Raw genomic sequence first — 72089 nt, forward strand, 5'->3', positions numbered from 1 at the left:
AATCTTCAGGCTTTCGGCCTATATTTTGAATATGAAAGTGCATTTGGCCTAGTAGTTTCGTTGGGCCTAACGGTGTCTGCCACTCCTTGGTGTTCTCCTGTGCTTTTCTCCTGTGCTTCAATCTTCAGGCTTTCGGCCTATATTTACAATATGAAACTGCATTTGGGCTACTTGTTTGGTTGGGCCTACTAACGGTGTCTGCTGCTCCTTGGTGTTCTCCTCCACTGAACAAAGCTGAGCTTCAATCTTCAGGATTTTGGCCTATAGGAAATTTTAAACTGCATTTGGCCTACTAGTTTGGTTGGGCCCTACTAATGGTGTCTGCCGCTGCTTGTTGTTGTCCTCCACTGAAAAAAGCTGAGCTTCAAATTTCAGGCTTTCGGCCTAGATCAGATATTAAACTGCATTTGGCCTACTTGTTTGGTTGGGCCTACTAATGTTGTCTGCCGCTCCTTGCTTTTCTCCTCCACTGAACAAAGCTGAGCTTCAATCTTCAGGCTTTCGGCCTATAGGAAATTTTAAACTGCATTTGGCCTACTAGTTTGGTTGGGCCCTACTAACGGTGTCTGCGACTCCTTGGTGTTCTCCTCCACTGAACAAAGCAGTGCTGCCTGCTTACCAATTTTGAACTTTATTTGGCCCACTTTATTATTTGGGCCTACTAACTGTGTCTGCCACTAATTACACTTGTCCTCCACTGAACAAAGCAATGCTGCCTGGTTAGTCCTGTTACCAATTTTGAACTGCATTTAGCCTAGTAACTTATTTGGGCCTACTCACTGTGTCAGCCTCTCATTACAGTTGTCCTTCACTGAACAAAGCAATGCCACCTGGTTAGTCCTGTTACCAATTTTGAACTGTATTTAGCCTAGTTACTTATTTGGGCCTACTCACTGTGTCAGCCTCTCATTACATTTGTCCTCCACTGAACAAAGCAATGCCGCCTGTTTAGTCCTGTTATCAATTTTGAACTACATTTAGCCTACTTTATTCTTTGGGCCTATATCTGTTTCCTCCTCATCCTGCCCATTGCCCAGCCACTGCTAGATGAGTCTGCTGGTACATTGACCCAGACCACTACATTCCCCTTGCACTCTTCACAGCCAGTATCTGACCCTGCTGAAAGTCTGGTTCCCCTTCCCGCATACTATACCACCTTACACGGGGACAAAGAGGAAGGAGCAGATGAAAGTGCAGGTTCCTTCATCAGGTGGGGGGGCATACTCATTGGCTACGTCACTGGCACAGGGCCCCTCATAGTACGCAAAAGTGTCTCTGCCGGTGGGAGGCGCCCCCGCCGTCAAACACACCGCCGTACTTTGAGGGGCCCTGTGCCAGTGCCAATGCAAATGAGTGTGCCCCCCCTGCTTGCTCAGGATCACAGCACTTGCAAAGTTGAAATACTTACCTCTCCCTGCTTCACCGCCGTGACGTAGTCCGCGTTTCCTGGGCCCACGAAAAACTTGAGCCAGCCCTATTCCCCCACAACTTTAGCCAAATGACCCCCAATTTTCAATGCCTAACTATTATTATAAGGTAAATTAAGATTGACAAGCTTAAGTAACAAGAATTGATGTTTTTGGCATTAAAATGGGCACTGTAGGTGTTTTCCTGTCCTCCACTCACTGCCGACTTTGCTTCCCCATTGACTGGCATTGGGTTTCGTGTTTCAGTCGGATCCCTGACTTTTTGAAATAATCGGCCGATTTCACCCGACCTGACTTTTGACAAAGTCGGGTTTCGCGAAACCCGACTCGATCCTAAAAATATAAAAGTCGCTCAACTCTAGTGGTCACATCAGAGCTTGTTATGCAACCCATCTGGAGGAATGGGATGCATTAGAGTTCCTGTTACCTTAGTCTTTGACCCATTCATTTGTTTGGTGGAGGAGGAACATCATCATTTGCTGCGGAGGGTTGGGCGGAGTGTGGCAAACTCATCATAATTTAGACCACAAAAGTAGTGTAAATAATGACTGGCACACATTTCTTGAGGTGGCACACAGCAGCTAAAAGATGGATAAAATTCATTAAGAGAACTTGCCTCTTTATGCATTTGGGGCATCTTATATACTCTAGCACAATGTTCATCAAGACTTGTTTATAAATTGTTATTCGTGGCGGAATGTATAAATTAAAGGGAAAATTCCTCTACCACTCATCATCATTGCTTCCTTTTTTAGTTTACTTAGATAAGCTGATGGCTTGTGTGCCAAAATAATATATTTTTCTAATCAAATTTTAGTAATGATAGTTAAAATATTAAATTATAATAATTAATAAATAACTATAAATATATTATTCTACTTGACTATAATGTTAACTTTTCAGTAAAAAGAGCAATTTGTAGTTTACTCTGATGTATTATCGCCATCATCTAGCCCTCATGGAGAGTTCATACACAGTACAGTAATTAATTAGAAGGGAAAGTAGTTACTAAGCAGTACAATATATCTCAGTCTCTTCCATGAAGTCCTATTAGCCAAACAGGCTGTAATTCTATGGAGCTGTATGATATTGCTACAGAAATGCGTCTGATCTCTGCAAGTAATTTGCATTAAAACCAATACTGTAAAATAAGATATGTTACCTATTATTCTATGTATGATATAAAAAGGAAAATTGGTTTTAGGTGTTTTTCTTACCACTTCCCTCGTTAAATGTAAAAAGTCTGCGAAATTGTAAAGGCCGGAGATAAAACACTAGGAGATGCTTTACTATTTCTTAACAACGTCATTTAAATGCAAAGAAAATACTTGTGTACCAAATACTTTTAGAATCCCAGCGTGACTTTCCAAACCCCCTATTAATTCCCCTGAGTTTGTATCACCTGGAGCATTAAAAAGCATATGCAATAAGGTAATAGTGTGTAAACAAGATGCAGTCAAGGAAACAATGTAATCTGCTTAAGGGCCAAAACACATAAGCAAGAAAATAGGTGGAATATACAGAATGAATGCCCCATCCACCACTTTGAGTGAATAACATTGGTAGCTCATGGGATCACATCCCCGCTCCTCCGGTCACTCTCGGTTCCCCTTTTCTTCCTTTGTTAGAATTATGCCCTTATTTTCTCTTCATATATGTCCTATTTTATGTACCTCTCTTTTCTTATTTATTTTACATTCAGAGGTTCTGCTTGCGGTACTCAACCCTCTAAAATCTTTACAGGTGTATCCATGACCAGGCAGATACTGGATTGGTGGAGAGCAGTTTGAGCGTGAAACCTGAAGTGTTTATAAAGCTCATATTCTGGTCCAGTCAGCAGTTTCTTGGCAGATGAGGAATCCAAAGCACCAATCTCTGCCACCCTTAGATGTTTTTTCATTCATTTCTTGTCACAGTGTTAAAGGATTGTTGTCCAGCTAATGTTGCTGGGACATGGATATTCAGCTTTGGTCACTTAATAAGTTAAAAGAAAATAAAAAGGTTTATAATGGTTGGTTTGTTTATTTGAGTATTGGCGGGGTGGTGTCTGTGGTCCCATGATAGAGGAGGAGCATGAAGGATTTTGATTTGTGCTTTTGGATGGGACAGCACACCATGTCAAATGAAATGAGATGGTTTAGCACATAATCCATATGCATTTCACTTCTGCACAAAGAATGTGCCAATGGAATAAGCCTTTGAACATTTTTGGATTAGGTGCCCCAACATGTTCGATTGTTCGATTGGAAACTTCAGACAGAATTGGAAAATCTATCTCTTTAAGAAAGCTTACAGCCTGTATTCTTTTGTAGCCTCACCACCACTTGAGCTTCTGAAACTCTCCAACCTACTGTCTCTGCCCTCTCCCGTTTCTTCCAGTCTGTCATTTCCATTTGGTTCATTTTCAAATGTATCTGTATTTTGTATGTAAACCCCTTTTCACTTGTACATACAGCACTATGGAATCAATGGTGTTCTCATAATAAATAATAATAATAGCTCTGTTTTATGGCTCACACACTTTAAAGAAATGATTTTAACCCCTTAAGTGATCGGCCACATTTTTAAAATCTGACCAGTGTCACTTTATGTGGTAATAACTCTGGAACTCTTCAACAAATCCCAGTGATTTTGAGATTATTTTTACGTGGCACATTATAATTTATGATAATGGTAAATTTAGGTCAAAGAGGTCGATATACCCGGCAGACTCTAAGGCTGCTATTTGGTCGTGACTTGCCATGGCAAACATCAGGACCACACAATCATGATCACTGGGTGTCAATGGGGTTAAAGAGGAAGCCCCCACACTATGTTAACCATTTATATGATGTCACTTTTGACAGCACCATCTAGGGAGTTAAACAGATGTAGACCATGCCAACACTGATTGTGGCTGATGCAGCAAGTTATCAGCTATAGTGGACAGCCAACAGCTGCAGGATTGCTACCTATATGGGGATGCTATTCTCGTAGTCTTGGTTCACATTGCGTTAATGGCAATGCGCTGACGCCATCCGTTACATAGCGGCACTAACACTATGTAACGGATGTGTTCGCGCCCCCATTAACTGCCATCGTGTAGCGCACTGCTAACGCATGTCATAATTGGCATGCGTTAGCGATGTGCTGTCATTCTGTGACGGACCCTCGGACGCGGTCTGCAGTGTTTCGGGGTTCGTCACCGCTAGCACAGATGGAGCATCTGCGCTAGTGCGATCGCATAATGTGATCTTTAAAAGGCACTTGCGTTGTGCAGTCCGTTTAATGCATGCGTTGAACAGACTGCACTAACGCACTATGATCCTGGCCTTATATCTCAGGTCAGTAAAAAGACATATTGGTGGTCATTAAAGGGTTATAACATAGATGTCAGTGAACAAGTATTGTGCATATGTTGCATTACCATCCCTGCTGCTATTTTTTTTTCAATTCTATTTATGGGTGATAGAAAGTTGCCAAATCACAGGATTCTTTGTCTTTGGTGTGCTCTCCTTTCTCCATTGAAAGCACATACACACTTCATTAAACCAAGCAAGTATTTGTATATTGGAGTGAGGAAGATGGTTGTTAACCACCTGTAGCTGAAAGCATGAACAAACCTACAGCAACTCGGATTTCTCCTACTCCTTCACTAATTAGAAGCACTTCACCTTCATATTAAATCATGTAAGTTTCTTTTCGCAATGTAGGCATTAATCTACTCGGATGAGAGCTCCTGGAAGCTTTCCTGTGTTAAGGCTCTCAGCTGCGCACTGTTAGTCACTCCTATATAAACTGGGTCCTGGCTAGCACTCATTGTCAGAACTAGCTTTTGCTACATGGCTGGTGGTTGTTGTTGGTGTTTGTTATTGGAGAAGGCATTTGGTGTATTTATCTGAGACTGTTGTGATAATTCCCTTCTCCTCCTTCTTTGGTTTAACCCCATCATCCATTCCCCATTGCATTCCTCAGTTGTTTGTGTGAGTATATTTGTATGACTGATGTTTGTCACTATACCTATTCTTAGTACCTTGTTTGGTTGGTATATTACAGTACATTACTACTCTCCACTTCTCTGGTTCAGGAATGGTATAGACTGAGTACAGATTTAGTAGCTAAGGCAAGGTACGTGGCCCCCGGCATTTTCACCTTCATAAGTAATCTGGGGAACAGGGCGATCAAGGACGCCCCTAGCGTTAGGGACAGGGAAGTAGTCCCTGGTCCTATGACACCAGAATCATGACACCTAATCTCCCCTGACATCACCTGTTGAGGGACAGTTGGGAGGCTCCCTGCCAACCAATATTAGTGTAATATATATGATGGTTTTAACATTATTCATAGACAGATGACAGGAAAATAAATAATTTGTAAGAAGATAATGACTGTTTTGGGGTTTAATTCTATAGTTATAAATTTATATAAATTATAATTATTCCTAATAGAACTGTTCATTTTATTTCTTTTCTTGCAAAAGTTTCTCTGCCAAATAATTTGATTTAATTATACAAGCCTCACAGTATCAATTATCATGTTATATGTTACCTTGAATAAATCAGGCAACATAATATTTTCATAATGTCTAAATAAAAGCTCAAACAAATTAATTTATCAAGACTGCTATACAGAAAACTTACGGTAATCGAATTTGTGTGTAAAGAATTTTCATTGCAACAATTGAACAATGTAATTACTTTTCAGAAAAAAGTCATCCAGGATTGATGATAGAAAAAGTTTGATTTTCTCATAACTGTTGCACATCAAATTATCAGTGATGGCGATATTACAGCACCTGGTGGCACTTTGGTCGCTACGACGGCAGGATCCGTGACGTTCCAGCGTCGCTTGATTATCGCTCCAGCGTCGTAGACAGCGGTCACACTTTGCAATGCACGGCGCTGGAGCGATAATTTCATGACGTATTTGCGATGTAGAAGCCGTTGGTTACTGTGCGCACATCGTATACAACCTTTGTCACACGATGCAATCATGCCGCCACAGCGGGACACTAGACGACGAAAGAAAGTTTCAAACGATCTGCTACAACGTACGATTCTCAGCGGGGTCCCTGATCGCAGTAGCGTGTCAGACACAGCGATATCGTATGAATGTCACGGATCGTGCCATCGTAGCGACCAAAGTGCCACTGTGAGACAGTACCCTTAAACATCCACTGTTCAGCAACCTGTTTGCTAATCAGCAGATATTGTGATTAAACAGGCAGACCATATTTACCAAAGACACAAAACTATCAACAAAAGATAGTTCTGAGAGCAAAGGCTGCTATTGATCTCGACGGCACATTTCCTGTTTACAAGACGATGTGCTGCCGAGAGTGATAATTTTTAAGCCTGCTTAAAAACAATTTCACCTAAAAACAAGCATTCTGCTTGTTTGATGCATGGTTAGCATTTTGTTTGCGCTCCCCAATTCTCAGGAAATAAACTTTTCAAGGAATACTGTTTCTTGGTAATCAGGTAGTGTAAATCCAGCTTTTGGCTGGGTCTTCACTATCATTTAATATACTGTATAGTGATTATCATACTTCTCATCATGATATCACATCTGTTTGAATTTTTTTCCAGATTTGTCAAAGATTTTCTTAATTGCAGAGTAAAAGGTGAAATCAACAGCATAATCTGCAATAAACATGCAAATTTGTGTTATTGATTAAGACCATTTCCACATATTACATTTCTGCTGCTCATGAATTTACGTCTAAAGTCATGTCAATATTGTTCCTAAGAAGCATAGACCTGTAAAAGGGTTAATCCACACTACATATTCCTCATTCTTTTCTGTGAATACTTTGTGTCCAGTTTCAGAGAAGCCTGACCTTTAGATTCCAGCATAACCCCGAATGAAGGACATTTGTAGAGAAATGATTTGAGTTATACGGTTTCACACATGAGTAACTTTTTCGGTTTTCTCGCTTCTTGGCATTTGAAGTTTTTATATTTCTTTAGTGCCCTGGAGGATTTTGATTACATTTGGGTCACCAGACTGGCAAAATGAATACAAATGAAAAACATATTAATGCACTGTGTACACTATGGAAAGCTTTTAATCTCCACAAAGGCTTGAAATCCTTGGAAAGGACATCAGAAAAATACTAATCAGACATGAAAACATGGACAGGAAAGCATGAAAATATTTAAAACATTGTGTGGGTTTAAAATGTGAGAAATTAATTTCCAATTATTCCTATTCTTTCCTACATGCAAAATGAAGCAATTAAAATGTAAAATGTATAAAGGATGAACTCTCTACGTTTAAAACCTTAATCACCCAAGCAGTTCCTTGTACTAAACTTCTATCTCGTATATACAAAGCAACACAAAGCTACACCTGCAATGACCGTCTACCCTTTACTGGGGCTTGGGAATTGGGTAGTCAATTTTCAGAATAAAACTGGCAAAAAGTATTCATACTCTCCCACAAATTTTCTATTATTTGCCATACTCAGGAGAACAACCAGAAGATTCTATCTAGATACTACCATTATCCCACCATGATACAAAAGATCTTGCCCTCTGTGTTGGACTTGTCCTAGAAGTGTTGCAGTGTAGCCGGGTCAATGTTACATACAGTTCTGGCAAAAATTAAGAGACCACCACATCAAAACCCTGTCATGGGCAGCCCAATCTCCAGACCTGAACCCCATTGGAAACCTCTGGACTGTAATCAAGAGGATGATGAATAGTCACAAGCCATGAAACAAAGAACTTCTTACATTTTTGTGCCATAAGCAGTATAAAAGACTGGTGGAAAGCATGCCAAGACACATGAAAGCTGTTTTTAAAAATCATGGTTATTCCACAAAATATTGATTTCTGAACTCTTCCCGAGTTGAAACATTTGTATTGGTGTTTCTAAATGATTATGAACTTGCTTTTTTTGCATTATTTGAGTTCTGAAAGCACTGTTATTTTGACCATTTTTCTTTGTCAGAAAAAAAATGCTAAATTTATTGCTTGGAAATTCGGAGACATGTTGTCAGAAGTTTATACACTAAAAGAGCAATTTACATTTTACTCAAAAATATACCTAAAATCAGACAAACTGAAAATTTTGCAGTGGTCTCTTAATTTTTGTCAGAGCTGTATATGGTGGGAATGGCCATTGTTTTCTGCGTTATGGCATTCATTATTCTCTCTATACAGTAACATAGTAAAATAGTAACATAGTTAGCACAGCCGAAAAAAGACATTTGTCCAGTTCAGCCTATATTCCATCAGAATATATCCCCAGATCTACGTCCTTCTAAAGAACCTAATAACTGTAAGATACAATATTGTTATGCTCCAGGAAGGCATCCAGGCCTCTCTTGAACCCCCAGTAGTCTCACTGGTAGCAGTCACATGATCCCCCAAAATAGGACTACTTTCCATTACTGTGGATTCAATCTCAAAGGCAAAAAAAAAAATTTCTTTGGCACTTTCTAACCACTTGTAAGTCAATTATTCCTTGTTACTTGAAATCCACAAAAACTACAACTTTGGGTAAATGGGTGTAAGAGGTTAACAATATTATGAAAATGGAAAATGTGATAGAACATGATAATAATCACCTCAAATCTTTTAATCACCAATGGAAATGTTGGATATTATTCAGTGAGGGGAATGACCTGGCAATCTGGTACGTAAAATAGAATTTTGTGGTAAATATGATAACCTCTGAAGTACTGCTTTCAATAAGTCGTGTTTTTTTTGTGTCCCTTCAACACCTCCTTTTCCATACCATTCTTTTTCTTTGTGCCCTCCATTCTTCTTTGCTTCCTCTAGCACAACCATAATTTTTTGGTTCATGTAAGAGCTTATATTAATACCTCATCAAGCTGATTATACTCACACTTTCTCTAGGGGTCAAGTGAGAAATCGTGACTGTTGTGGAGGACTGAACCAATAACCTAAAATTAATTATGTTCAAAATTAATATTAACATATAAAATACAATTCTAATTATTATTTTATGTTAATATTATCACTTAATATTAAGCAGAATTATGTATGCTGGAATCCCATTATATACTGTGTAAGCTTGCCCACAGAACCTTATATACAGTATTATCTCCCACATAACCCCTACATTCAGTGTAAGCCTCTACATAGCCTTTCTATAAACAGTTTGAGCCCCCACACAGACACTTATATACAGCTCTGGCAAAAATTAAGAGACCACTGCAAAATGTTCAGTTTGTCTGATTTTTCTCTTTATAGGTATATTTTTGAGCAATATGTAAATTGTCATTTTATTCTATAAACTACTGACAACATGTCTCCTAATTTCCAAGCAATAAATTTTGTATTTTTTTTCTGAAAAGGAGAAATGGTCAAAATTAGGAAAAAACAGTGCTTTCAGACCTCAAATAATGCAAAAAAAACCCCCAAAACAAGTTCATAATCATTTAGAAACATCAATACTAATGTTTTATCTCAGGAAGAGTTCAGAAATCAATATTTTGTGGAATAACCATGATTTTTAATCACAGCGTTCATGCCTCTTGGCATGCTTTCCACCAGCCTTTCACACTGCTCCTGGATAATTTAAGCATTGTTCCATGTACATGTGTAGTCAGCCTGTCTAAACAAGCTATTAAAGAAGATCTCGTCCCATCAAAGCTTTTATCCTCTTCATATATTGCAATTGTCATACTTTATTGCACTGTGCACTTACAATTACTTATTTTGCCTTTCTACCCAGAAAATTCTTCCATTTTCCTTTAGATTTATGATGTCATGTGATTAAAAACTGACTAGCTGAATTATTCTAAGCTCTATGTAGAAACAGGAGGTCAATTTTCCCTGTATGAGTCATAAGTCATGGCAAAAGATTCTGGCAGGAGGATGAGGTAGCAGCTGGGTCAGAAGATGAAGGGGGAATGATTTTTGCAGGAAAAAGAGACCCCCTCTTTCTATATAGAGCAGTGAAAAGAGAAGAATTAATCACTGCAGACTTTAAAATTCCCATTAACCCCTTTCCAACATCTCCCTTTGATGTGGGCACCAGCACCTGATAAAGATAATGAAACTGAAAATGCTATCAAAACAGGGAAGAAAAATATAAAAATGTGAGAGTCCTCAGTGGTTGATATCTTTTAATGGCTAACTGAAAAGATGATAACAAATAAGTTATCGAGACTACTCAGGTCTCTTCATCAGGCACAGAATAGCACAAAATCGGAAGAGTCACATATTTATACGTAACAGGACACGAGCATAATGCAGTAGATGAGACAAGTGGCACGAAGCAGAACTATCGATATCGGAAGGGGAGAGACAATAATGGCAATAAAAAATGGAGGAGTTCAAAAATAAGGAGTGTGAAAGTTTTGTTGTCCTCTGTGAGGTCTGGTCCAGGATTGTGATACCCCCACAAGGTCTGAAGGGCACATTCCTTAATTGTTGTAAAAAGATGCAACACATTAGTTCCTTCTCTGAATGTGTTAAAGATATTTGTTCTGAAGAGTGGATGAGTGTTATTCCCTGACATATACAGTACATGAAGGAACACAGACAACTGATGGACACATACTACTATGCAAAATTGGGGTCTGACCCTACACATAACTATTACAAAGAACTAAGCAAGTTGGTTTCCTGAATTTCCAAAATAGGGCTACATTTTTGGATGACTGAAAGAAGCCACATCATTGCAGTCCATGCTGTCTTTTTGCTGCTGGCAAGGAACCATACCCTGAACAGAGTTAAGGAAAATAACAAGCCTGAAACTGTTCCCGAAAGCAGTTTTCAGACAAGTAAAAGAAGACTTTGATTTATTGTGGTCTATATTGTTCTTATGCTGCTGAAATTCTTTAAAAAAATTCTTCCAAAACAAACATTTTTCATGGATAAAAACCAAAGGGTCCATACTGTCCATCTGCTACTGCTGCTGGGAAGGAACCATACCATAAACAGTACGTAAAAAAAAACAATTTACTTCCTCATTTGTAAGAGCTCAAAAAAAGCCATGGTTTATTCTATTCACATAATATGTGTATAGACACATCTCATTGATGTCGGGTGTAATCCCACTGAGTTACTGTTACATAAACTACTCAAAACAATTCACACAAAATAAAATTTCAGGTTAAATTGGGCAAATGGAATCCTAATCGAATTTCAGAATATTTGCTCAGCTCATTTCAAATTGTTTCAGTTTTAAGTGCAATAAAAGCTTGTGAAAAGCTTAGTGATAACTTATTTGAGCGCTGCTGTAGCAGCAATTAGAGGTTACTGACCAGGATTTGTCAGAAAAATACCTGTGCTGAATTAAAAGTGCTGAAATGAAAGATCAACTAAAAACTTGAGTACTTTTATTTAGAATTGATTTTGAAGGGTTTGCTGCAATTTCTTTTCTTCAGGAACGTACTGCGATCAGCCACTTATTGCGTGCTTTGCAGAGGTGGAGCGCTTCTGAAAATTGCTGCTGGTTCAAACTTTGCTCTCTTTCAGGCTACTAGCAGAGGTAGCTTTGTCTCATTTGCATGAGAGAAGAGCAGAGGCATTGAGGCTCATCGGATCCTGTGATCAATATAGTTTCATGGTGGCGCAAGCAGTCTCTACAGCATAGCGCCATCTAGCTCTACCCAGGTGATTGACCCCTCTGAGACTGCAGGAAGGCCAGTAACTTAAGCAACAAGCTATACAATATAAAATTAATCCCTCATCAAGCTCATGAAGCTCATCAAGAGAATGCCAAGAGTGTGCAAAGCAATCATCAAAGCAAAAGGTGGCTACTTTGAAGAACCTAGAATATAAGACATATTTTCAGTTGTTTCACACTTTTTTGTTAAGTATATAATTCCACGTATTAATTCATAGTTTTGATGCCTTCAGTGTGAATCTACAATTTTCATAGTCATGAAAATACAGAAAAATGTTTAAATGAGAAGGTGTGTCCAAACTTTTGGTCTGTACTATATATATATATATGTATATATATGTATATATATATATATATATATGTATATATATATATATATATATATATATATATATATATATATATATATATACACTCACCGGCCACTTTATTAGGTACACCATGCTAGTAACGGGTTGGACCCCCTTTTGCCTTCAGGACTGCCTCAATTCTTCGTGGCATAGATTCAACAAGGTGCTGGAAGCATTCCTCAGAGATTTTGGTCCATATTGACATGATGGCATCACACAGTTGCCGCAGATTTGTCGGCTGCACATCCCAAAGATGCTCCATACAAGGCAGGATGGATCCATGCTTTCATGTTGTTTACGCCAAATTCTGACCCTACCATCCGAATGTCGCAGCAGAAATCGAGACTCATCAGACCAAGCAACGTTTTTCCAATCTTCTACTGTCCAATTTCGATGAGCTTGTACAAATTGTAGCCTCAGTTTCCTGTTCTTAGCTGAAAGGAGTGGTACCCGGTGTGGTCTTCTGCTGCTGTAGCCCATCTGCCTCAAAGTTCGACGCACTGTGCGTTCAGAGATGCTCTTAGGCCTACCTTGGTTGTAACGGGTGGCGATTTGAGTCACTGTTGCCTTTCTATCAGCTCGAACCAGTCTGCCCATTCTCCTCTGACCTCTGGCATCAACAAGGCATTTCCGCCCACAGAACTGCCGCTCACTGGATTTTTTTTCTTTTTCGGACCATTCTCTGTAAACCCTAGAGATGGTTGTGCGTGAAAATCCCAGTAGATCAGCAGTTTCTGAAATACTCAGACCAGCCCTTCTGGCACCAACAACCATGCCACGTTCAAAGGCACTCAAATCACCTTTCTTCCCCATACTGATGCTCGGTTTGAACTGCAGGAGATTGTCTTGACCATGTCTACATGCCTAAATGCACTGAGTTGCCGCCATGTGATTGGCTGATTAGAAATTAAGTGTTAACAAGAAGTTGGACAGGTGTACCTAATAAAGTGGCCGGTGAGTGTATATATATTGTATATATGTTTTCAAGAATATTTGAGGCCTTGGATCCATTATATGTCCATTTTGCAAGCCAGTGAGAAAATCTCGGCATACGGATGTCACACGGATGCTTACATGTGAGAAAATCACATCCTCGTACTGCACAAGGATGACATACGAATCACTGTTTATGAAACATTTTTGCGATTCTCGCCTGTGAAAAAAGTACCGATTTTTTATGCGTTGTGTGTGACGCCGGCCTTACAAGGAGAATATGACTGCGCTACTTCATGCCTGGTGACCTGACTTTTGATCAATATGGCTATATTTGCTATATTATAGATATAAGCAATTTAGGTATCGTTTAAATGTCTATTGTACACTTGCACAAGTACAAGCCAAAAGTTTTGAGACTGACATATTTTGTTTTTAGCAAAATATTCTGCTTCAGTCTGGTTAAATCTCTAAGGCTAGTTTCACACTAGCGTTTTAAGGAGCTGCGGAGGGCTGCGGACTTCCTCTGTGAAGCTCCGCCCTCGGCCGCACCTCCGTCGCTAGCTCTGCCTACTTCTGCATGCGGCCTGCATGCGGCCTGCGTACTTATCTTTAACATTAGGTACGCAGGTCATGTCGCTGTATGTGGATGCTTCCACATGCATCGTTTTGACGATGCGGCGACCAGCGTAGAACGCAGCTTGTAGCAATTTTTTTTTCTCCGCATCGTCAAAACGACGCATGCGGAAGCATCCGCATACGACCTGCATATCTAATGTTAAAGATAGGTACACAGGCCGCATGCAGGCCGCATGCAGAAGTAGGCGGAGCTAGCGGCCGAGGGCAGGGCTTCACGGAGGAAGTCCGCAGCCCTCCACAGCTCCTCAAAATGCTAGTGTGAAACTATCCTAAGTCAGTTATTTTTATGGTTACTGAAGTACAGTAGTGTACAGTCTAATTGGCCCGGTGCAAGATTTGGACCATGGCCCCCGATTTACTCTCTCTCTATATATATATATATATACACCTCTACTATGTGTAGACATTTACTTTATGTATTCTATTCTAACCTGTCAGTGTGATTTTACTGTACACCGCACTGAATTGACGGCTTTTCTAAAGGGCACCAATGCGTATTTCTCGCAAGTCACACTGATGGTCCGTGTAGTGTGTGAGTTTTTCTCGCACCCATAGACTTTCATTGGCGATTCTCAGCCAATATACAGTGAAAATCGCAACATTCTGTGATTTCTCTTGCACGTATAATACGGCCGAGAAAACAACAGATGATAGGAGCTGCCCCATAGATTAACATTTGTCCGAGTGCTATGCAATTTTTTATCGCATAGTCCGTATTACGGTTTATTGTGACTCCGGCCTAAAAATGTCACTGAGACAGCCTATTACGGCTTACTATGCTCCTGTGATGTGTAGTCCCTGTGAACATGAGATTATGTTGTGGACCATACAACTGCTGCAGGAGAAAATGCATCTTTTAAAAAGGTGAGCATATGAACATTATTTTAAAATGATACATGGCTTTGGAAACAACTATGTGCCTCCCCAAAAATAATCTAAATTGCTCAAATTTTACTTCTCATACCTATGCCTATTGTAAACCCAAATGCCCCTTAAAAAAGGTTTCCAAAATAATAAGTGAACTTCATTTATTCAGAATTTTTTTTATATTAGAACAAGAAGCTGAAATGGATGTTTGTTTCACTGCTTGCAATGGTGCTTGTCACAAAGACTATTTCATAGTTCATTGAACCCTAAAGGACTCTGATGATAAATACATATTATTTGAAGGAGCAAAAAGTGCCAGCGGGTTGGTGCTATCCTCTGCCTTCACTTAGAAAAACTTCTACAATAAAAAAAAATGTTTTCTTAAGAAAGTTATTTTATTGAATAAAAATTAAATTTGTTGCCAGATAAAACAAGCCAAGAACAATAATATGTTGTAAAAGTAAGACTTTTTTTTACATTTATGATCGTATACAACCAAAACATTTTCTTTGGAATGCATTTCATATCCTATATTTTCCATTAAATTGAGATTAAATTAAGAATTTTAGAAAATCTACTACGGTAATTATGTTTGACTATATATTGAAAAGTTTGGTTAATACAGAGCAGATGATGAAGATTCAAAATTTGTTTTTACAAATTATGAGAAAATTAGATGATAAATTTAGAACAAAACGCTGCAGTGACTTTATAAATTTACGCTTGGATAAAAAATAGAGAAGTTGTTTGGAATAGTCTGATTATAAGGCCGGGGTCACACTAGCGTATGGCATGCGATATGCTAATGACCCTTGGATCCTGCTCTGCTGTGAGCGGGAGCGAGTGTGATGCTACTGTGCTCCGAGCCTCTCGCACAGAGCGGATTGGAGCACAGCTGCGGAGAAGGAGAAAGTAATTTCTCCATCTCCTCCACTGCCGGCTTATATCGCACCACACTCGGATGATATCCGAGTGATGTGTGTTGTGTCACTTGCACCCATAGACTTATATGGGTGCAAAGGAGCCGAGACTTGGCCGAGTGTCGGTGACAATCGCAGCATGCTGCGATTGTTCTCACATGCCGATTCAGCATGAGAAAATAATCGCAGATGTGATCTGCCCCATAAATTAACACTGGTCTCAGTGTTATGATATGTTTTCTCCATAGCACTTGTCCGTATTCTATGCTAGTGTGACCCCGGCCTATGAGAAACTCCTGGACAGTAACAAAGGGAATGGAGCACTGTATATAACCCTTTCATAATGAAAATTAGTTGTTGTTCAAGATCATAAATTTAACCAATTTAACCTTCCCACATGAATCTTAAATGGGTTGCCCAATGAAGATATGTTATTATGTATCCAATGGATGGAAGATACTTATAGTACAGTGAAAGTCCAACAACTGGGATCCCAATTCATTGAGCATGGGTCAGATCCCTAGTGTCTTAGTTGGCTGCCATGCCCAGAACCTGGCATACTGATGCAGCTGTACTACCCCTGAGGAAACCATCTGTTTGTGGTGATGCGCTGGGGGCCACTTCTCCCCTTGCTGCTCCATTTTTACTTCATCCAAGTTATGTGCACATGACTCCTTCTATTTTCCCCCTTTCTTTCTGCTATCTTGGGTTTTTTATTCACTTGTTCCCTATTCTGGGAATTTTTGTTATCATATTTACTTAAAATGGCAATCTGTTGACAATATATTAAAGGTTTATGTGATTGTTCTGTATTCATTTTCAAAATTTCACTTGCGGTTAAATAGGAAAAAAAAAACAATTCCATGATTTTTTTTTATTATTTACCATGTTCACTATATGGCAAAACTGACCTGGCAATATGATTCCCCAGGTCAGTACAAGTACGCAGATTCCGAACATGGATAGATTCGTTTTATTTAAGTAGTAAAAAAGATTCCAAATTTTTATGAAAAAAGATTTTACATTTGTCATCATTTTCTGAGAATTTAAGCATTAGCATTTTTCGGGATCTGGGGTTTTGTGATGGCTTCTTTTTTTGCGGTTTGATCTGATGTTTTTATTAATAACATTTTGGGATACATATGATGTTTTCATTGCCTCTTATTGCATTTTATTGCAATAATGCAGCGACCAAAAACTAATTTTGGTGTTTTCATTTTTTTTTGTTATGCTGTTTACCGATCAGAGTAATTTACTTTATGTTTTTAAAGATCGGACATTTTTGAACACAGCAATACCAAATATGTGTATTCTTTTAATTATTTTATGTTTAATGGGGCAAAAGAGGGCTGATTGGAACTTTTGTATTTTTATAAAGGTATAGCAGAAATCATAATCTCCTATGAATGCTGTCCATGAGCCGGCATTCACAGAAAAATCGTTATGACAGGCACGGGGATCTTCTGCAGACCCCAGGCTATCCTGACAACCCATCAGTGCCCCACAATTATGTGATAGGGGTGCCGATTGAGGGGACTTGTGATACGCATCCTGTCAGTGCAAGTTAAATGCCATTGTCAGTGATTGACAGTGGCATTTAACTGGTCAACAGCTGTTTCCACCCATAGCTGTTAGACATACTTGATGGTTGATTAAATCAGCCATCAAGTGCAGGAAAAGATGTGAGCTCAGCACCGGAACCCGCATCAAAGGCACGATGATCTAAATGTACATCTTCAGTTAATCACGTGCATTAATTTATATTAGTCTATTGCATGGGTTTGAGTTGTTTAGGTTTATTATAAACATACTCATTGTTAGGGTTTGCGGAACGCACCAAATATATTTATTGAGGTGATTGGTGCGTTCGCAACCCGGGATCCACGGTGCAGGAATATCCTGCTGCTAAGTGGATGGCGGCGCTATATGGCGGTAATAACCAGCTCTGTTAGCTTCACAGAGTGGCCGAGAAGACAAAGCTCTGTGCCCTGTTAACTGTCACAGAGACACAGGCTAACTACCCAGACGCGAGCAGTCAGTGGTCATTCATGCATACTACTCTCCTCGCCGGAGGTGCCAGCATTCTAGGGGCTTATTTCAGCCGGGTCCCTGAACACATTCACACAAATGACCACAATGGCACAAAGCATGTAACGTATGAAGATACTAGCGCATGGCCGTGCGGCCATGCGAGCCTTAAATAGCTGCAGTACCTACAGGACCTTAAAGAAGAGGACCAATGAAAGATTGCCATACCTGAGCATGTGACCCTAGATCTCCACTGAGAGATCTTGCCCTGGGCATGCTCAGAGTGTGCAGAGCAGGACTTAGTCCAAGCACCTATAGGACCTTCCTGAAAGGACCAATGGACTTGGCTGCAGAAGCTGAACATGTAACCCCTGATCTCCAGTGAGAGATCTTGCCCTGGGCATGCTCAGTATGTGCAAAGCAGGTCTTAGTCCCAGAAAAGCCTATTCGCCGTAGATCAGTGCAGGGTACAATAGTAGAGCCTGGAGAGGCAGCAATAACCCTTTGCACTGAATCAGACTCAGTGAGACGCTGGGACCGACGTCTCCGCTGAGCAGGCTCCACTGCGGCCGATGGAGAATGGGAGACCGCAGCAGAGACGGATCGAGATTCCCCCTGTGCAGCAGAGGAAACTCGACTCCTAACATTACCCCCCCTCCTAGGGCCCCCCCTCCTTGAGCCTCGCTACGCTCAAAAGCTGCAATGAGCAGCGGAGCCTGAATGTGCTCCACAAGCTCCCAGGTTCTATCCTCAGGACCGTGACCCTTCCAATCCACCAGATAAAATTTCTTGCCACGTACCACCTTGCACCCCACGATAGCATTCACCTCAAACTCATCCGTAGATGAACCCGATGTCCCGGCAGATGACTCAGAAAACCGAGACAAAAGAACGGGCTTTAAGAGGGAAACGTGAAAGGTATCGGTGATACCAAGGCGTGGAGGAATAGCCAAACGGTAGACCACAGGGTTCTCCTGTTCCAGAACCTTGAACGGACCAATGTAGCGAGGAGCAAACTTAGTGGACTCAACTCGCAGCCTGATGTTATGGGCGGAGAGCCACACTAAGTCGCCAGGAGCAAAGGTCGGAGCGGGGCGTCGGTGTGTATCAGCCGAGACCCTCATTCTCTCCTTGGAGGCCCAGATGGCATCCTGTGTGCGGTCCCAGATGTCACGTGCCTCTACCGCCCAGTCTGCCACCCTAGAATCGGTGGATGACACGGGCATGGGCACAGGGACACGCGGATGCTGGCCGTAATTAAGGAGAAAAGGAGTCTGACCAGTGGAATCGGCTACGGCATTATTCAAGGCAAATTCCACCCAAGGTAGCAAAGAAGCCCAGTCATCCTGCCTAGCAGAGACAAAATGTCGCAAGTATGTCACCAGAGTCTGATTGGTTCTCTCTACCAACCCATTCGTCTCGGGATGATATGCAGAAGAGAGATTCAGCTCTATGCTGAGTAAACGGCAGAGCTCTCTCCAAAACCGAGACGCAAACTGGGGACCCTGGTCGCTGACAACTTTATCAGGCATACCATGTAAGCGGAAAATATGCTTAATGAACAACGCCGCCAAGGCCCTTGCAGAAGGTAACCGTGGTAGTGGCACCAAATGCACCATTTTCGAGAAATGATCGGTGATGACTAGTGTTGAGCATTCCGATACCGCAAGTATCGGGTATCGGCCGATACTAGCGGTATCGGAATTCCGATACCGGGATTCCGATACTTGGCGCGTATCGGATACCGGAATCGGAAGTTCCATGATTCAAAATTCAGAAATTCAGCCAATGAGAAAGATTCCAAGTGTGGGCACATCCTGTTTAGCATGGAGGGCATGAAAGTACTGGCAAGGCTGTGATTGGCTGCTGAAATGATGTCATGATGCAGTTTAAAAGTCGCTGGCGCCATTTTGCGATCACTCTGCTGTGAATTCAGTTAGTGACAGGACGCTGTTTGCTGACTGAGGGACAGTTTAGAGATAGCGATTTGCTTCTTTGTGCTTTCCAAAGGCTAATTTAGCAACCGCTGTGTTCACCTACTATTCACCTTGCTTTTGCCTTGTAGCGCTGTTTTCACAGCGATCTGCAAGGTCTCTCTGTGTGTGTGTGTGTGAGTGCAGCCCACTCTCTAGTCTGAGTGCAGCCACATAGGCCATCCATAGCTGGTTGTATTCAGTTCAGGGAGGGTGGTTCATTGCCTCATACTGTCCTTTTTTTTTTTTTTTTTTGAAGTAGTGCAGGCTGCTGCACATTTTTTCAAATAATTCCTATTAGTGTCTTTCCACCCGTCTCCATCTAATTTGTGGAAAAACACTACATAGGATAAAGTAGAGGAGGGTTTTTGGGCCTTGCAGCGCCGTTTACGGCTGTCTGCACGGTCTCCGTGTGACTGCAGCTCGCCCTGTAGTCTGTGAGCAGCCGTAGCTTGGTTGTCTCCAGCTCAGGGTTGTTCACTGCGTCATACCGCCAAATCAATTTTAATTTTTTTTCAAGTACTGTAGTCTGCTGTTAATTAATTTAAAAAAATCCTATTAGTGTCTTTCCACCCGTCTCCAGCTAATTTGTGGAAAAACACTACATAGGATAAAGTAGAGGAGGGTTTTTGGGCCTTGCAGCGCCGTTTACGGCTGTCTGCACGGTCTCCGTGTGACTGCAGCTCGCCCTGTAGTCTGTGAGCAGCTATAGCCTGGTTGTCTCCAGCTCAGGGTTGTTCACTGCGTCATACCGCCAAATCAATTTTAATTTTTTTTCAAGTACTGTAGTCTGCTGCTAATTAATTTAAAAAAATCCTATTAGTGTCTTTCCACCCGTCTCCAGCTAATTTGTGGAAAAACACTACATAGGATAAAGTAGAGGAGGGTTTTTGGGCCTTGCAGCGCCGTTTACGGCTGTCTGCACGGTCTCCGTGTGACTGCAGCTCGCCCTGTAGTCTGTGAGCAGCCGTAGCTTGGTTGTCTCCAGCTCAGGGTTGTTAACTGCGTCATACCGCCAAATCAATTTTAATTTTTTTTCAAGTACTGTAGTCTGCTGCTAATTAATTTAAAAAAATCCTATTAGTGTCTTTCCACCCGTCTCCAGCTAATTTGTGGAAAAACACTACATAGGATAAAGTAGAGGAGGGTTTTTGGGCCTTACAGCGCCGTTAACGTCTGTCTGCACGGTCTCCGTGTGACTGCAGCTCTATCCGTTGTCAGTTCAGCCCCCAAAAAAGAAATAAATAATAAAGTTCACCAAACACACCAGTTACACCACTTTACATTTGTGTAGGCCACATTAACTCATATTAAAGTCTAGTCCACACTTTAGCTAATTAGTGTTTCTTATACCTGTTAGGAGGAGTTTTTCAGGAATAAGCACACAAAGCCGTTAGTACTTTTCTGCTTTTCTTTATCAGTCAACCACGATGAAGAAGGCAGTGAGTAAGGCACGTGGGCGTGGGCGCGGAGCAGGGAGGGGACGTGGGGATTCTGTGCCCGCTGCGGGCACCGGTGACTCATCAGCACCCACTTTCACGAGGGAACAGTCGTTCATGCGCAGCTTTGTCGCCGAGCGCCGTACACCGCTGCTGCGTGAAGACCAAATTGAAGCCGTTGTGGGATGGATGGCAGCTAATGCATCAACTTCCATTAGTGCCACATCCTCTCAGACACAGAGCACTGGAGAGCAGCCATCTGTCTCTTCACCACCTGCCAAATTGCCCAGGCAGACAGAGAGCCCAGGACAGGAGCCGTCTCTACTTCTGTTCTCTGAATCTCTTGGCTTGGAAACAGGGGGCCAGCCAAGCAGCATTGGAGAAATGGAAGAAGAGGCAGGGTGCAGTGATGCCCAACAGCTTTTTCTCTCTGAGTCTGAAGAGGCGGGTGGGCCAGTGGCTCCGTTCACCACATCGCAGGCCGCATCAGCTGATGATGACACTCAGGTGCCACTTACTGGTGCGTGCTCTGCTGCTGAGACTACCCGGGAGGAGCAGTTGGGGGCAGAGGGTAGTGTGGATGACGAGGTCCTTGACCCATCTTGGCGTCAGGGACAGGAAGGTGGTGGGAGCAGCTCTGAGGAAGAGATTCCCCGTACGGTCCAAAGAGGGAGAGGGAGGGGGAAGACTGCGGATCCTGCAGCCTCCGCTTTGGCACCCGTAAGGAGCATGTCTCTTCCAAAAGTCAAAAGGGGGGCTCCCAAGACTTGCAGTGCCTGGTCCTTTTTTGACACAGTTGCAGATGACATTTGCTATGTCAGATGCAAGGTGTGTCATCAAAAAATCAAAAGAGGTCAAAAAGTCGCCAACCTCAATACCTCCAACATGTGGAAACATGTGCGCAACAGGCACCCGGCGGAGTTAGACAAACACACTGAAGAGCTAGGCCAACCAACAGCGGCAGCTACCACCTCTTCAGCTCGTGTTGCCTCTTCCTCTAGCTCACACGCAGCTGGTTCGGCTTCCTCCCAGGATCGCCGTGGAAGAACCTCTGGCCCTGTTGTCCAGAGACCCGCTGTAATTCCACCCGCAGCACCACTTTCCCAGTCAACCACACACTCCCAGCCCAGTCTACAGCCATCGGTAGTACAGGCATGGGAGAAAAGGCGGCCTTTCTCGTCAAACCACCCACGAGCACAGGCTCTGACTGCAGGCATTGCCAAACTTCTGTCACTGGAAATGCTGTCATTCAGGCTGGTGGAGACTGACAGCTTCCGTGACTTGATGTCATTGGCAGTCCCACAGTACAGTGTGCCCAGCCGCTTTTACTTCAGCAGGCAAGCCGTCCCTGCCCTGCACAAGCATGTGGAGGGACACATAAAACACGCGCTACTGAACGCCGTCAGTAGCAAGGTCCACCTCACCACCGATGCGTGGACCAGTCAACATGGACAGGGGCGATACCTTTCCCTCACTGCCCATTGGGTTAATGTAGTTGAGCCGGGTACAGACCGTGCGAGTGGCGCAGGACGTGTCCTGCCCACTCCAAGGATTGCAGGAATCCATTCTGTACGCATTGACTCCTCCTCTTACACCAGTTCCTCAGAATCATCGCTGCAGGAGCCGTCACAGTCCACCTCCACATGGACCCGTGATGAACGTGTACCTGTTACGACCGACATGAGCACAGCCGTGGCCAAACGTCAACAGGCCGTCTTGAAATTAATTTTTTTGGGGAATCGTAGCCACACAGCGCAGGAGCTCTGGAATGCCATCAAGCAGGAGAGCGATGTGTGGTTTGAGCCAGCGAATCTCCAGCCAGGCATGGTAGTGTGTGATAATGGCCGAAATCTGGTGGCAGCCCTGGGCCTCGGCAACCTCACTCACATCCCATGTCTGGCACATGTGCTCAATTTGGTCGTGCAGAGTTTTTTGAGGGACTATCCGGATCTTGATGCACTGCTGCACAAGGTCCGCCTAGAGTGTGCTCACTTGCGGCGTTCCAGCACGGCAAAAGCGCGCATTGCGGCTCTGCAGCGCCGACACCGCCTGCCGGAACATCGCATCATATGTGACCTACCTACCAGGTGGAATTCCACGTTACATATGTTGGAGCGGTTGTGTGAGCAGCAGCAAGCTGTAATGGAGTACCAGCTGTATCAGGCGCACAAAAGTCGCAGTCAGCGCCGTACAGACTTCACAACCACAGAGTGGGCCACTATGAAGGATGTCTGCCAGGTTTTGCGTCCCTTCGATTATTCCACGCGGATGGCGAGTGCAGATGATGCACTAGTCAGCATGACTGTCCCCCTTATCTGCCTGCTTGAAAAATCACTGCAAGCGCTAAGGGATGATGTTGTGGAAGAGGTGGAGGATGAGGATTCACCACTTCCATCATCTTCTGGACAGTCAGCGCCACGTGGTTCCTCACAAACGCGTAGGCAGGGGACAGTTTGTGAGGAGGATGAGGAGGAGTCAATGGAGGAGGAAGACATCCGTCCAGAGGAGGGAGTTACACAATTGTCCAGTACTCAGTGTGTACAGCGAGGGTGGGGTGATGACGAGCGGGCAGAGATCACGCCTCCAGCTGGGGACAGCGTTTCTTGGGCAGTTGGCAGTCTGCAGCACATGGTGGATTACATGCTGCAGTGCCTGAGAAACGACCGCCGCATCGACCACATTCTCAACATGTCTGATTACTGGGTGTTCACCCTCCTCGATCCTCGCTACCGGGACAACGTAGAAAGCCTCATCACACCGTTGAACCGGGAGCGAAAAATGCGGGAGTACCAAGACACACTGGTCAGTTCCATCATCTTCTCCATTCCAACTGAGAGAAGTGCTGCTAGTGCATTCCAAAGCAGCTCAGTGCGTCCAGGCAGTGGTGGAGGCTCTGCACAAAGAGGGAGCAGAAGCAGTGCCTCTGCCCAAGGCAAGACCAGTATGGCCCAACTGTGGCACAGTTTTGTGTGCCCCCCACAAAAGTCTACACCATCACAGACGGCTCCAGTCAGCAGGAGGCAACGGTTCCGTCAGATGGTGACAGACTACATGTCTTGCCCTCTTGCTGTACTCCCAGACGGCTCTTCCCCTTTCAAGTTTTGGGTCTCAAAGCTGGATACATGGCCAGAGCTAAGCCAGTATGCATTGGAGGTGCTGTCTTGCCCTGCGGCCAGTGTATTATCGGAACGTGTCTTTAGTGCTGCAGGTGGTGTACTAACTGACCGTCGCATGCGACTATCCTCCGATAACGTTGACCGGCTTACTTTCCTGAAAATGAACAAGGCCTGGATCTCGCAGGAATTTGCCACTCCTCCTCCTGATTAAATAATTAGGTCACTGTATACGTTATCCAGGTCTCCTGTTGTGTTCATCTTTCAACCACCTGAACTTACATTCCTGGGCTCCAACAACGCCAGTTGAGGCTCAGAAGTGCCATCTGCACAGTCAAAACATACGACCCAGTGTTATTGGGTTTCAGTAACGTCAGCTGATCCCCAGCTGTGTAGCCGGCAATGTGTCCTGCGACCGCCACGCTGACACAACTGAAATGTAAGGGAACCTGTCCCCCCCCCCCCCCAAGGCGTTTGTTACTGAAAGAGCCACCTTGTGCAGCAGTAATGCTGCACAAGGAAAAGGTAGCTATTTTCATTATGCTCCTTGCACACGCAGAACTTAACACTTATAAAATGTGTCCACTGATACCGTAAAACCGTCCCGGAGGTGGGACTTTCCTTCGTAATATGACGCAGCACAGCTGTCATTCCTACCCCCTCGGCGCCGTGCCCCGGCTCCTCATCGTTGTTTGATTCCGTCCCGGAGCCTGCGCTGTTAGGTTATCCCTTGGCCAGGCACACTTAGCGCTGCCCATCTTCTGACATCATTTGGTGTCAGGCTGGCTGCGCCTGTGCGGCCGCGCTGTCCGAGAGCCCGCCTCGCAGTGTGGTCTAATGTAATCCCACCGCGGGCCTGGGATCAGTGGCCATGCGCAGTGCATATCCTCGCCTCTCGCTCCACTCCCTACGGCTTCTTCAGACTGTGCGGTGCCAGCTGATCCGTAATAGCATGCCACGGCCGTGGCAGCGCACAGTCTGAAAAAGCCGTAGGGAGGGGAGCGAGAGGCGAGGATATGCACTGCGCATGGCCACTGATCCCAGGCCCGCGGTGGGATTACATTAGACCACACTGCGAGGCGGGCTCTCGGACAGCGCGGCCGCACAAGCGCAGCCAGCCTGACACCAAATGATGTCAGAAGATGGGCAGCGCTAAGTGTGCCTGGCCAAGGGATAACCTAACAGCGCAGGCTCCGGGACGGAATCAAACAACGATGAGGAGCCGGGGCACGGCGCCGAGGGGGTAGGAATGACAGCTGTGCTGCGTCATATTACGAAGGAAAGTCCCACCTCCGGGACAGTTTCACGGTTTCAGGGGACACATTTTATAAGTGTTTAGTTCTGTGCTTGCAAGGAGCATAATTAAAAGAGCCACCTTTTCCTTTTGCATCTTTTGAGCTGCACAAGCTGGCTCTTTCAGCTACAAATGCCTTGGGGGGGGGGGTTAAAGGTTCCCTTTCTCCAATCAGGCTTCGGCCTACATTGTGTTCCTCTGCTTCTACTGCTGTCCCTGGGCTCCAACACCGCTAGTTGTTGCCTGGTAGTGCTGTACGCACAGTCAACAGTCGCTCCTCTGTTATTGGGGTTCAGTAACGTCAGCTGTTCCCCTGCTGTGTGTGTGGCAATCCCTCCAACCTCCTCCAACCTCATCCAAACTCCTCCTCCTCCACCTGTCCCTGGGCTCCAACACCGCTAGTTGCCGTCCAGAAGTGCTGTACGCACAGTCAACAGTCGCTCCTCTGTTATTGGGGTTCAGTAACGTCAGCTGTTCCCCTGCTGTGTGTGTGGCAATCCCTCCTACCTCCTCCAACCTCCTCCTACCTCCTCCTCCTCCACCTGTCCCTGGGCTCCAACACCGCCAGTTGCCGTCCAGAAGTGCTGTACGCACAGTCAACAGTCCCTCCTCTGTTATTGGGGTTCAGTAACGTCAGCTGTTCCCCTGCTGTGTGTGTGGCAATCCCTCCTACCTCCTCCAACCTCCTCCAACCTCCTCCTCCTCCACCTGTCCCTGGGCTCCAACACCGCTAGTTGCCGTCCAGAAGTGCTGTACGCACAGTCAACAGTCGCTCCTCTGTTATTGGGGTTCAGTAACGTCAGCTGTTCCCCTGCTGTGTGTGTGGCAATCCCTCCTACCTCCTCCAACCTCCTCCTACCTCCTCCTCCTCCACCTGTCCCTGGGCTCCAACACCGCCAGTTGCCGTCCAGAAGTGCTGTACGCACAGTCAACAGTCCCTCCTCTGTTATTGGGGTTCAGTAACGTCAGCTGTTCCCCTGCTGTGTGTGTGGCAATCCCTCCTACCTCCTCCTACCTCCTCCACCTGTCCCTGGGCTCCAACACCGCCAGTTGCCGTCCAGAAGTGCTGTACGCACAGTCAACAGTCCCTCCTCTGTTATTGGGGTTCAGTAACGTCAGCTGTTCCCCTGCTGTGTGTGTGGCAATCCCTCCTACCTCCTCCTACCTCCTCCACCTGTCCCTGGGCTCCAACACCGCCAGTTGCCGTCCAGAAGTGCTGTACGCACAGTCAACAGTCCCTCCTCTGTTATTGGGGTTCAGTAACGTCAGCTGTTCCCCTGCTGTGTGTGTGGCAATCCCTCCAACCTCCTCCAACCTCATCCAAACTCCTCCTCCTCCACCTGTCCCTGGGCTCCAACACCGCTAGTTGCCGTCCAGAAGTGCTGTACGCACAGTCAACAGTCGCTCCTCTGTTATTGGGGTTCAGTAACGTCAGCTGTTCCCCTGCTGTGTGTGTGGCAATCCCTCCTACCTCCTCCAACCTCCTCCTACCTCCTCCTCCTCCACCTGTCCCTGGGCTCCAACACCGCCAGTTGCCGTCCAGAAGTGCTGTACGCACAGTCAACAGTCCCTCCTCTGTTATTGGGGTTCAGTAACGTCAGCTGTTCCCCTGCTGTGTGTGTGGCAATCCCTCCTACCTCCTCCTACCTCCTCCACCTGTCCCTGGGCTCCAACACCGCCAGTTGCCGTCCAGAAGTGCTGTACGCACAGTCAACAGTCCCTCCTCTGTTATTGGGGTTCAGTAACGTCAGCTGTTCCCCTGCTGTGTGTGTGGCAATCCCTCCAACCTCCTCCAACCTCATCCAAACTCCTCCTCCTCCACCTGTCCCTGGGCTCCAACACCGCTAGTTGCCGTCCAGAAGTGCTGTACGCACAGTCAACAGTCGCTCCTCTGTTATTGGGGTTCAGTAACGTCAGCTGTTCCCCTGCTGTGTGTGTGGCAATCCCTCCTACCTCCTCCAACCTCCTCCTACCTCCTCCTCCTCCACCTGTCCCTGGGCTCCAACACCGCCAGTTGCCGTCCAGAAGTGCTGTACGCACAGTCAACAGTCCCTCCTCTGTTATTGGGGTTCAGTAACGTCAGCTGTTCCCCTGCTGTGTGTGTGGCAATCCCTCCTACCTCCTCCTACCTCCTCCACCTGTCCCTGGGCTCCAACACCGCCAGTTGCCGTCCAGAAGTGCTGTACGCACAGTCAACAGTCCCTCCTCTGTTATTGGGGTTCAGTAACGTCAGCTGTTCCCCTGCTGTGTGTGTGGCAATCCCTCCAACCTCCTCCAACCTCATCCAAACTCCTCCTCCTCCACCTGTCCCTGGGCTCCAACACCGCTAGTTGCCGTCCAGAAGTGCTGTACGCACAGTCAACAGTCGCTCCTCTGTTATTGGGGTTCAGTAACGTCAGCTGTTCCCCTGCTGTGTGTGTGGCAATCCCTCCTACCTCCTCCAACCTCCTCCTACCTCCTCCTCCTCCACCTGTCCCTGGGCTCCAACACCGCCAGTTGCCGTCCAGAAGTGCTGTACGCACAGTCAACAGTCCCTCCTCTGTTATTGGGGTTCAGTAACGTCAGCTGTTCCCCTGCTGTGTGTGTGGCAATCCCTCCTACCTCCTCCTACCTCCTCCACCTGTCCCTGGGCTCCAACACCGCCAGTTGCCGTCCAGAAGTGCTGTACGCACAGTCAACAGTCCCTCCTCTGTTATTGGGGTTCAGTAACGTCAGCTGTTCCCCTGCTGTGTGTGTGGCAATCCCTCCTACCTCCTCCAACCTCCTCCAACCTCCTCCTCCTCCACCTGTCCCTGGGCTCCAACACCGCTAGTTGCCGTCCAGAAGTGCTGTACGCACAGTCAACAGTCGCTCCTCTGTTATTGGGGTTCAGTAACGTCAGCTGTTCCCCTGCTGTGTGTGTGGCAATCCCTCCTACCTCCTCCAACCTCCTCCTACCTCCTCCTCCTCCACCTGTCCCTGGGCTCCAACACCGCCAGTTGCCGTCCAGAAGTGCTGTACGCACAGTCAACAGTCCCTCCTCTGTTATTGGGGTTCAGTAACGTCAGCTGTTCCCCTGCTGTGTGTGTGGCAATCCCTCCTACCTCCTCCTACCTCCTCCACCTGTCCCTGGGCTCCAACACCGCCAGTTGCCGTCCAGAAGTGCTGTACGCACAGTCAACAGTCCCTCCTCTGTTATTGGGGTTCAGTAACGTCAGCTGTTCCCCTGCTGTGTGTGTGGCAATCCCTCCTACCTCCTCCTACCTCCTCCACCTGTCCCTGGGCTCCAACACCGCCAGTTGCCGTCCAGAAGTGCTGTACGCACAGTCAACAGTCCCTCCTCTGTTATTGGGGTTCAGTAACGTCAGCTGTTCCCCTGCTGTGTGTGTGGCAATCCCTCCAACCTCCTCCAACCTCATCCAAACTCCTCCTCCTCCACCTGTCCCTGGGCTCCAACACCGCTAGTTGCCGTCCAGAAGTGCTGTACGCACAGTCAACAGTCGCTCCTCTGTTATTGGGGTTCAGTAACGTCAGCTGTTCCCCTGCTGTGTGTGTGGCAATCCCTCCTACCTCCTCCAACCTCCTCCTACCTCCTCCTCCTCCACCTGTCCCTGGGCTCCAACACCGCCAGTTGCCGTCCAGAAGTGCTGTACGCACAGTCAACAGTCCCTCCTCTGTTATTGGGGTTCAGTAACGTCAGCTGTTCCCCTGCTGTGTGTGTGGCAATCCCTCCTACCTCCTCCTACCTCCTCCACCTGTCCCTGGGCTCCAACACCGCCAGTTGCCGTCCAGAAGTGCTGTACGCACAGTCAACAGTCCCTCCTCTGTTATTGGGGTTCAGTAACGTCAGCTGTTCCCCTGCTGTGTGTGTGGCAATCCCTCCAACCTCCTCCAACCTCATCCAAACTCCTCCTCCTCCACCTGTCCCTGGGCTCCAACACCGCTAGTTGCCGTCCAGAAGTGCTGTACGCACAGTCAACAGTCGCTCCTCTGTTATTGGGGTTCAGTAACGTCAGCTGTTCCCCTGCTGTGTGTGTGGCAATCCCTCCTACCTCCTCCAACCTCCTCCTACCTCCTCCTCCTCCACCTGTCCCTGGGCTCCAACACCGCCAGTTGCCGTCCAGAAGTGCTGTACGCACAGTCAACAGTCCCTCCTCTGTTATTGGGGTTCAGTAACGTCAGCTGTTCCCCTGCTGTGTGTGTGGCAATCCCTCCTACCTCCTCCTACCTCCTCCACCTGTCCCTGGGCTCCAACACCGCCAGTTGCCGTCCAGAAGTGCTGTACGCACAGTCAACAGTCCCTCCTCTGTTATTGGGGTTCAGTAACGTCAGCTGTTCCCCTGCTGTGTGTGTGGCAATCCCTCCAACCTCCTCCAACCTCATCCAAACTCCTCCTCCTCCACCTGTCCCTGGGCTCCAACACCGCTAGTTGCCGTCCAGAAGTGCTGTACGCACAGTCAACAGTCGCTCCTCTGTTATTGGGGTTCAGTAACGTCAGCTGTTCCCCTGCTGTGTGTGTGGCAATCCCTCCTACCTCCTCCAACCTCCTCCTACCTCCTCCTCCTCCACCTGTCCCTGGGCTCCAACACCGCCAGTTGCCGTCCAGAAGTGCTGTACGCACAGTCAACAGTCCCTCCTCTGTTATTGGGGTTCAGTAACGTCAGCTGTTCCCCTGCTGTGTGTGTGGCAATCCCTCCTACCTCCTCCTACCTCCTCCACCTGTCCCTGGGCTCCAACACCGCCAGTTGCCGTCCAGAAGTGCTGTACGCACAGTCAACAGTCCCTCCTCTGTTATTGGGGTTCAGTAACGTCAGCTGTTCCCCTGCTGTGTGTGTGGCAATCCCTCCAACCTCCTCCAACCTCCTCCAACCTCCTCCTCCTCCACCTGTCCCTGGGCTCCAACACCGCTAGTTGCCGTCCAGAAGTGCTGTACGCACAGAGCCAAACACCTCGCCAATGTGTTAGTGGGGTTCAGCACCGCCAGCTGTTCCCCTGCTGTGTATACGGCAACGTGTACTGCGACCGCCACGCAGACACAACAAGTTAAATGTAAGGGAACCTGACCCCCCCCCCCCCCAGGCGTTTGTTACTGAAGGAGCCACCTTGTGCAGCAGTAATAATGCAAAGGGAAAAAGTGCCTCTTTTCGTGATGCTCCTTGCACATGCTGAACCTAACACTTATGAAATGTGTCCCCACACAGCGTTAAACCGTCCGGTAGGTGGAACTTTCCTTTGTCGTGTGACGCAGCACAGCCATCATTTTTACCCCCTTGGCGCCGTGCGCCCACTCCTCAGCGTTGTTTGAATCTGTCCCGGAGCCTGCGCTGTTAGGTTAGCCCTTGGCCATGCACACATGTTGCGCTGCCCGTCTTCTGACCTCATTTGGTGTCAGGCTGGCTGCGCCTGTGCGGGTGCGCTGGCCGAGATCCCGCCTCGCAGTGTCGTCTAATGTAATCCCACCGCGGGCCTGTGATCCGTGCCCGTGCGCAGTGCATATCCTCTCCTCTCACTCCCCTCCCTACGGCTTCTTCAGACTGTGCGATGTCAGCTGGTCCCTAATAGCATGCCACGGCCGTGACAACGCACAGTCTGAAAAAGCCGTAGGGAGGGGAGTGAGAGGACAGGATATGCACTGCGCACGGGCACGGATCACAGGCCCGCGGTGGGATTACATTAGACGACACTGCGAGGCGGGATCTCGGCCAGCGCACCCGCACAGGCGCAGCCAGCCTGACACCAAATGAGGTCAGAAGACGGGCAGCGCAACATGTGTGCATGGCCAAGGGCTAACCTAACAGCGCAGGCTCCGGGACAGATTCAAACAACGCTGAGGAGTGGGCGCACGGCGCCAAGGGGGTAAAAATGATGGCTGTGCTGCGTCACACGACAAAGGAAAGTTCCACCTACCGGACGGTTTAACGCTGTGAGGAGACACATTTCATAAATGTTTGGTTCCGCATGTACAAGGACCATAATTAAAAGAGCTAAGTTTACCTTTTCCAGCATTAGTGCTGTACACAATGGCTCTTTCAGCTACAAACGCCTGGGGGGGGGGGTGTTAAAGGTTTCCTTTCAACTTGCTCGAGTGCAGGCTTCGGCCTACACTCCGCTCCCCCTGCTCCTCCTGCTGACCCTGGGCTCTAACACCGCCAGTTTTTGCCCAGATGTGCTAGCTGCACAGAGAAAAACACCAGCCAATGTGTCAGTGGGGTTCAGCACCGCCAGCTGTTCCCCTGCTGTGTAGCCGGCAACGTGTCCTGCGACCGCCACGCAGACACAAGAACTGAAATTGAAGGGAACCTGTCCCCCCTCCCCCAGGTGTTTCTATGTTTTACAGCTACCTTGAACAGCAGTAATGCTGCATGTGTTCAAGGTGGCTCAGAAACTTATTCTCCTTGCCCATGTTGAAGTGAACACGTCTAAAATGTGTCCTCTGTGACCATTAAAACGTCCCTCAGGTGTGATTTGACTTTGTATTGACACACGCAACAAGCTCCTTGGTAGCGCTGCCCGTCTTCTGGCATCATTGTTTGGCTGGCTGCGCCTCTGCGGCCGCCCTGACCCACACAACGCCCCTCGGTGTCTTATTTATTGGGACTGCGAGGGTGTGATTGATGGGCAGGATCAGTGCATCAGTTCGCCTGTCCCTCCTCTCCTTCCGCCTTCTTCGGACTGTGCGGCTTCATGGCCGTGGCATGCGATAAGGGATCAGATGACGCCGCACAGTCTGAAGCGGGTGTAAGGACCCGAGTGTGAGAGGCCAACATATGTGCTGCGCCAGGCCCTGAATCCCAGCCCCGCAGTGTTTTAACAATGTTAAGACACTGCGGGGCTGGGATTCATGGGCATCGCGAACCGCACCGGCCGACATTACATGATGCCAGAAGATGGGCAGCGCTAACGGCGCTAGGCCAGGGGATAACACGACAGCGCAGACTCCTGTACAGCAAATAACAACGCTCAGGAGGCTGCACCCAGCACCAAGGTGGGATTCTTGACATCTGTGCTGCGTCTCATTACAAAGGGAACTCTCGCCTCCATTACACAGTTTGACTGTATAAAGGGCTAAATGTTATACGTGTTCCATTCAGCGTGTGCAAGGAGAAAAATTACAAGAGCAACCTTTGACTTGCGCAGCACTACTGCTGCATAAGCTGTGGCTCTTCTACTTTGTAACCCCTGAGGGGGGGTTAAAGGTGACTTTTGAAATCGGTTCAATTAGGCTTCGGCCTACACTCTGCTCCACCTGCAGAGCCCGGGCTCCAACAACGCTAGTTGCTGTCCGGAAGTGCTGGCTGCACAGAGCCAAACACCTCGCCAATGTGTCAGTGGGGTCCAGCACCGCCAGCTGTTCCCCTGCTGTGTAGCCGGCAACGTGTCCTGCAAAAGCCACGCAGACACAACACACCCAAAGCTGCCGCCTGTGCAGGCTTCGGCCTACACTCCCCTCCCCCTGCTCCTCCTCCTCCTGCTCCTCCTCCTGCTGTCCCTGGGCTCTAACACACCGCCAGTTTTTGCCCAGATGTGCTAGCTGCACAGAGAAAAACACCAGCCAATGTGTCAGTGGGGTCCAGCACCGCCAGCTGTTCCCCTGCTGTGCAGCCGGCAACGTGTCCTGCAAAAGCCACGCAGACACAAGAACTGAAATTGAAGGGAACCTGTCCCCCCTCCCCCAGGCGTTTTTACGTTATCCAGCCACCTTGTACAGCGGTAATGCTGCATGTGTGCAAGGTGGCTCATAAACGTATTCTCCTCGCACATGTGGAACTGAAAACACGTCTGAAATGTGTCCTCTGTGTGACCATTTAACCGTCCCGGGGGTGTGACTTTCCTTTGTAATGACACGCTGCAACCCCCTTGGTAGCGCTGCCCGTCTTCTGGCATCATTGTTTGGCTGGCTGCGCCTCTGCGGCCGCCCTGACCCACACAACGCCCCTCGGTGTCTTATTTATTGGGACTGCGAGGGTGTGATTGATGGGCAGGATCAGTGCATCAGTTCGCCTGTCCCTCCTCTCCTTCCGCCTTCTTCGGACTGTGCGGCTTCATGGCCGTGGCATGCGATAAGGGATCAGATGACGCCGCACAGTCTGAAGCGGGTGTAAGGACCCGCGTGTGAGAGGCGAACATATGTGCTGCGCCAGGCCCTGAATCCCAGCCCCGCAGTGTTTTAACAATGTTAAGACACTGCGGGGCTGGGATTCATGGTCATCGCGAACCGCAACGGCCGACATTAAATGATGTCAGAAGATGGGCAGCGCTAACGGCGCTAGGCCAGGGGATAACACGACAGCGCAGACTCCTGTACAGCAAATAACAACGCTCAGGAGGCTGCACCCAGCACCAAGGTGGGATTCTTGACATCTGTGCTGCGTCTCATTACAAAGGGAACTCTCGCCTCCATTACACAGTTTGACTGTATAAAGGGCTAAATGTTATACGTGTTCCATTCAGCGTGTGCAAGGAGAAAAATTACAAGAGCAACCTTTGACTTGCGCAGCACTACTGCTGCATAAGCTGTGGCTCTTCTACTTTGTAACCCCTGAGGGGGGGTTAAAGGTGACTTTTGAAATCGGTTCAATTAGGCTTCGGCCTACACTCTGCTCCACCTGCAGAGCCCGGGCTCCAACAACGCTAGTTGCTGTCCGGAAGTGCTGGCTGCACAGAGCCAAACACCTCGCCAATGTGTCAGTGGGGTCCAGCACCGCCAGCTGTTCCCCTGCTGTGTAGCCGGCAACGTGTCCTGCAAAAGCCACGCAGACACAACACACCCAAAGCTGCCGCCTGTGCAGGCTTCGGCCTACACTCCCCTCCCCCTGCTCCTCCTCCTCCTGCTCCTCCTCCTGCTGTCCCTGGGCTCTAACACACCGCCAGTTTTTGCCCAGATGTGCTAGCTGCACAGAGAAAAACACCAGCCAATGTGTCAGTGGGGTCCAGCACCGCCAGCTGTTCCCCTGCTGTGCAGCCGGCAACGTGTCCTGCAAAAGCCACGCAGACACAAGAACTGAAATTGAAGGGAACCTGTCCCCCCTCCCCCAGGCGTTTTTACGTTATCCAGCCACCTTGTACAGCGGTAATGCTGCATGTGTGCAAGGTGGCTCATAAACGTATTCTCCTCGCACATGTGGAACTGAAAACACGTCTGAAATGTGTCCTCTGTGTGACCATTTAACCGTCCCGGGGGTGTGACTTTCCTTTGTAATGACACGCTGCAACCCCCTTGGTAGCGCTGCCCGTCTTCTGGCATCATTGTTTGGCTGGCTGCGCCTCTGCGGCCGCCCTGACCCACACAACGCCCCTCGGTGTCTTATTTATTGGGACTGCGAGGGTGTGATTGATGGGCAGGATCAGTGCATCAGTTCGCCTGTCCCTCCTCTCCTTCCGCCTTCTTCGGACTGTGCGGCTTCATGGCCGTGGCATGCGATAAGGGATCAGATGACGCCGCACAGTCTGAAGCGGGTGTAAGGACCCGCGTGTGAGAGGCGAACATATGTGCTGCGCCAGGCCCTGAATCCCAGCCCCGCAGTGTTTTAACAATGTTAAGACACTGCGGGGCTGGGATTCATGGTCATCGCGAACCGCAACGGCCGACATTAAATGATGTCAGAAGATGGGCAGCGCTAACGGCGCTAGGCCAGGGGATAACACGACAGCGCAGACTCCTGTACAGCAAATAACAACGCTCAGGAGGCTGCACCCAGCACCAAGGTGGGATTCTTGACATCTGTGCTGCGTCTCATTACAAAGGGAACTCTCGCCTCCATTACACAGTTTGACTGTATAAAGGGCTAAATGTTATACGTGTTCCATTCAGCGTGTGCAAGGAGAAAAATTACAAGAGCAACCTTTGACTTGCGCAGCACTACTGCTGCATAAGCTGTGGCTCTTCTACTTTGTAACCCCTGAGGGGGGGTTAAAGGTGACTTTTGAAATCGGTTCAATTAGGCTTCGGCCTACACTCTGCTCCACCTGCAGAGCCCGGGCTCCAACAACGCTAGTTGCTGTCCGGAAGTGCTGGCTGCACAGAGCCAAACACCTCGCCAATGTGTCAGTGGGGTCCAGCACCGCCAGCTGTTCCCCTGCTGTGTAGCCGGCAACGTGTCCTGCAAAAGCCACGCAGACACAACACACCCAAAGCTGCCGCCTGTGCAGGCTTCGGCCTACACTCCCCTCCCCCTGCTCCTCCTCCTCCTGCTCCTCCTCCTGCTGTCCCTGGGCTCTAACACACCGCCAGTTTTTGCCCAGATGTGCTAGCTGCACAGAGAAAAACACCAGCCAATGTGTCAGTGGGGTCCAGCACCGCCAGCTGTTCCCCTGCTGTGCAGCCGGCAACGTGTCCTGCAAAAGCCACGCAGACACAAGAACTGAAATTGAAGGGAACCTGTCCCCCCTCCCCCAGGCGTTTTTACGTTATCCAGCCACCTTGTACAGCGGTAATGCTGCATGTGTGCAAGGTGGCTCATAAACGTATTCTCCTCGCACATGTGGAACTGAAAACACGTCTGAAATGTGTCCTCTGTGTGACCATTTAACCGTCCCGGGGGTGTGACTTTCCTTTGTAATGACACGCTGCAACCCCCTTGGTAGCGCTGCCCGTCTTCTGGCATCATTGTTTGGCTGGCTGCGCCTCTGCGGCCGCCCTGACCCACACAACGCCCCTCGGTGTCTTATTTATTGGGACTGCGAGGGTGTGATTGATGGGCAGGATCAGTGCATCAGTTCGCCTGTCCCTCCTCTCCTTCCGCCTTCTTCGGACTGTGCGGCTTCATGGCCGTGGCATGCGATAAGGGATCAGATGACGCCGCACAGTCTGAAGCGGGTGTAAGGACCCGCGTGTGAGAGGCGAACATATGTGCTGCGCCAGGCCCTGAATCCCAGCCCCGCAGTGTTTTAACAATGTTAAGACACTGCGGGGCTGGGATTCATGGTCATCGCGAACCGCAACGGCCGACATTAAATGATGTCAGAAGATGGGCAGCGCTAACGGCGCTAGGCCAGGGGATAACACGACAGCGCAGACTCCTGTACAGCAAATAACAACGCTCAGGAGGCTGCACCCAGCACCAAGGTGGGATTCTTGACATCTGTGCTGCGTCTCATTACAAAGGGAACTCTCGCCTCCATTACACAGTTTGACTGTATAAAGGGCTAAATGTTATACGTGTTCCATTCAGCGTGTGCAAGGAGAAAAATTACAAGAGCAACCTTTGACTTGCGCAGCACTACTGCTGCATAAGCTGTGGCTCTTCTACTTTCTAACCCCTGAGGGGGGGTTAAAGGTTACCTTTGAAATTGGTTCAAGTAGGCTTCGGCCTACACTCTGCTCCCCCTGCAGAGCCCGGGCTACAACACCGCTCGTTGCTGTCCGGAAGTGCTGGCTGCACAGAGCCAAACACCTCGCCAATGTGTCAGTGGGGTCCAGCACCGCCAGCTGTTCCCCTGCTGTGTAGCCGGCAACGTGTCCTGCGACCGCCACGCAGACACAACACACCCAAAGCTGCCGCCAGTGCAGGCTTCGGCCTACACTCCCCTCCCCCTGCTCCTGCTCCTCCTCCTTCTCCTGCTGTCCCTGGGCTCTAACACACCGCCAGTTGGGGCCCAGATGTGCTAGCTGCACAGAGAAAAACACCAGCCAATGTGTCAGTGGGGTTCAGCACCGCCAGCTGTTCCCCTGCTGTGCAGCCGGCATCGTGTCCTGCAAAAGCCACGCAGACACTTGCTCTTGTACCTTCTGCTCCCCATCCTGGTTCCAGTACCGTCAGCTGGTTCCGGGCAGAGCCTTTGGCTTAGGTGCCTCCCTTTGGTATCCGAGTTCCACCAACGTCAGGTGGTCCTTGGTAGTGCTTTCAGGCACGGGTACCTCCTGCTTAGTAACCGGGTTCCAGTAACGTCAGCTGGTCCTCGGTAGTTCCATTGGCTCTTGGACCTTCGGCTACCCATCCGGGTTCCAGCACCGTCAGCTGGTTCTCGGCAGTGTCTTTTGCTCTTGTACCTTCTGCTCCCCATCCTGGTTCCAGTACCGTCAGCTGGTTCCGGGCAGAGCCTTTGGCTTAGGTGCCTCCCTCTGGGTATCTGAGTTCCACCAACGTCAGGTGGTCCTTGGTAGTGCTTTCAGCACGGGTACCTCCTGCTTAGTAACCGGGTTCCAGTAACGTCAGCTGGTCCTCGGTCGTTCCATTGGCTCTTGGACCTTCGGGTAGCCATCTGAGCTCCAGTTCCATCAGCTGGTTCTCGGCATTCTCTCAGCCTTCTTGTACCTTCTGCTGCATTTCCAAGTTCAAGAGACTAAACACGATGACCCGGAAGACCACCCCTAAGATGACGACGACACCAGAGACGACAACCACCGTGATGACGACGACCCTGGAGACGATGACCCTGAAGACCACCCCGATGACGACGACCCCGGAGACGACCCCGATGACGACGACCCCGGAGACGACGACCCTGGAGACGACGACGACCTGGAAGACCGAGAAGCAGAAGAACAAGAGGCTGCAGAACAAAGAGCAGAAGGACATTAAGCATAACACAAAATATCAGAGCAAAAAATATTATGTAAATTATAAGCAGAAGAAGACTAAGCAGTGTATGGGGGTGAGTCCGTTCCTCCTCGTGGTGCCCCTGGATAAAGCCTGATGCTGCAGGCCAAACTGAACGCGGACAAATGTAACTGTTTTGTGACAGGCAGAACGGAAGGTGTAATCTTCAAACTTTTATAGATAACAACTACGGGAATGCCTGTCACAAATAAGAATATGATGAAGAAGTAGAATATGATGAAGATAATAGTAAAATAAAAAGAATATGAACAATGTAACCCAAAAAATAATAGGTAGAAGATGAAGAAGAAGATGAAGAAGGTGAAGAAGTTGATGTCAAAGAAGCTGATGATGAGGATAATGAAGAAGAAAGCGTGGGAGAAGTAAAAAAGAAGGTGAAGGGCGTGGAAGTAGTGAAACATCAATATCTGACATAAAAAAAAAAAAATAACATAGTCAAATTCTTTCTAACGCCGAACGTCATAAAAAAAAAAAAAAAAACCTGCTATTCTATTAGATTGGGCTAAACCTCTGTGCCTTTAATGTCTCCGCCACGTCCCCCAATACATCCTACATTATTCTTAGTTGTTTTCCTTCATGTAGAATGAACCTACAAGTGTATAAAGGGTTTATTTTAATTCCGATATTTTCGTCCCATTGACTTGCATTGGGATCGGGTATCGGTATCGGATTGGATTCCGATACTGTGACGGTATCGGCCGATACTTTCCGATTCCGATACTTTCCGATATCGGAAAGTATCGCTCAACACTAGTGATGACCCAAATGATGGTACAGCCACGAGACTTGGGCAAACCCACCACAAAGTCCATCCCGACCATCTCCCAAGGCCTGTCTGCCACAGGCATGGGGTAAAGTAACCTGGCAGGCCGTTGCCGTGAAGACCGATTCTGGGCGCAGGAGACACACGCCCGAATATAGTCCCCGACGTCACGGGCCATATGCGGCCACCAGTACGTACTCGCCAAAAGCTCAGATGTCCTCTTGGTTCCAAAATGTCCACCCACTCTGGACGAGTGTGCCCAAGAGAGAACCTCCGGTCGCAAATTTGCTGGTACGAAAGTCTTGCCCGGGGGCACGGACTCAAGCGAAACCGGGACCACAGTTCTCAGGCTCTCAGAGGGGACAATAAGCCGAGGCTCCTCATCCTCCTCCTCAGATGACACTACGGAGCGAGAGAGAGCATCGGCATGAGTGTTCTTCTCTCCAGAGAGAAAATGGAGAGTAAAATGGAACCGGGAGAAGAACAGGGACCATCTGGCCTGGCAAGAATTCAGCCGCTGGGCCGTCTGTATATACACCAAGTTTTTGTGGTCGGTGAATACTTGAAAGGGAAAGCGAGCTCCCTCCAAGAGGTGTCTCCACTCAGAAAAAGCCAACTTCATTGCTAGCAACTCCCTGTCCCCGATGGAATAATTCCTCTCCACTGGTGTGAAGGTCTTGGAGAAGAAGAAGCAAGGATGCTTCCGACCTTGAGCATCCTTTTGGAAAAGGACTGCTCCAGCACCAACGGATGAGGAATCCACCTCCAAAATAAATGGCTTATCTACATCGGGACGATGTAGAGTGGGAGCGCTAGCAAAGTGTGACTTAATCAAAAGGAATGCCTTGGAGACATCCTCCGACCACAACTTGGGATTTGCTCCCTTCTTGGTGAGGGCAACCAAGGGAGCTACCAAAATTGAAAAGTGTGGAATGAACTGGCGATAGTAATTGATGAACCCCATAAAGCGCTGCACCGCTTTAAGTGAATGGGGTTCCTGACAGTCCATCACAGCCTGTAGCTTGGCAGGATCCATAGCCAAACCCTGGGCAGAGATGATATAACCAAGGAATGGCAAGGACTCCTGCTCAAACACACACTTCTCCAATTTAGCGTAGAGGGAGTTTGCCCATAAGAGGTCGAAGACTTTGCGAACATCTCTCCGGTGGGAGTCAATATCTGGAGAGTAGATGAGAATATCATCCAGATAGACTACGACCGAGGTGGTGAGCATCTCCCGGAAGATGTCGTTCACGAAGTCTTGGAAAACGTCTGGGGCATTACAGAGCCCAAAGGGCATCACCAGATATTCATAGTGCCCATCCCTGGTGTTAAAAGCCGTCTTCCACTCTTCCCCCTCACGGATGCGGATCAGGTTATAAGCACCCCGCAGATCTAATTTAGTAAAAACCTTTGCTCCCCGTAGCCTATCAAAGAGCTCAGATATCAGGGGTAGTGGGTACTTGTTTTTAACGGTGATGGCGTTAAGACCCCTGTAGTCAATGCATGGACGCAATTCTCCACTCTTCTTCTGTACGAAGAAGAACCCAGCCCCAGCAGGTGACACTGACTTCCTAATAAAACCTCTTGCCAGATTTTCTTGGATATACTGAGACATTGCCTCCATCTCCGGGAGAGATAACAGATAGACTCGACCCCGGGGAGGCTCAGCTCCAGGCAAGAGATCGATAGGACAGTCATAGGGGCGGTGAGGCGGAAGGGTCTCCGCAGCCCTTTTGGAGAATACGTCCGCATGAGGCCAATAGTGCTTGGGGAGAGAGGAAAGATCTGCGGGTACCTCAGTTGTAGTAACCTGAACGCACTCCCTCTGACATCTACCCTCACAGGATTTACTCCATCCCAAAATTTTCCCTGAGGACCACTCTATATGAGGAGAATGAAAACGAAGCCAGGGTATCCCCAACAGGACCTCATCAACTCCCTCAGGAAGGACCAAAAGAGAAATAATCTCCTGATGTGATGGAGATAACGAGAGAGTGAAAGGGATGGTTTGGTGTGTAATCTGTAAAGGTAGTGTCGACCCATTTACCACTCGAATGGTTATTGGCTTGGCGAGCATCACCAGGGGTATTGCGTGTCGCTGAGCGAAAGTGGAAGACATAAAATTACCCTCCGCTCCAGAGTCCACGCAAAGCTCAACCATAAGAGTGGATGGGCCTATGGTAATTGTCCCCTTGAAGGACAATTTTGAGGTAAACGTCGCCGTGTCTAATTCACCTCCTCCAACTGCCACTAGACACTGACGTTTCCTCGACCGCTGCGGACACTTAGAGGCAAAATGTCCGGACTGCCGGCAAACATGACAGACCTTAGAGGCAAGAGCAGCCTGGGACTTAGACCCCGCTCGTGACCCCTCCATGGCCTCATGTGACTCGGGCGCCTGGACAGGAGATTCCAAAGGTCTGGCAAAGGTGGGAGCCAGCCGAAACCTCTGCTTACACTGGGCTCGCTCCAACCTTCGCTCGTGAAAATGAAGGTCTATGCGAGTTGATATGGATATGAGCTCCTCCAGTGTAGCGGGAATCTCCCCAGTGGCCAAAGCGTCCTTCACATGGTCAGCCAGCCCCCTCCAGAAGACTGGGATGAGGGTTTTCTCAGACCACTCCAACTCAGACGCTAAGGTCCGGAAGAGAATGGCAAATTGACTGACCATGGTCGAACCCTGAGTCAATGCCAGCAGTTGGAGCGCCGTATCATGGGTGACTTGAGGTCCTACGAAGACCTGCTTCAGAGTGTCCAGAAACCGAGGAACACTCTGCACCACATGATCGTTGCGCTCCCACAGCGGTGTAGCCCACTCCAAAGCTCTGTCCGACAGAAGAGAAATTACAAATCCCACCTTTGCCCGCTCTGTGGGAAAACGTGCAGCCAGGAGCTCGAGATGAATACCGCACTGGCTCACGAATCCCCTACAGGACTTACTGTCCCCAGAGAATTTTTCAGGCAATGGAAGATGGGATAAGGTCAGGACAGAGGTGGCAGTGGGTAAAGCTGCTGCAGCCACGCTAGCAGCCTGAACAGCAATTGCGGTAACATCCACCGCCGAGGTTGCACGCTCGAGAGACGCCAACCGGCCCTCCAGCAGCTGGATGTACCCCTGCAATCGCTGTTTGTCTGCCATTACTTAGCCAGATCCTGGCGCTAGTATAATGTTAGGGTTTGCGGAACGCACCAAATATATTTATTGAGGTGATTGGTGCATTCGCAACCCGGGATCCACGGTGCAGGAATATCCTGCTGCTAAGTGGATGGCGGCGCTATATGGCGGTAATAACCAGCTCTGTTAGCTTCACAGAGTGGCCGAGAAGACAAAGCTCTGTGCCCTGTTAACTGTCACAGAGACACAGGCTAACTACCCAGACGCAAGCAGTCAGTGGTCATTCATGCATACTACTCTCCTCGCCGGAGGTGCCAGCATTCTAAGGGCTTGTTTCAGCCGGGTCCCTGAATACTCTCACACACAAACTCCTCGCCGGAGGTGCCAGCATTCTAGGGGCTTATTTAAGCCGGGTCCCTGAACACATTCACACAAATAACCACAATGGCGCAAAGCATGTAACGTATGAAGATACTAGCGCATGGCCGTGCGGCCATGCGAGCCTTAAATAGCTGCAGTACCTACAGGACCTTAAAGAAGAGGACCAATGAGAGATTGCCATACCTGAGCATGTGACCCTAGTTCTCCACTGAGAGATCTTGCCCTGGGCATGCTCAGAGTGTGCAGAGCAGGACTTAGTCCAAGCACCTATAGGACCTTCCTGAAAGGACCAATGGACTTGGCTGCAGAAGCTGAACATGTGACCCCTGATCTCCAGTGAGAGATCTTGCCCTGGGCATGCTCAGTATGTGCAAAGCAGGACTTAGTCCCAGAAAAGCCTGTTCGCCGTAGATCAGTGCAGGGTACAATAGTAGAGCCTGGAGAGGCAGCAATAACCCTTTGCACTGAATCAGACTCAGTGAGACGCTGGGACCGACGTCTCCGCTGAGCAGGCTCCACTGCGGCCGATGGAGAATGGGAGACCGCAGCAGAGACGGATCAAGATTCCCCCTGTGCAGCAGAGGAAACTTGACTCCTAACACTCATTGCCTGTTTGTACATTTTTGGGCACTTTTCATTGTTTTTATGTGTTTTGTTTTTCAATATGATTTTCAATTTAAAAAGTTTGCTTTTTGCCTTTTTGTACTTAGTAGTATTACATTTTGAGTACTTTTTCTTTGATACATGTATTATGCATACTTTGGTCTTGTTATCCTTGGTAGAGTTGGAGTTAATATTTTTTACTGATGCATTGGTGGGCACATTGTGATGAATTTGCAGGAATGATACTGGAAATTGCTGTTCCCTTGTGACTGGATGGTTAGTGGTATGTCCCATAATCAAAATATTGAGGGGAAACAGAATATGTAAAGCAGTCATAATTTACCTTAGACCTTAGATGTACTCAGTATGTCATGGTTGGGAAGTGCTTCCTGACCTTGGATGTATTGAGTATGTTCAAGCCATTTTATGTGCACAACAGATGTGAGCGTGATTGTCGCTGGGTGCTTAACTAATATCAAAGCAGACACCTGTCATTCAGTGCCAGGAGCGGTGTGTGCACTGCTCCTGGCAGTTTAAACACATAAATGCTGTGATCGAGGGAGCCCCCTCTGCCCCCCAATCGATGTCATAGCAGGGGCCCAATCGTTTCCATGGTGACCCGATGTTGCCATGTCACAAAGTGCAGTGCGATTCACGCCAACACCAGCAGCAGAGGAGATAAGGAAGCACAGAGCACTGACACCTGACTCCCACTCACAGCAGAGCAGGAGCTGAGTGTCATTAGCATATCGCATCTGATACTCGCTTAGCTCACATTTATCCTGTGCTCTGAACTGAACGCTTACACCAGGATTTCCGTGTAAATCTCTGAAATAAATTATTCAGATGGACCCCCTCGGCGGAAGATTCCCTATAACGAGGCAGATGGAGGCACTATGGAGGAGTGCAGTGCGATTCCTGCTGACGCTGGCAGCAGAGGAGATGGAGAAATTAATTTCTCCATCTTCCTCCACAAGCGAGTGGATAGGAGCATAGAGCACTAACACTCAGTTCCTGCTTGCAGCAGAGCAGGAGCCGAGTGTCATTAGTATATCGCATATGATACTCTCACTCTCACATTGGATGTGATATGCTGGTGGGACCCTGTTATGGTTACCCCAATGACCAGGGGAATAAAAATACAAAACGGACTAGCTCTCGGGTGATGGAAACTAAGGTCGACCGTGACCTGAACCTGACCCAACACTTACAGTAGCCGGGGGATGTACCTACGATGCCCTAGACACCACGCGCCAGCCGGAGATCTAACTACCCCTATAAGAGGAATATACAGGCCTGCCTTACCTCCAGTGAGGAACCCCAAAAGATGATAGTAGGCCCCCACAGATATTGACGGTGAGTTCAGAGGAAATGACATACGTAGGATGAACAGCAGATTTAGCACAGTGAGGTCCGCTTACTAGATAGCAGAAGGACAGGAAAGTGTTACTTCACGGTCAACCTAAAAACACTATTCAAAAACACCATCCAGAAACTACTTTAAACTCCAGTGACAACTCATGCCACTGGAGTAGTAATTTTCTGTCCACAAGAGCTTCCAGCACTGAAAGGTCACATTGCAGATAGCTGGACAAAAATAGCAAAACAAGAAACAAAAATTCAACTTAGCTGAACTGGGACTTGAAGCAGGTGAATGCAACAGAATGCTACTAGCACATTGTTGGCCGGCATATGACTAACAGCCAAGCAGCCTTAAATAGGAAACTCCCCTAGAGGGTGGCGACAGGTAATCAGAGATGGAGGAAGGCACATAAGAGACACTACCATAACAGACCACCGGGGGAGCCCACAAACCGAATTCACAACAGTACCCCCCCCCTTAAGGAGGGGGCACCGAACCCTCACCAGAACCACCAGGGCGATCTGGATGAGCACTATGAAATGCACGAACCAAATCGGGAGCATGAACATCGGATGCTGTCACCCAAGAATTATCCTCCTGGCCATAACCTTTCCACTTAACCAGATACTGAAGTTTCCGTCTGGAAACACGGGAGTCCAAGATCTTTTCCACCACATACTCCAATTCACCCTCAACCAACACAGGAGCAGGTGGATCAGCAGAAGGAACAACCGGTACCTCATACCTCCGCAATAATGACCGATGGAAAACATTATGGATATTAAAAGATGCTGGGAGGTCCAAACGAAAGGACACAGGATTAAGAACCTCCAGGATCCTATAAGGGCCGATAAACCGAGGCTTAAACTTAGGAGACGAGACCTTCATAGGAACAAATCGAGAAGACAGCCACACCAGGTCCCCAACACAAAGACGAGGACCAATACGCCGATGACGATTAGTGAACTGTTGAGTCTTCTCCTGGGACAACTTCAGATTGTCCACAACCTGTCCCCAAATCCGATGCATCCTATCAACCAGAGCATCCACTCCAGGACAATCCGAAGACTCCAATTGACCGGACGAAAACCGAGGGTGAAACCCTGAATTACAAAAAAATGGAGAAACCAAAGTGGCAGAACTGGCCCGATTGTTAAGGGCAAACTCTGCCAACGGCAAAAAGTCAAGCCAATCATCCTGATCAGCGGACACAAAACACCTCAAGTAAGTCTCCAAGGTCTGATTAGTACGCTCAGTCTGGCCATTAGTCTGAGGATGGAATGCAGACGAAAAAGACAAATCGATACCCATCCTGGCACAGAACGTCCGCCAAAATCTAGACACAAACTGAGTACCCCTGTCAGACACTATATTCTCAGGAATACCATGCAAACGCACCACATTCTGAAAAAATAGAGGAACCAACTCAGAGGAGGAGGGCAATTTGGGTAAAGGTACCAAATGAACCATCTTAGAAAAACGGTCACAAATCACCCAGATGACAGACATCCTACGAGAAACCGGAAGGTCAGAAATAAAGTCCATAGAGATGTGCGTCCAAGGCCTCTTAGGAATAGGCAAGGGCAACAACAACCCACTGGCCCTAGAACAGCAGGGCTTGGCCCGAGCACAAACATCACAAGACTGCACAAACATGCGCACATCTCGAGACAAAGAAGGCCACCAGAAGGACCTAGACACCAAATCCCTGGTGCCAAAAATTCCAGGATGACCTGTCAACGCGGAAGAATGAACCTCCGAGATAACTCTACTGGTCCAATCATCAGGGACAAACAGTCTACCAGGCGGACAGCGATCAGGCCTATCCACCTGAAACTCCTGCAAAGAACGCCGCAGGTCTGGGGAGACAGCTGACAATATCACCCCATCCTTCAGGATGCCGGTAGGTTCGGAATCACCAGGCGAGTCAGGCTCAAAACTCCTAGAGAGGGCATCCGCCTTCACATTCTTGGACCCAGGCAGATATGACACCACAAAGTTAAATCGGGAGAAAAACAACGACCAGCGCGCCTGTCTAGGATTCAGACGCCTGGCCGACTCAAGATAAATTAGATTCTTGTGGTCAGTGAGGACCACCACCTGGTGTCTAGCACCCTCAAGCCAATGACGCCACTCCTCAAACGCCCACTTCATGGCCAGAAGTTCCCGATTTCCCACATCATAATTTCGCTCAGCGGGCGAAAACTTTCGGGAGAAAAACGCACATGGTCTCATTACTGAGCAGTCAGGATCTTTCTGCGACAAAACTGCACCTGCTCCGATCTCTGAAGCATCCACCTCAACCTGGAACGGAAGTAACACATCAGGTTGGCGCAACACAGGAGCGGAAGAAAAGCGGCGCTTAAGCTCTTGAAAGGCCTCCACAGCCGCAGAGGACCAATTAGCAACATCAGCACCCTTTTTGGTCAAATCAGTCAAAGGTTTAGCAATGGCAGAAAAACCCGCTATAAATCGGCGATAGAAATTAGCAAAACCCAAGAACTTTTGCAGACTCTTCAAAGAAGTAGGTTGCATCCAATCACAAATAGCCTGGACCTTGACAGGGTCCATCTCCATAGATGAAGGGGAAAAAATATATCCCAAAAAGGAAATTCTCTGAACTCCAAAACTACACTTTGAGCCCTTTACAAAAAGAGAATTAGCTCGCAAAACCTGAAAAACTCTCCTGACCTGTTGAACGTGAGATTCCCAGTCCTCCGAAAAAACAAGAATATCATCCAAATACACAATCATAAACTTATCCAGATATTCACGGAAAATATCGTGCATAAAGGACTGAAAAACGGAAGGGGCATTTGCGAGACCGAAAGGCATTACCAAATACTCAAAATGGCCTTCAGGCGTATTAAATGCGGTCTTCCACTCATCCCCCTGCTTAATCCGCACCAAATTATACGCACCACGTAGATCGATCTTAGTAAACCACTTAGCCCCCTTTATGCGAGCAAACAGATCAGTCAGTAAAGGTAACGGGTACTGGTATTTAACTGTAATCTTATTCAAAAGTCGATAGTCGATACAAGGTCTCAATGAACCATCCTTTTTACCTACAAAGAAAAATCCTGCCCCTAGTGGAGACAACGAGGGGCGAATATGACCCTTTTCCAAGGATTCTCTGATATACTCCCGCATAGCAGTATGTTCGGGCACAGACAAATTAAACAAGCGACCCTTAGGAAACTTACTACCGGGGATCAATTCAATAGCGCAGTCACACTCTCTGTGGGGAGGGAGAGAATCAACTTTAGGCTCTTGAAAGACATCATAAAAATCTGACAGAAATGCTGGGATCTCAGAGGGAGTAGATGAAGAAATAGGAACCAAAGGTGCATCCCCATGAATACCCCGACATCCCCAGCTCAACACAGACATAGATTTCCAGTCCAAGACGGGATTATGAATCTGTAACCATGGTAATCCAAGCACCAAGACATCATGTAGGTTATATAATACAAGGAAACGAATAATCTCCTGATGGTCTGGGGTAAGACGCATAGTCACTTGTGTCCAATATTGTGGTTTATTACCAGCCAAAGGTGTAGAATCAATACCCTTCAGGGGAATAGAAACTTCCAACGGCTCCAAATCAAACCCACAACGCTTGGCAAAGGACCAATCCATGAGACTCAGAGCGGCGCCAGAATCCACATAAGCATTCACAGTAACAGATGATAAGGTACAAATCAATGTCACGGACAAAAGAAATTTTGACTGCAAGGTACCTGTAGAAAAAGATTTATCAACCTTTTTATCAAGCTTATTTATACGTTTAGAGCATGCTGATATAACATGAGCTGGATCTCCACAGTAGAAGCACAATCCATTTTTGCGCCTGTAATTTTGACGTTCGCCTCTAGACAAAACACGATCGCATTGCATATGCTCTAATGCCTTTTCAGAGGTCACCGCCAAATGGTGCACAGGTCTTTGCTCAGAAGACACCGCCATATGGTGCACAGGTTTTTGCTCAGAAGATACCGCCATATGGTGCACAGATTTTTCCTCAGAAGACCCCGCCATATGGTGCACAGATTTGCGCTCCCGCAAACGCCGATCAATCTGGATAGCCAATTTCATGGCATCATTCAGACCTGTAGGCACAGGGAACCCCACCATGACATCCTTCACGGCATCAGAGAGACCTTCTCTGAAATTAGCTGCTAAAGCGCACTCATTCCATCTAGTAAGCACCGACCATTTACGGAATTTCTGGCAGTATATCTCAGCTTCATCTTGCCCTTGGGAAAGAGCTATCAAGGCTTTCTCAGCCAAAATCTCCAAATTAGGCTCTTCATAAAGCAACCCCAAAGCCTGAAAAAACGCATCTACATTTAACAACGCAGGATCCCCTGGCGATAATGCAAATGCCCAACTTTGTGGGTCGCCGCGCAATAGAGAGATAACAATTTTAACTTGTTGAGTATGATCACCAGCAGAGTGAGATCTCAGAGACAAAAACAATTTGCAATTTTCCCTGAAACTCAAAAACCGGGATCTGTCTCCGGTAAAGTATTCAGGCAGAGGAATCTTAGGTTCAGACATTGGAGCACGTATAACAAAATCTTGTAGGTTCTGTACTTTTGTCGCAAGGTTATTCAAACCTGCAACTAAACTCTGTGAATCCATGATTCAAATGGGTGTAACCCAAGCATTCAGAGGTTAAGAGGAGAGGAGAAAAAAAAAAGGCTGAAGACTGCAGTTTAAGCAAGGAATACAAATGAGCAAACTAAGGTGCACTTTCAAACACAGAAAAAAAAAACCTTTTCTCCTCCTTCCTGCTTTAGTGCATATTTTAACACATAGATTTTTTACCGGCCGGCCAAACTGTTATGGTTACCCCAATGACCAGGGGAATAAAAATACAAAATGGACTAGCTCTCGGGTGATGGAAACTAAGGTCGACCGTGACCTGAACCTGACCCAACACTTACAGTAGCCGGGGGATGTACCTACGATGCCCTAGACACCACGCGCCAGCCGGAGATCTAACTACCCCTATAAGAGGAATATACAGGCCTGCCTTACCTCCAGTGAGGAACCCCAAAAGATGATAGTAGGCCCCCACAGATATTGACGGTGAGTTCAGAGGAAATGACATACGTAGGATGAACAGCAGATTTAGCACAGTGAGGTCCGCTTACTAGATAGCAGAAGGACAGGAAAGTGTTACTTCACGGTCAACCTAAAAACACTATTCAAAAACACCATCCAGAAACTACTTTAAACTCCAGTGACAACTCATGCCACTGGAGTAGTAATTTTCTGTCCACAAGAGCTTCCAGCACTGAAAGGTCACATTGCAGATAGCTGGACAAAAATAGCAAAACAAGAAACAAAAATTCAACTTAGCTGAACTGGGACTTGAAGCAGGTGAATGCAACAGAATGCTACTAGCACATTGTTGGCCGGCATATGACTAACAGCCAAGCAGCCTTAAATAGGAAACTCCCCTAGAGGGTGGCGACAGGTAATCAGAGATGGAGGAAGGCACATAAGAGACACTACCATAACAGACCACCGGGGGAGCCCACAAACCGAATTCACAACAGGACCCCAGTCGGCTCACATTTATCCTGCACTCTACACTGAGCGCATACATCAGAGCTTCCGTATTTTCTCTGAAATACATGATTTAGGCAGAACTCCTGGAGGAAGATTTAATCTATTTGCATAGTTTTTCCTCCTCTGTTTCGCAAGTCAACAAATTAGCTCATCTGGACAATGTGTAATCAACATATCAGCAAACATCTTTGTTCAATTATCCTGCCTCTCTAGTCATCCAGGATAACAGCACAATATGTTACATCAAATGTCACCTTACAAGTCAATATTACTGGCTTATACAAAGAAAAGTCTGTGTTCTCTTGACCTAGCTTATTGAAAATAGATGTCTGGTTAATTAAGATAAAATGCTGTGTCATTACACATAGTATAGCACATCATATAGTATAGCAGATCACATAGTATAGTACATAACACAGTGTAGCTCATCACATCATATATCACATCACACCATACAGCACATCACACAGTATAGCCCATCATATTGTATAGCACATCACATAGTATAGTACATCACTTACTATAGCACATCACATAGTATAGCACATCACACAGTGTAGCACATCACATAGTAGCACATCACAAAGTATAGCACAGCATATAGTATAGCACATCACGTAGTATAGCACATCACACAATATAGCACAATACATAGTATAGCACATCACACAGTATAGTACATTTAGTATAGCAAATCACATAGTATAACACATCACACAGTATAGTACATCACATAGTATAGTACATCACACAGTTTAGTGCATCGCTTAGTATAGCACATTACACAGCATATATCACACAGTATAGCAAATCACATAGTATGACACATCACACAGTATAGTACATCACTTCGTATAGCAAATCACACATCATAACACATCACACAGTATATTACATCACACAGTATAGCACATTACACAGCATAATACATCGCTTAGTATAGGACATCACACAGTATAGTACATCACATAGCATAGCACATCACACAGTATAGTACATCACATAGCATAGCACATCACACAGTATATTACATCACACAGTAAAGCATATTACACAGCATAATACATCACATAGTATAGTACATTACATAGTCATAGTCTGTATAAAAGCCAAGGCGAGAAATGCAGTACAGCAACCATTTTGGGATGAATCTATTTAGTGAGTGGATGTCATAGTTTAGCAACTAAAATAGGAACAAAAGTCAAAAAGGAAACCCTCTAAATAAATTCAACTAATGTAAGAAAATAGCAGTGAAGAAAGGTAACCATCCATTTATCCATAACCGTATACAGATACAATGTAAACATTCTAGGTACAGTATGTATGGAAAAAATGCTGTAAGGCAAGAATTCTTTACAAAATAGAAGTGTAGTTTATTTTTATCAGTTAACAAAAGGCAAAGTGAATGAACAAACGAGAAATGTAAATCACATCAATATTTTGTGTAATCATCCTTTACCTTCAAAACAGCATGGAAGCATCAGTTCTTCTAGGTACACAAGCTTCCATCCTCAGAAGATCTGTGGTTCGTTCTCCAAGATGTTTGGCACAACAACATCAATTCTTTCAAAAATGTGTGGAAGTATACTGAACTGTACCTATGCCTGCTGTTTTGATAGGAAAGAGTGGTCACACCAAATATTGATCTGATTTAGATTTTTCTTTTGTTCACTCCCTTTGTGTTTTCTTAATTGATAGAAAAAAAAACAAAACTTCTCTGTTTGAAAGCATTCTTACGTTGCATCATATTTTCCCACACCGGCCTAAACCCACAGTATATGTGAAGGTCACTTTGACATTACTAAGGATTTGTTTGTGTCATGGAGCTTCATAAAGGTTAGTTACAGTCCTAGGAGACCTCAGAGTGCTATACAGAAATTACAGGACCTGTTATTCAAAGAGAATTTATTCACCGCAAGTCAAATTTTGGGGAAAAATGTCTAGAACCTGGTGACTTTGAAATTCAAGAGATTTGATCATCTCTAATAAATATGTACATGTTGTAATTCTCTGAGGTCTCATATCTTTTTAAATGTGTGTGTTGCTCCCATCAAGGCCACAGGTCAAGCCGAAGCATTCAGCTCCATTTCCAGACCTCACTATTGTTATTCTACTGAAAGTGTTTGGCCTTATTTTACATTAGAAAGTAGCAGTTACAATAGCACAGTATTAGGTGTGAAGAAACAATATGTGGTTACCATGGAAACTCAATCTGCAATGTTGCCGTGAATTGAGTTTTCTGCTATTGTGTAAGAAAGCAGTGTGAATATTTCTTATTTTCTTTTTAATTCAGGCTAATTTTCCTCTTGCATATTTTGATCATTTTTTTTAAATAACATAAACTGTAAAGCTTTGCTGGCAAACATCAGATACCACAAGTCATTAACAGCATTTTTTTTACATTTCCAGATCTACTTCTCCTACAGCTTATATAATGCACTGCAATTAATAATGCATAGAGTCGGTGGATGGAACGTCAAAGAAGATTGCCATTTACATGAATGGTATAGATGTGCACTGCTGAGATCCTTCACTGGATATAAACATAATACAAATTAATCCATACAGACATTTGTTTATCTATTTTTACATAAAGAAGCCATAGGAATAACAAAAGTCACTTTCTCAATGTAAGTTTATAAGTAGTGTTGAGCGATACCTTCCGATATTTGAAAGTATCGGTATCGGATTGTATCGGCCGATATCCGAAAAATATCGGATATCGCCGATACCGATACCCGATACCAATACAAGTCAATGGGACACAAATATCGGAAGTGATCCTGGATGGCTCCCAGGGTCTGAAGGAGAGGAAACCCTCCTTCAGGCCCTGGGATCCATATTCATGTGTAAAATAAAGAATAAAAATAAAAAATAGGGATATACTCACCCTCTGACGCGCCCTGGTTGTAACCGCTGCAACCGGCAGCCTCCGTTCCTAAGAATGAGCGAGTGAAGGACCTTCGATGACGTCGTGGACTGTGATTGGTCGCGTGAGCGGTCATGTGAGCGGTTACGCGACCAATCACAAGACCGCGACGTCATTGCAGGTCCTTCACCCGCTCATTCTTAGGAACGGAGGCTGCCGGTTACAGCGGTTACAACCAGGGCGCGTCAGAGGGTGAGTATATCCCTATTTTTTATTTTTATTCTTTATTTTACACGTGAATATGCATTTCGATCCCGATTCCCGATATCGCAAAAATATAGGAACTCGGTATCGGAATTCCGATACCGCAAATATCGGCCGATAACCGATACTTGCGGCATCGGAATGCTCAACACTATTTATAAGACTTAGGCTGGAGTCACACTAGCGATTTTAAAATCGGTTGGATTTTGATGTAGGAGAGTCAGACGAGTGCAATGTAAGTGTCATGCGAGTGCAATGCATTTTTCATGCGAGCATAATCCAGTTTTTCACACCTAGCATCCAATTTACATCCAAATCCAGTGCGATTGCTATCCGACTGCAATGCGATTTTAACATGAGCACTTACATAGAGAAATTCTCTAAGTCATTTACACATCATTTTCAAAGGAAATATTCTTCAAACTAGATAGATAGATAGATAGATAGATAGATAGATAGATAGATAGATAGATAGATAGATAGATAGAGTCTATGTCATTCTTTCAATTAAAATACTTTTTTCTGGGTGTCTGTGTTTTCATACAATGTGACTACGCAGTTAGCAATGAGGGTGTCTTATTGAGGCCTCTCCTTTACTAACTTTGGGGCTTGATGTCACCTGACAATACAAAGGAGATAGCAAGCCCTCCAACTATCACCTCACTTGCCACCATTACAGGGCAATTAGGAAGAGCGAGGCTAAGTGCCAGGATTAGTGCATCTTAGAGACGCGCCTTTTCTGGGGCTGCTGAGAGGTGATGTTTTTAGCCTGGGGGCTGTGTCCATGGCCCTTTCCTAGGTTATTAATATAAGTCTGCAGCTGTCTGCATAGTCATTGCTGGTTATTAATTATAGGGGGACCCTACGTCATTTTTTTAGTGTTCTTCATTTTAATATCCAGTAAAGGTTAATTATACAGCTGTGAGCTGTAATAGCCTGGGAAGCTCCATGGGTTTTACCCCCTTCCCAGGCTATAAACATCTGACCCCAGCCATCGGCTTTGCCTCTGCTTGTTACGAAAATTGTGCAGAAGCCTATGCCACTTTTTCAGAAAAATAATCCTTTATTAATTAAGTACATGTACAGTAAGCTTCACACACTGTACTAATTGTATTTGTCACAGACATCTGTATATCTATTTGATTTGTATTTACTGTATGTAATCCATCTATTCTCTCCTGTCGGTTCCTGCAGTTATTTTACAGCACACGACAGATGAATTGCCAGCTTTTCTTCTATCTATCTATCTATCTATCTATCTATCTATCTATCTATCTATCTATCTATCTAATATACAGTATATACATACATATATCTGTTGCTATTGACATCTATATATCCATGTATCCTATATATATATATATACATATATATATGTAGCGCCCCCACTGCCGCAGGGCCGAGGGGTACCCGGTACCGGGCCTCTGAGTCTCTGCTCTGGGGTTGTCACGGTGGCTAGGCCCGGTCCGTGACCCTGCTGAGGGGCGTACAGTGATAGATATGATGGATGATGGTGGTGGTGCTGTAGTGATAAATAATGAGGACACCAGGTTGCAGTCTCTTTACCTCTTTACTGAAGGTTTTAGAGTCCTCAGTCCAGAGCGCTGTCAACAGGGCTGCCTGAGACCGGCCGGTCCAAAGGCACATCAGGAGTTCTCTTTACAGGTGGGAATCAGTGTCTACCTTCTAGCGCTGTGTGTTGTAGTCCTTCCCTGCTGAGCTCCCGGGGTAGTCCTCACAACTGCTTCTGTCTGTCCCTGATGTTCGTTCTCTCCGTCCCCCAGATGATATGGTAGGACGCACCCGTATGACGGGGTAGGCCTGGAGTTCTTCCGGGACCCTAGAGTCGCCCCTCTCCCACAGCTGCTTCCGTTGTCTGCTTAGGTGTTAAGTGAGACAGCCAACCTTTAATTGGCTGTCCTGCCGTGGTTTGCAGTAGTACTTAAAGTCTCTTACTTGCTCGGCGTTCCGGCCACCGACTGTTTGCGCCTCAGAAGGATGTTGCCTCGGTCTAACAGCACGACTCCTTCTGGTCCTAATTCCTCTTTACTGTATTCCCGTTGTGCACTGGTTAGTTCTGCTCTGAGGATTCTGCCAGGATCCCATCCCTGACAGGTCCTCTCACTAGCTCTTCCCAGCTACTTCTCCTGTCTTCCTGTCCAACCCCCAGTTTTACCAGAGTGTGAGGAGTGGCCTACTAGATAGAACCACCCCCCCTGGTGGCCGGAGTGTGAAGTGTAGTGTGAGTGTTACCTGATCAGAGAAACTCCTTTAGTGCAATCAGACGTACCATAGCTCCCCATAGTGGCGGAGCCACAGTACTGCAACGACCAGGACTCTGGGGCGCTGCACTCCCCCCCGGTTAAATCCAGTACTCCCGGACTGGGAAAACAAGAGCAACAATACATGTTAACAGGAAACACACAAAATTTTTGAAATAGCATAACAATTAAACATAACAGTGCTTCCCTTTATGGGAGGTGAGAACTCTTGAACGTTGCGAAAGTTAGGTCATGCACAGTTTATGACTCTCAGTTCAGTGGTTGAAACAGCGGGGACCCCGGGTAAACAAAGGGGTCCCACCTTTGGAAAGTTTTTGAGCAATTCACCGTCCATTACTCTATTGTCCATTTTACAACCTGTAACAAAAGATATGTACACAAACATTTTCAACTAGATAGCAGCCCTTATCAATACCTCCAAGTTTTGTAGCGGAGGGGAGTTTGGTTCTGAGTGCTGCGTGTGGACCTTCGCAGCGCAGGGGTTGCTATTGGCCTAACAGGGCCCGCTATGCTTGCTACCGCTGGTGTAGTGTACTGTCTTCTAGCTACACTTCTAGTGAGTCTGGGTAGCACTGGCAGGCTGGAGCTCTCAGGGCTGCTGCTATCAACAGTGGGTACAGCAGATTCACTGATAGCAGAGGGAGGATTTGCCGGTTCAACGGTTGGCATGGCATCTTCAGGTAAGGCTTGTTGAGGTTGCAGGGCCGGATGATCTGGTACCACCATTGTTTCTGGTGGGTCCGGCTGTGGAAACATTAGAACAGGTACCACGATGGCCTGATTTATCTGAGTCCAGGACTGGGGGAAGTCACCAAGGACGGTATGGATCATCTTCTCCTTTTCCACCGGCGGGGAGATTCCTGGGGCCGTGTCCCTCTCTCTCAACTTATCGGGGCAGACCTTAAGGTGATCCCTGGATACCGCTGTCGAGGTCTCCCCTCTGTCCTTGCTGATGAGACAGACCTTCGTGTTGTCGAAGTCGGATGGCAGGATGGTATACGGTTCCGCTTCCCATTGGTCATCGAGCTTGTGTAGTCTCCTCTTTCGTTTAAGTACTTGCTCACCAGGTGACAGGGGAGTCGCAGGAGCGTGCTGGTTGTAGTCCCTTTCTTGTTTTTGCCTAGCCTGGGCGAGACTTCTTTCCACGCACTCCTGTACTTTGCGGTACCTTCGCTGCCTTTCTGCATCCCAATCTGCATCCGGTGAGGTATCTTCGGGGACTAGGACCCCCATGTCCAGATCAACGGGTAACTGGCTAGGCCTTCCCCTCATTAGGTACGCTGGAGTACAGTTGGTGGAATTTACTGGGATGTGATTGTAGATATCCACCAAGTCAGGCAACTTTGTCGGCCACAGGTTCCGTTCCTCCACGGGCAAGGTCTTCAATAAGTCGATCACCACCTGGTTCATCTTTTCGCACATCCCATTGGTTTGAGGATGGTACAGCGTGGTTCGGATCTTCTTACACCCGTATAGCTGGCAGAACTCTTGGAACACTTCTGCTTCGAATGCTGGTCCCTGGTCGGTCAGTACCTTCTCCGGGTAGCCATGGGGCCTACAAAAGTACTGCTGGAAGGCCTTGGCGGCAGTCCTGGCCATTAGATCCTTGACAGGTACAACCACCAAAAATCTGGAGTAGTGATCTACGATGGTAAGAGCGTAGATATAACCTGACCGGCTAGGTGTCAACTTCACATGATCCAGCGCGACCAGTTCGAGCGGCCGTTTGGTGATAATAGGCTGCAGGGGAGCCCGTTGGCTGCCACGGTCCTTCCTGCGTAGGCTACATGGACCGCACTCCCGACACCGCTTCTCAATGGTTCTCTTCATGCCAATCCAATAGAACCTCCCTCGGAGTAGCCTCTCTAGCTTCCTCCATCCGAAGTGTCCGGCTCCATCGTGGTAGGCTCCCAGAACCATGGGCGCATCTCGCCTTGGCACCACTATCTGCCACACCAATTCATGAGTACGTGGGTCGATGCTCCTCCTGCACAGCTTGCCATCATGGATAAACAGTTTGCTTCTCCCCTTCCACAGCTGTTGGGCTTCCTGTGGATCATCTGGGCCAGGATGCAACCCTGCCTGCGTCAAGAGCTCTTTCACCCGACGGACCGCTGGGTCACCATCCTGAGTTTCTGCCCACCCGTGATGGGGCAGGGGATTCAGCGTGGCATCCGGTTGGTGCTTGTGCCTGTTCTTTACATGATGAGAGTTCTGAGTGGCTTTGGGGCGATGGAATGCAGGCAGCTTCACCTCTTCAAGTGCCTCCGGGTCTTCTCCCATTTCTGGCAAATTGGGCATTCGGGACAAGGCATCGGCATTAGCATTCTTGTGTCCTGCCCGATACTTGATGGTGAAATCGTAGTTGGACAGCCGGGCCATCCACCGCTGTTCCAAGGCCCCGAGTTTGGCAGTATCCAGATGCGTTAGCGGGTTGTTGTCCGTGAAGACGGTGAATTTCGCGGAGGCCAGGTAGTGTTTGAACCTCTCTGTCACCGCCCAGATGATGGCAAGGAATTCCAGCTTAAAGGAACTGTAGTTGTCAGGGTTCCTTTCCGTGGGACAGAGTTTCCTGCTGGCGTAAGCGATCACCCTTTCTTTGCCGTTCTGAACCTGGGACAGCACGGCTCCTAATCCCACATTACTGGCATCTGTGTACAGCACAAACGGTTGGTCGTATTCGGGGTAAGCCAGTACCTCTTCTCCCGTCAGTGCCGACTTCAAACAGGTGAAGGATTCCTCCAGCTCCTCGTTCCAATCAAAGGGGGTGTTCCTCCCCTTGGTCTTCTTTGGTTGGCCCACCAACAGGTTTTGCAAGGGTGCGGCCTTCTTGGTGAAGTCCCTAATGAACCTCCAGTAATAGCCTACCAACCTGAGGAACTGCCGGACTTCGTGGAGGTCACTGGGCTTTGGCCAGTCCTTGATCACTGTGACCTTGTTGGGGTCTGGGGCCACCCCTTCAGCGCTCACCACATGGCCCAGGTACTGCACTTTAGGTTTCAGCAGATGACACTTGGACGGTTTCACCTTTAAGCCGAAGTTGGACAGGGCTTCAAACACCTCGGCCAGGTGCTTCAGATGGTCTTCGTAGGTCTTAGAGAAGACAATGACATCATCCAAATACAGCAGCACGGTTTCAAAGTTCATGTGTCCCAGGCAGCACTCCATCATCCTCTGGAACGTCCCGGGAGCATTGCACAATCCGAAGGGCATGTAGTTGAACTCGCAGAGACCCATTGGGGTCGTGAAGGCTGTCTTCTCTTTGTCCGCCTCCGCCACAGGAACCTGCCAGTACCCACTGGTGAGATCTAAGGTAGAGAAGTAGTTAGCAGATTTTAGGGCAGCCAGAGACTCCTCTATCCTGGGCAGTGGGTATGCGTCTTTATGTGTAATGCGATTCAACTGTCTATAATCAACACACATCCTCATTGTACCATCTTTCTTTTTGACAAGGACTAACGGAGCTGCCCAGGGGCTACAGCTGTCTCTCACTACCCCAGCCTCCTTCATTTCCCGCAACATGTCCTTGGCACACTGGTAATGAGCTGGGGGTACAGGGTGATATCTCTCTTTTATGGGTCGGTGATCTCCCGTGGGGATATGATGTTGGATCCCCTTCACCCGCCCAAAATCTAAGGCGTGTTTGCTGAATACCTGCTCGTACTCGTGTACCACCCTGTAGGCCCCCTGTTTTTGATGGGATGGGGTAGAGTCAGTGCCCACATGCAATTCCCGACACCAGTCTTTCGAGTGCTCTGCAGAACCTTTGTTCTCCGCCACGTTTGACGGGACCAAGGGTTCAGGTGTCCGTATCACACTATTATTGACAGTGAACAGTTTGGCGAGCGTGGTATACTTGGTGAGGTGAACCTCTTCCTCCCCACAATTGAGGACATGTACGGGCACTCTCCCCTGGCGGACGTCAACCACCCCCCGGGCTGTCAGAACAGTAGGCCTATTGTCTGAATATACGGGTTCTACCAAGGCCTGGTAGTCCTTACCCCTGAGGCCTATGGCTGCCCGACACCATATTAACATTTCACTCCTGGGGGGTATCGCGATGGGGTTTGAATCACTCACAGTGACACGACCAATCTCACCACCAGTCAGCTCTACCTGCTGTCTCTGCATCAGAGCTCTGATTTCCTTCTGCAGGGCACGTTGCTCACTGTGGCCAGCGGTTTCTGCCACCTGTTGCAACAAAACAATAACTTCTGCAAGACAATTTTCTATAACATTAGTACCAAGAGTCATCATGGGATTACATTCTCAACGATCAATATCAACAATCACAATCCCTTGGGCTTTCAATTCCACCCACCCCACCTTGATGGTGACCTCCTTATACCCCACTTGTGGCAACGGCTGACCATTACTGGCTATTATGGTGAAATCATCGTCAGGGCCACGAGTAATATCAGTGTCCTCCCAATACCGTTTATAAAGCACGTAAGGTATAGTCGTCACCTGAGAACCGGTGTCCAGCAAAGCGTTCAAGGGGATTCCATCGACCACTACAGGGAGAACTGGTCGTCCTCCAATATACTTGGTTCTCCAATGCTGCGGGCCTGACCGTCCTACTCCTGGGGGTTGGCCCTTTGCCCCAGGGGTTGCTCGTTTAAAGGACAGTACCTTGCAAGGTGGCCCACCTGGTGACAGCGGCGGCAGATGGGTCGTCCGTCCTGATGGATGCGATCGCTGTCCCGGCCTCTGGTCGGTGGGGTCCTCTTCTGTCACGTCCAGGGGACATCTTCTGGTCTGGAGGCTAGCTGGATCTTTTCCTTGGGGGCCTCCTGTAGGGACTGCACCGTCCGGGCTAGGGCAGCAACGCTCTTGGTCAGCTCCTGCATCTGAAGACGGAGTCCTGCAGGGGAGTCGTCCTCGAAGCTCTGGGCGTCGGCCTCCGCGGCAACTGGGGTATCCGATGCCACCTCCTGGTGGTATGTGAGAGCGGGGCGCCTGGGTGGTATTGCGCGGCTGGGCTGTCGCTCCTGCAATGCCTGGATAGCTTTATCTTTGAATTGCGCAAAAGTCAAGTCTGGATTTTGCATGGCCAGGAAGTGCAATTGGCCCCGCTGGTGACAGCACAGGAGCCCCTCAATGAACCACTCCTTCAGGAGTTTATCCTCATCCTGCATGCTGCCGGGGTCACTCTGCTTAATGGCCCGCATTGCCTCCTGGAGATTAAGGGCATAGTCCCGTAAGCTATCCTGCGGTCTCTGTTTGCATCCATAGAAAGTCAGTTTAATTTCTGTAGCAGTGCGAGTATCAAAGGTGGCTTTAAGCTTTGCAAAAATCTGCTGTGCAGTTCCCTTATCCTCGGCAGGCCAGGACTTCAATTCTCTCAGAGCTGCCCCAAAGAGTTGGCCGATTATCATATGAACCTTCTGAGGCTCTGTCAGGGGATAGAACTCGAGCAGGCTGCAGAGCCCTTCCTTAAAGTCAGTGAATGTATGCAACTCCCCAGAGTATCGTGGAAGCCAGGCCGCTCCGGGCAGGTACGGCATAGAGAAGGGCATTATGGCTTTTGTATTAGCGGCAGTGTCTGAGTGGCTGAGGGGAACAGCGGGTTCTGCGGCAACCGGTGGTGGTATTAGGGCCGCAGCTTCGCCCGCTGCGGGGACCGGAGCTGCCCCTGCGTCCACGGCTGCGGCCGCCACCTCCTCTCCTCCCGACTCGGACATGGCTGTCCCTTCCTCCCACTAACCTGCTGGAGGTCGGAGTTCCTCTTCCGGGATTGGCGCCTTACCGCGCTTTCCGTTCCGCGCTTCTTTTGGCCGGTTCCGCCCACGAAGCTGAGGCTCCTCCCTCCGTGCGCGGCAATAGCGAATTTTGGCGGTAAATGGCAATACACAGTCCAAGCACAATAAATCACAGTTCCAAGGCACACATGACCCGATTTTTCAGGCTTAAGTAGATCCTGTTCGTGACGCCAAGTTGTAGCGCCCCCACTGCCGCAGGGCCGAGGGGTACCCGGTACCGGGCCTCTGAGTCTCTGCTCTGGGGTTGTCACGGTGGCTAGGCCCGGTCCGTGACCCTGCTGAGGGGCGTACAGTGATAGATATGATGGATGATGGTGGTGGTGGTGCTGTAGTGATAAATAATGAGGACACCAGGTTGCAGTCTCTTTACCTCTTTACTGAAGGTTTTAGAGTCCTCAGTCCAGAGCGCTGTCAACAGGGCTGCCTGAGACCGGCCGGTCCAAAGGCACATCAGGAGTTCTCTTTACAGGTGGGAATCAGTGTCTACCTTCTAGCGCTGTGTGTTGTAGTCCTTCCCTGCTGAGCTCCCGGGGTAGTCCTCACAACTGCTTCTGTCTGTCCCTGATGTTCGTTCTCTCCGTCCCCCAGATGATATGGTAGGACGCACCCGTATGACGGGGTAGGCCTGGAGTTCTTCCGGGACCCTAGAGTCGCCCCTCTCCCACAGCTGCCTCCGTTGTCTGCTTAGGTGTTAAGTGAGACAGCCAACCTTTAATTGGCTGTCCTGCCGTGGTTTGCAGTAGTACTTAAAGTCTCTTACTTGCTCGGCGTTCCGGCCACCGACTGTTTGCGCCTCAGAAGGATGTTGCCTCGGTCTAACAGCACGACTCCTTCTGGTCCTAATTCCTCTTTACTGTATTCCCGTTGTGCACTGGTTAGTTCTGCTCTGAGGATTCTGCCAGGATCCCATCCCTGACAGGTCCTCTCACTAGCTCTTCCCAGCTACTTCTCCTGTCTTCCTGTCCAACCCCCAGTTTTACCAGAGTGTGAGGAGTGGCCTACTAGATAGAACCACCCCCCCTGGTGGCCGGAGTGTGAAGTGTAGTGTGAGTGTTACCTGATCAGAGAAACTCCTTTAGTGCAATCAGACGTACCATAGCTCCCCATAGTGGCGGAGCCACAGTACTGCAACGACCAGGACTCTGGGGCGCTGCATATATCTATATTCTATCTATTCTATTCTAACCTGTCACGCTGTGATATTACTTTGCTTAGTATTGAGCAGAAGCACCCTTTTCAGCTAGTACAGCCGTGAGTCTTCTTGGGAATGATGCAACAAGTTTTTCACACCTGGATTTGGGGATCCCCTGCCATTCTTCCTTGCAGATCTTCTCCAGTTCCATCAGGTTGCATGGTGAAAGTTGGTGAACAGCCATTTTCAGGTCTCTCCAGAGATAGTAGAAAAAATCCAGCTCACCGTAGTAGACATCCTTAGGTGTTCAGAGCATGGGAAACGCTGTGTCAAGGCATGTAGAATTCAAAACATGAGAAATCCAGCTCAACAAACTTGTGAACAAAATTCTTCTTTATTCACCAAAAAGTGATCAGCAGAGGGTAAAACAACATCAGTGCTGACGGTTACATGATATGCGACATCAACACGTTTCAGGCGGCTACTGGTTCTATTATACTACTCCTCTGATTGTTCCACACCTGATTTTGACTTACAAATACCGATGTAAAATACTGACCAAATACCGAACATGTGAACATAGACTAAAAACAAGACTGGAGAGCCTTAGGAAGGCATCAGTATGATGACAAAATGTGTCTTGTAACCTGATTTAGTTGATTCAGTAAGAGTGTGAACAATACTTTGCACTGATTTTCTACTTCAGCAGCTCAATTTTTTCTTGCTTTTCCTTTTTTTTAACTAGAGTTCCATTTATGGCATGTTTGTTTTTGATATTTAATAGTTAGAGACTGTCCCTGACCAGGTTTAAATTTTTTTTTTTTAATTTTTGTCTTGTGTTCGCCCTTTAATGTTTATTTTGGATCCAAATTAAATAGACTCTAGATATGGTTCAGTATAGCCATACATACCATGGATACAAGCAAGGTTTTTTTTTGTTTGTTTGTTTTTTTTTGTATGGGAAGACCATGTTTTTAATGCCATAGCTTGTGCCACATTTTTCAGTACAGTTACTGTTTTCATTGGCATACAGCAACCAAGGTCACTTTTTTTTTCTACAAAACAGAGAGATTTATTGCAGTTTGCTCTGCACCTTTGCACGGTCAGAAATGCATTATATTGTCCAAAGAAAATAGTAAAATACAAACATTTATGTTAACAGAAAAAAAATCTGTAAAAAACATACAGCTCTAGCAAAACTTAAGAGACCACCACATCAAAGCCCTGTCATGGGCAGCCCAATCTCCAGACCTGAACCCCATTGAAAGCCTCTGGAATGTAATCAGGAGGACGATGGATAGTCACAAGCCATCAAACAAAGAAGAACTGCTTACATTTTTGCACCAGAAGCAGTGTGAAAGACTGGTGGAAAGCATGCCAAGATGCATGAAAGCTGTGATTAAAAATCATGGTTATTCCACAAAATATTGATTTCTGAACTCTTGCTGAGTTAAAACCTTAGTATTGTTGTTTCTAAATGATTTTGAACTTGTTTTCTCTGCATTATTTGAGGTCTTAAAGAACTGGTTATTTTTTTTAATATTGACCATTTCTCCTTTTCAGAAAAAAAATACGAAATTTATTGCTTGGAAATTTGGAGACATGTTGTCAGAAGTTTATAGACTAAAAGAACAATTTACATTTTACTCAAAAATATACTATATGAAGAGAAAAATCAGACAAACTGAACATTTTGCAGTGGTCTCTTAATTTTTGGCAGAGCTGTATGTCTGGACAGAAGTTATAAATAATGCTGAATGAATATATTTAAATATTACAAAAATCTGTGTTCGTCAAAATGCGTCTTTTTTTGTACTTTTATCTATGTGAATGCAACATAATTATGACTATACTGTAAAAGACAATCAATTTTACAAAATATATATACACTTATACTCACCTAACCGCTCACCTCTCCTGCCCCTCCGCTCTGAATCATTCACTGTCCTCAATGTAACTGCTCGCATGTAGAATCATGTTGGGTCTCATTAGAGCCATAAGTCCCTGGGGATTCTGCATTTTGTGGTGGTAATGAGAAGATGCGCTGAGGACCAGATGGGTGACGGTGAGGAGCAGAAGGGCCATAGAGATGAGCGGAGAGGTGAGTATAAGTTTTTTCTACACCTTACATTTATTATGCTCTGGAATCTGGAGAGTTCCCAGAGAATAATAAGAAACATTCAACTTGTAGACAATAACTTTGCTGCAAATTAAATTTCATGGGAAAATCTGCAAAATTTAGCAAATTCGAGTTTTGTCAGATCCATTCTTCTCTAAAGGCTGGCTAATCTAGCAATGTAGAAATTACAGTACCCTTTTGTTCTTGCACAGTCCTATGTGGGGCACTAGTGATGTGTGACCCTACTGAAGTTCAAATTCGGCTTTTACTCGAGCTTGGCCCGGATGTTTACTTTGCATCTAGTTATTTGATATGAATTGATTGCTCCTTATTGTTCTCTGGGGGTCTCCCTCGAGCATAATCAGCACAAGTTGAAACCGCAATCTCTTTCTTTTGGCGCATGACATCAGGCATTCACTCTGCACTGGAGCTTCTTGGATGACACACGTAATAAAATCATACCATGCTTCCTGACATCAGAAGCTTTCTCAATGGCAGAAGCCCGGTGCTGTGTAGATTGTAAATGTTGCACGTTAAAGGAAAGACGAAGATAGACAGAAATTTGCAGAGGATTGGATGGGGAGTGATGGTAGGACAGGTTTTAGGCATGCTTAGGAGAGGTGAGAGTAAGCAGTTATTTTTTTGCTTAACTTTTCACAGCCCTTAATGTTAAATAACTGAGCAACAATCAACATTCACTAAAATAAAAGTGAAGTGAAGGCATTATGGCTGTCACATCAAGTAACTCATATCTGTCATAGTTCATTAATAAAGAATTTGCCAGAGCAGCAAGTATCATCTGTTTTACCCTGAGAACATTTTAAACCAGTCTGTTCTCTGAGATTGTTGGGAAGGAATTTTCCCCCTAACATTCGACAAGTTGCACCTGCCTCATGTGGTCTTTGGCTTCTCCGGGATCAACTTATTAACCCCTTCCCGACATGTGACGGTATAGTACGTCACATGTCGGGACCCCCGCTTTGATGTGCGCTCCGGCGGTGAGCGCACATCAAAGTCGCGACATGTCAGCTGTTTTTTACAGCTGACATGTGCGCGCAATAGCGGCGGGTGAAATCGCGATCACCCGCCGCTATTAACTAGTTAAATGCCGCTGTCAAACGCAGACAGCGGCATTTAACTACCGCATCCGGCCGTGCGGCCGGATATGAGCGCATCGCCGACCCCCGTCACATGATCGGGGGTCGGCGATGAGTCAGGAAGGTAACCATAGAGGTCCTTGAGACCTCTATGGTTACTGATTGCCGGTGGCTGTGAGCGCCCCCCTGTGGTCGGCGCTCACAGCACACCTGCAAATCTGCTGTGTAGCAGCGATCTTATGATCACTGCTGCATAGCAGAGCCGATCGGGCTGTGCCTGCTTCTAGCCTCCCATGGAGGCTATAGAAGCATGGCAAAAGTAAAAAAAAAAAGTTTTTAAAAATGTGAAAAAAATAAAAAAAATATAAAAGTTTAAATCACCCCCCTTTCGCCCCAATCAAAATAAATCAATAAAAAAAACCCCCAACCTACACATATTTGGTATCGCCGCGTTCAGAATCGCCCGATCTATCAATAAAAAAAAAGCATTAACCTGATCGCTAAATGGCGTAATGAGAAAAAAATTCGAAACGCCAGATTTACGTTTTTTTGGTCGCCACGACATTGCATTAAAATGCAATAACGGGCGATCAAAAGAACGTATCTACACCAAAATGCTATCATTAAAAACGCCAGCTCGGCACGCAAAAAATAAGCCCTCACCCGACCCCAGATCACGAAAAATGGAGACGCTACGAGTATCGGAAAATGGCGCAATTTTGTTTTGTTTTGTTTTTTGCAAAGTTTGGAATTTTTTTTCACCACTTAGGTGAAAAATAACCTAGTCATGTTAGGTGTCTATGAACTCGTAGTGACCTGGAGAATCATAATGGCTGGTCAGTTTTAGCATTTAGTGAACCTAGCAAAAAAGCCAAGCAAAAAACAAGTGTGGGATTGCACTTTTTTTGCAATTTCACTGCACTTGGAATTTTTTTCCCGTTTTCTAGTACACGACATGCTAAAACCAATGATGTCGTTCAAAAGTACAACTTGTCCCGCAAAAAATAAGCCCTCACACGGCCAAATTGACGGAAAAATAAAAAAGTTATGGCTCTGGGAAGGAGGGTAGCGAAAAACGAAAACGGAAAAACGGAAAAAGCTCCGGGGGTGAAGGGGTTAATCTACTTTTAAGGTCTACTTTTTACCATTAAAAAGTAGACAAAAACTGCTGGACACATTTTTTGTAAAGGAAGGGTGCTCTGTCTTGCAGAATTTCAAATGTTCCTGCTTGCGGATTAACTCAAATTCTAATGGTTGTTACATAAATGGGCATGCAGTAAATATTTAAGATCCTCTTGCTAGTGAATTAAAGGAGTTGTCTGCTTTCAGTTAAATTTCAGACCTGAGCGCAGCTTAGTATAAAATAAAAAAAACGCACTGTAATCACCTTCCTTAGGTCCACCATCCAGTCTCTACCATTGCTCCTGGTGTCTCGGATTGTCCGTGGTGCTGATGGCATGTCAACAAGACAGCAGTCAATCAGTGAGCTCGGCAACTGTGATTGGGGTGTTCCTTTTACACTGGCAGAGCCGCTGATCTCATTGACTGGCTGCCATGCTACTGATGTGACGTCCCCACAGCAGTCAATGTGCGATGTCAACTCACCGGTGGAACTGAGAAAGTTCATTACAGCGTAGTTTGTTTTTTATACCAAACTGAGCTCATGGACAAACATTAACTGAAAGGGGAAAACCCCTTTAAGGCAGTAAAAAATGTCCTCATATAACTGTATGATTATACTAGAGATTTATATATGATTATACTAATGATTTTATATGTTCAAATACATTATGCAAGTTAGTGGCGTAAAATTATGAGCCTGAAATGTAAATTGTGTGAACTTTAATCTTAAAGAAAATGAAAATCTCAATTATTTTGATCAATATTTCTTTTTTTTTTAATTTAGAAACATTAGTCTTAGAAGAAGCATACTGTATATTGGACGATTTATGATAAAGAATTTTGAAAAATTGGGTATTGCTTCAAAAGTACCGTATGTGCATGGACCATCATATGTTAATCCTTCATTTTAGATTGATAGTCACTATGTCAATGACCACCTTTAGGATAATACAAACAGAGATACTGTATGATCATCGCTGTTGTGCATTATTCATTGAAGCAACAGGATTAGAAATCTTAAGGTTAATGGAAAAGCATATCAAATCTTCCACTGGGAAGTAAATGCTAGAGAAATAAGAAAGAGGCAGTTTATTGTTCAATAGCATTGCTCACAAAGGCAGTTTTGTAAATTTGATGCATGCAAAGCCTTTCTATACGTTATTATATAGTTTTTAATGCAATGCACAGTAGCTTCAGAACTAGGAATACAAACTCGAGTATCAGCACAAAGCAATGCATTAATAATGTATGAATGAATAAGTGAGAAGTGCATGAATTCTAATGGGTTTATTTTCATGTATTCATGCTGACCATTTACAGAAGATTCATGGTTTTGAGATAAAAAAAAAAGATAGGTTAAAATAACAGTATCATCCCCTGTCCACATGTGGCTGATGTGTTCCTAATGTTTTTCATGCTATTTATAACATGCTGTTTTAATGCTTTATATTATGTTAAAAATTCCTGTGTTGTTCTGCACACAGTGTATCCATGACTAGGGATGCACAGAACTGAATTGTAAAGTTCAGGGTACTTACCGGACACCTAGTGTTTGGTACCGAACCCTGAACACAGACTTTTACCAGGATGTCCAGTTTTCTGTTCAGGTTCGAATGCCTAATAAAGTTTGTTGAATGGGTGCATCACAGCCAATCAACAAGCTTTTACCTATGGCCACTGCCGGAGCCATCACATAAATCACGAGTGCCATTCTGCTCTGATTACCATTGGGGCAGGATACAGCTGGAGTGAGGGATCGAATTAGAGTGGACATTCTGCAAAAATGCCGCTGTGCGTACACTGCATGTGTCTCAGTTGAAGTATTGCACCGAAAAGCCGCTGTGTGTACTGTGCACCTTCGCCTGTGGAAGTCCTGTGTCTTTAAGCCTCTGTATGTACTCTGTAACCCTACTTTGGGAGTATTGTGCCAAAAAGTCTTTGGGAGTACTTTGCCAAAAAGCCTCTGTGTGTACTCTTCAGCCCGGCCTCTAGGAGTGCTGTGCCAAAAAGTTCTATATACACTATAGCCATGTCTGTATGAGTAGTGTGCCTAAAAAGTAATTATACTCTGCCTCTGTGTGTGTATGAATTATGGTCCTATAAAAGAGCTATACTCTGCACCCATGTGTGTGGGAATACGGTGAGTGAAAACACATTTTTCCAATCTGCAAGTGTGTCTGTGGGAATAATGTGCCAAAAACTTGTATGTGTACTCTGCAGGCATCTCTGTAAGAGTACTCTGAAAAATGCCTCTGTGGGGGTACTCCGCAAAATAGCCTGTGTAGGTGTACATTGCGAAACATCCTCTTTTTTAAATTTGGGTAGGCCACAAAACATTGTAGATGTAAAATAGATTAAAACAAACTGTGGTGGAGCCAAACAATGGCTGGGTGCAGCTGATATGCTTCTATATTCAGCCAAAGGTTTGGACAAGTCCTGTGGCATTCACACCTGGTTCATTTTCATGTGAGCTTGCCCTTGTTGGCTGTGCACAGGCACATGAGCTTGCTTGTGATTACTCCTCCTGCCAGGCTAAACACACTTTCCAACAGAACACTTTCTGCATGGCAGGCTAGCACCTGCAAGGCGTAAAGGGCAAGCTCAGGCCATGTGTCCAATATGGAGACACAGAAGTTAAATGGGGCAGACCCACCACTCAGTATGTGGAGACATGTAGACATATACTCTTACACCATAATGTTGAAACTGTGTTTTTGTGGTCAGCTTCTCTTTCTGCCGAGCCACAGGAGACAAACTTTTTCCCTGGGTGTTTAGGTTCTGTTTTCTGTCTGCAGTCTGTTTAGCTGAACACAGGTATTTTCAATTGTCCACTTATAACTTTTTTAGCATCTAACCTATTAATCCTGAGTGATATGCTACACGGGCATGACCTAAACGCTGCCTCCTGCTAAAATGGACTGCATCACATGGTATTGCTGAATGTTGCAATGTGCTGGGTTAGCTGTTCTACATTTCCCCCATGCTAACCCTCCCTTCCGAGGTGGTGCCAGTGCTTCCATTGAGCCCCCGCTGTCAGGTGAAGATGCTGTCAGTAGTGCGTCTGTAGCATGTGCTTGTATTCCTGCATTTTACGATCACATTTTAGTGACAAAAGTAAAGATGACACATCATGCTTGTAGCGGGGATCCAGCATGGTGGCCACACAGTAATCAGTAGTTGAAACAATCTGGGCAACTTGGCTGTCATTGCTCAAGTACAGCAGCATGTATTGCCTCATGTGTGCCAAGCTGCCCAGAGGTAATGACAAGCTGTTCTCTGAGGAAGGTTTATCGTCTGGGTCCTCTGTATCGTCTGTATCCTGTATATCACCCCAGGCTTGCTCCAGTGATGCCCATGAGCTCTTTTGAGTGCCACCCTTCTCCTCCTATCCCTCATCCTCCTCCTCAAAAAATTTCCACTGGCTGGACATTTGTGTACCTGACCATTGTTGGTAAATGAACACTTAAACCAAAACGTATGGATGCCTGGCCTGATAATAGCGTAGATGTCACCTTGTTCATTCTACTCTTCCCCCTGTGCCACCACATTCATGATTGCCTGAAGCTTTTTTTTCTAGGAGGCATAGTGGGATAGTAAGGCAGATGATGGCATCATCAGCGCTGGCTATGTTCGTGGAGTACTCAAAACCGCACAACGCAGCACACATGTCCTGCATGAATGCCCTCTCGTTTGTCGTGAAGTGGTGTTGTTCCACAGAGCGAATCATCTGTGTGTGCTGCAGCTCAAACACCAGTATTGCTTACTGCTACTTGCACAGTCTTTTCAGCATGTGCAAGGTAGAGTCCCACCTTGTTGGTAAGTCACATATCAGGTGGTGAGTGGGAAGGCAAAAGTGAACCTGCAGTGCAGACAGGCGAGCAGCAGCAGGGTTAGAATTCTAAAAGCCCACACAGAGGCACTGAACTTTTAGCTGCAGCTCTGACATTTCTGTGTAATTAAGCATGCTCTGCATCACCAAATTCAGCATACGAACCAGGCAAGGGATGTCCATCAAACTGGCTAGGCTCAGAGCTGCTATGAGATTTCACCCATTTTTGCACAGTACCAGGCCTGGCATGAGGTTTAAAGGCACCAACCACACACCTGTCTGTTGATTGTGCCTCATCCACAGCTCCTTCGTGATGTGGGACTTTTCCCCAAAACAGATGAGTTTCAGAACAGCCTGCTGTCATTTCCCTCTGGCTGTACTCAAGTTGGTGGTTTACGTGTTACTCTGACTGGATTAGGAGGTGTTGGAGGAAACAGGGTAGGAGGAGGAGTCAGCATGGACAGAGAAACATCCGAAAAACATGCAGCAATCTTCTGTCGTGGTAGGACATTCACCAAAATGCTTTCTACCTCAGGTCCAGCTACCACACAATTTACCCAGTGGGCAGTTAGAGAGAGATATACCATCCCTGTCCATATTTACAGGTCCTTTTATCACATACTGGGATTCTCATGATCCCAACGTATTGTAATCACTAGTGAGGCCACATGTATTATATGGGATCCAATGTTTGGGGGATGAACAGCTGAACACTTCAATGGGATGGTGTGGAGATGCTCAGTGACACTGCTGGTTGTGGTGCTGTAACATCCTCTCTATTCGGAGAGCCAGGTGGCCCTGTTGCTCAGGCAGAGGCTGAGACCACAGTAGAAGACAGTAGAAGAGGGAGCCGGAGGAGGCTCAGATATTTTCAGTTTTTTCAGGTGTGTACTCCACTGCAGGTCATGCTTTGCATTCAGATGCCTCATCAATCAGATGGTGCTCAGGTTTATGTTTAATATAATAATAATAATAATAATTTTATTTATATAGCGCCCACATATTCTGCAGCGCTTTACAAATTATAGAGGGGACTTGTACAGACAATAGACATTACAGCATAACAGAAATCACAGTTCAAAATAGATACCAGGAGGAATGAGGGCGTTGAGGTGGTAGGCCAATCTGAACAAATGAGTTTTTAGGGCATGCTTAAAACTGTGGGGATTGGGGATTAATCGTATTAACCTAGGTAGTGCATTCCAAAGAATCAGTGCAGCATGTGTAAAGTCTTGTAGACGGGAGTGGGAGGTTCTGATTATTGAGGATGCTAACCTTAGGTCATTAGAGGAGCGGAGGGCGCGGGTAAGGTGGTAGACTGAGACCAGAGAGGAGATGTAGGGTGGTGCTGAGCCATGGAGTGCTTTGTGGATGAGAGTAGTAGTTTTGTACTGGATTCTGGAGTGGATGGGTAGCCAGTGTAATGACTGGCACAAGGTAGAGGCATCGGTGTAACGGTTGGCGAGGAATATGATCCTGGCTGCAGCATTCAGGACAGATTGGAGCGGGGAGAGTTTGGGAAGAGGGAGGCCGATTAGTAGAGAGTTACAATAGTCCAGACGGGAATGAATAAGTGAAACAGTAAGAGTTTTTGCAGAGTCGAAAGTAAGAAAAGGGCGAATTCTGGAAATGTTTTTGAGATGCAGATAAGAAGAGCGAGCCAGTGACAGGATATGGGGGGTGAATGAAAGCT

This window comes from Ranitomeya variabilis, chromosome 2 (assembly GCF_051348905.1).
Source record: "Ranitomeya variabilis isolate aRanVar5 chromosome 2, aRanVar5.hap1, whole genome shotgun sequence".
In the NCBI taxonomy this organism is placed as follows: Eukaryota; Metazoa; Chordata; class Amphibia; order Anura; family Dendrobatidae; genus Ranitomeya; species Ranitomeya variabilis.